Here is a 51,522-nt window from a genome sequence, read left to right as displayed (position 1 = left end):
GGCAGCAAAGTCTAATGTACTATAGTAAACCACCAGTAAAAGCATACAGTATATAAAAGGTACATGAATCATTTTTAACGTACCATTACATAGGTTTTCATATTTAAAAGAAACTGTATTCATCCCTTATTTTACCTTATTTAGATGCAGGATAATTTTCTGGCAGGTCAAAGTCTCCTGCCTTAATTTTTGCAAAATGAGCTTATGGGATGTCAATGTGTGTTTTTCCATCCTAGCATGCTTGGCTATTTCTTCAATGCACAAAAATAATTTTGGCCATGTGTGGCATTATCCCTGAGAAGAGGGAAAAGTGCATCTGAAGTCTGGCTGCTATCTCTTTGGCTAACACTGGGAGATACAGTACACAGCAGAATAACAGTAAATATATACATAGCTGGCTATTCCAAGATATTTTCTCCATTCATTGGAGGTTTCATTTCACACCTCTCTACACCTATTCTGACTTCACACCTCTTGATTGGCCTCTCTTTCTGTCCCCTGCTCCTGCCTCTCGCTCCTCCTCTCTCCCAGCCTTTGTTCTCCTGCTACATTACCTTTGCTTACTGCCTTGTCTCTCTCACACCTGAAGAAGGCTCCACGGCCGAAACGTTGTGTTTTCTTTCTTCTTTTTTTCAGCATGGAATTACTATTACTTGTTCCTTTGCAGCCTACTGTACACATGCTGACGCAGCTACCCACCTGAACTATTCCAAGACATTGTTGTATCTGTCGCCACGCATGGTTTAAATATAGTTTTACGCCATTCTACTACCACAGGGCTACTCAGCTTGCAGCCCCTCCTGCCTACTCCATTGTTCCAACAAGCTTTTGTGTTTTGAATGCCTCTCATTATATAAACAAATCAGCTACTTGTCTACAGACCTGATGTAATCGATCTGTAAAAGTGGAGATACAGTATGCTATTACTCACTCACCGGTTGATAAGACTTTGCATGAGATGTGAGTAGTGGATCAGTAGTCCCTTACAGCCTGAATTCTTTAATCTCGACTTCTTTGTAATCTGCCAGCCACTACCTGGAAGCCCTTCATGCAGTCTGAATTGACACATTAGCCAGGTCTTCTTTTGCTTTTAGTGACTAAAAGGTGCCTGCACCAATTCATTTATGCCCTCTTGCGAGGTCATCTATATCCAAGGTCTTTCCCATAACTCAGCACTCTGACACAGCACTGTGACAATTTCACAGTCTACATGACCCAGTGGACCTGAGGCTGGCATTCCCACCATTTGGAACAGCGAGACTCATTCTATAGAACCTTCAGTTGTTTTAGAGTAAAACACAGTTCATTTCCTGAACTCATGATAGTCCTTGATTTTCATCTTGGTGTTTCCTGTATCTTAATGATACATCAATCTTCTGAGTGATACAAACGGACAATATCACTACCCATTAATAAGGATGTGAGCATTATGTTGTATAGATTTGTACTTATACAAGTAGTCTTTCAGGTTTCTTACTTATTTTATATATTCCTCTGCAGCCCAGGCCTCTATTGCTGTGCTAATTGGTAGGGTACAGTCTTATAGCTAGTGAGCCCCAGCACTGAAAATAGCTAAACAGTTGTTTTCAAGTACACCTTGGACTCAAGTAAAGGTGTTTGTTCAAGCTAACCATGTTTTCTGTCCTTGCTAATACCCTTTTTTACAATCCCACCCCTCAACAAAGCCCAAAAATCCTTTTTAATAAAAGTGAAGACCACTTTCTATTGAAAAATCTTTGCTATGCTGTATTTAATTAAAACCTCTTCTGTCACATACTTTTTCATTAAATCATAGGATAGTGTGCTTGACCTCCTGTCATCTACTCAAAGCAATCAGTACAATGTCCCACAGTTGGCATTTAATTGGAGAGCCAAATTATACTCCAATTAGCATCATTTAACCCCAGCAATTTCAGAGGCAGGTCTGCAATGAACTTTGACGTATATTTAATCAAAGTAAAAAAAAAGGAACCTAGCTATTATGGGTGTTATATATTACAAGGCCTTCTTTTGTGTTAGGCTATACTTTGCAAATGTATTATATCTCTAATGGAAACCCCTCCAGGTGTTCAGTTAACCACTGAAGAGCTCTACTACAGTATTTTACACTATAAAGGAAAGAATATGTTCCTGTTTTATGACATTACAGAAACTTTACCATTTTTTTATTTGTAAAATGCTAATGCTTTTTTTAAAAGCAATTGTTGCAATTTGTTTGGTGACTAAGATTTCCCAAATGAGAGAGCATGGGGTGGACACCTGGTGACAGCTCAGCTAGACTCAAAACAGTGACCGCCTGGACTTTTTGGGTGGCTGTGAATATGCAGCGCTACCAGTGAGAGCTGCTTCACTCCATTAATTGATGTGAAATGTGAGCAGGATTCTTAGTAAGATCAAGAGGAGAAAGGTGATGGGCGGAGTTGATAAGAAGTTGACAATTACAAATTTGTTTCAGAAGGAAAACAAATTCCTAATCCAACTTCATTTGAAGGAAAAACCTATTCCAATGCCTACCCTAGAAAGATTTTTATATTTAACCTTTTACAATGATATCCAAAACGTCAGAGGAAACCTGGAATTGCATAAGGTTAACTACTACTCTTGTCAAGAACTCAAAATGCTAAAATGTGCAATTCTTTTGGCATCTAGAGGCAACAGCAATAATACAGATACAAAATACTAAATGTAATAAAAACATGCATCTGGAACTTACATTAATTTTTAAAATAGATCAAAACCTCTTATCTGAAAACGTACCCTGTCTATGACTATGAGCCCACAAAAATATTTTAAAGCCATTCTAAAGACGTATAGACGTACTTACCTGACACAGATTGGCTTGCTTGTACTGTACTTCCAAACAATCTTTAACATGACACACAGTAGATGCTCACTGTGTTTTAGATTTTAGATTAGACTTTTTTTTAGACCTGAGCACTGGTTTGCAATTACTCTAGGTTCTCCACATCCTCTTTCCCCAATTTCCTGTGTTACCTTAGCTCTGTTTGGGACTGTTAAACATAAAAACACACAGTTTTATTACCAAAAGAAAAGAGAACGTCAGAAAACTTTCCTCGGGACCAAAAACATCTGGCTCTTGAGTTGATAATCATTTTCTTTGCAGTGGGAAGTGTTGCTGCCATTCTCTTTTTCGGCTTCTTCAATGACGTTTTTGAGCCTTTCCAACGCAGCCCACGTGTTAATGTTCATCTATTCCTTCAACTAGACAATGACTCACATCATCACAGTCACTAATCACACCTCATCACCACAACGAGCTACACTCATTTAGACTACCAAAAAAAAACTGAAACAGACCACTTGGGGTTTCATATCTTGTAAGTTATCATTTTATTCTATTACGCTACACTTTCACAACTCCTTACCCTGTAGAACGCTAATAGACATACAGTAAACTGGTCACTAACTAAAGGGCTTGGCCTTTTGGAAAAAGGCACTGAAGCTGACGAGATGTGCACCAACTAGTTTCTTTTTGAGTTTATGTGGATTCCACTTCCATAATAATCCCTAGGGTATGTTTTTCCTTCTCCTACTATATACAGTACATTTCAAACAAACCATGGATATTTTCCTTGGATTTGTGGAACCCAAATCACCTGCTAAATAAACAATATGGCCAGCCTCAAAACTAAAATCAATACATCCCACAGCCTGCAGTGCTTGTTACAGGCCTAAAAAACAAAGAGAGAAAGACAAAACAAATTTACCTTTACTATTTTACTGTACCTCCCTTTCATTTTGACAGTATTTTATCATGGTACTAGGCCAGAAAAAAACTGAATGGAAAAAGACAAAGAAAACAGTACTTGTAAACAACCCCCACAGTAGTTTTTTTGTTCTCCTCTACTATACAGGTATGTGGTATAAATTGTTTGTTAGTTGCAGCTACTCCCATAGTCTCACTCATCTGAATGCAAACTACACCCAACTTCAGGGCCCAATTTAAAGCCTGGGAAACAGTCTCTGGACAGTGCCCTCTAGTGGATTGGAGGGGAGCTGGTCTCCCCATGCAGTTAGAAAAAACACGTTTAAGCAATAATCCAAAACCTACAATATCTGTGCAAAATTATTACTTTTTAGGAAAATCTAAAATACAAAACATACAGTATAATTGTGCGGGAATAATGTGTGTTTCTGGGTAGTTTTTCATTTTTCGTGTGAGGTTATATACTGTGTAAAAAGTCTGTTGTGGAGCAGGGTACCTTGCAGGACCTAAGAAGGGGGGTGCTCTAACTCCTCTGTCATCATTTTGAGAGACTTATCGCTTTTTTGTTCCTGCTGTTCCCTTGACTGCTGCCTCCTTTATAATGCAGAGAATTGCTTTAAAGGATCTGTAATAATGCAGTCCACCTTTTGAAAAACTATTTCTTTCATGAGGGGGACAGTATGCTGAGTAAAAATTAAGGTAGCCCATAGCTTGTCAAAATTTGTAAACGTGTTATTTTGTAATATTACTGTATTTAATGCACACCATGGCCATCTTTAAGGAGCTATTTCTTGCCCCCACTATTGCAACAGCATATCAAAGGCAGCTACACTTTTCTTGACAAGCATTTGTTTGTTTAGAGTATGTTTGGTGTGTCTATAAATGACCTGAATACACAGGACAATAACAGCAGCTTATCACAGGGAGCTGAAAAGATGGAGACGCCAGGAAGGTGCCATGAGAGTAGAAGAAAGTGCAAGCAGGACTCAGACAGCATGGAAGGAGGGGATGCAAAGACTCATGTACTGCAGTGCACAGTTAGCAGTGCATAGAGATAGAGCACATGGATCGCAGAGAGACAATGAGATCTGTGCAACAGTAGACACTCCCATTTTACTCACTATACCAGGCTAATATATATTAGTCTTTTTAAATTGGATAACAGTTATATTAATTAATTCACTCAAGATTAACTTATTTATGGGAGGTTTATTAGGGATATTTAATTACATGCAAGCTTTAGGTTCTTCTGCAGATCTAAGACTCTGCCTGTATCATTAATGCGAGAACATGTTTGCACTTCAAAATGGGATCTAAATGCATTTTTCTCCTTGTTCCATCGATTTGTTTAGCTGCCGAAAGGTTACTGAATTCTCCCAAGAAGCATTGTGAACTCACCAATGTCAAAACAGTCAACGATCAGAATGTGAAAATGCAAACTGCAATTCTGGAATTCTGTTTGGGCAGAACATTGAATCAATGTGTTTTTTTTTGTTTCACACTGATTAAATCCATCTCTCCGATATATTCATAGATACAAATAACAGCACGACGTATCTAAAACAATTAAATGTACCAATTTATTATGTTGCGGATGTTGTTAGTTTTATTCTTCTTCTTTCCTGTTTACAACCTCTATAATTAGAGAAAGTGAGGGTTTAGAGGGTCTAGCAAATAAGCTAATTTAAGATACAGGGTGTCAATAATGCTTGCATCCTTGGGCATTGTGGGTGTCATCATTTTAATCAATAGAAGAATCTTTATGAGTGTGTATTCCTCTCTGTGTAGCTTGCCTGCCTACTGTTAAACTAGGGTCACACAGATCCAGATAGTAATTTGCATCAATCATTTGGAATTGTGACACTTGTAGACCAGTTAATTACTCTAATTGCTTTTCATGAGACCAATACAGCAATACATGGGTCTGCTTGGACATTTAGGAACCTCTCATTAATAACCTCAATTGATTTGCATAGTATTCCTTATTGTTCAAAGATTCACCAAATGGTACGTTAAAAATACAAAATAATATACTGTAGTCTGCAAACCCAGAAGCAAGTAAACAAATTAAAGTCAGCATGATTAAATTCATCACACCCACACAGCAGCATTTTCAACCATATCTAAAAAGTCATGCATCTTAATGCATCATACTTGCTGTCTCATTTTAATCTTATCCAAATACTGCAAGATTTTAATTAAAATAAACTTGTTGTTTATCACCTGCTGTTCCCTTTAAGCTCACATTTCAGAAACCAGGCTGAAGCTAAAACTCTGTTTAAAAGATAAGTATTACTCTGAAAAGCAGAACCTTTACCTGCTTAAATCATTTATTTTCCTCTCTAATTGGAACGACTATTTCAAATGTTTTGACAAGCAAATGTGTTTAACTCAATAAACTGGAGTATACAAAAGGAAGATACAAATACTCTCGCATGTGACTTCATATGTACTCTAATATTGCTTTTAATTGTATTCAGTAAACAGTTATGGTCTCAAACTGTAGATAATCATTCTACTGTACATTTAAGGAACAAATAAGGGAAAATGACATTGTACAATGTCATATACAGCAGCCCATACTGTACTCCCCAAGAAATCCACTCACAGAAGGTGGCCTCAGGATGAAAAGACACCAAGAGGTCAACATGTCAGCTTTGTAGAAAAGGCCTGTGAAGACAATTATCTGACACAATGAGCCAATTAAGTACTCAGATCCCCGTCACGTACCTGAATCCAGAACCCCATTGTACCCCCTGTTCCTTTAGTCACTACTAAGAGCTATGAAGAACAAAGAGGTGGTTCGTCAAAGTTATGTCTGACAGAATTAACAGGATGTTGAGTTGAAGAAACATCTAAAGTGGTAAAATTTCTGATCTTATTTTTATTGCACCAACATTTGGGAAGAGAAAAAGAATAAAAAACCCACCAACCCAGGGCTGTGCAAATACAGTCCTTGAGAGCATCAGCTCAGCTTGTTGTTTTATAAGTCTCCATAAACCAACAGTAGCTTCAGACCTGGGCAGAAGTTTTTAATCTAATTAAGCCCCAACTCAGCAGGCTTAATCCCCTTCTCAAGACCTTGTGCTGATGACGTTTTAAGATGTCCTACAAAACCTGTGCTGGAATTAGACATTCCTGCCTACCCTAACCTTTCTTGGCAAGCTGTAGCTCTCTTGGCAAGCCTCCTCCTCATTGAGCTCCATCTGCCCTCCTTCTGCAGACCTTGCATTCTTTGTCATGAGAACACCCCTTTACAAAAACCCAACAGAGCAGTTGCACTGTGATCAGTGTAAGCTATTAAAGTGGGCAGTGTAGGTGGTGTCAGGCAATGGGACAAGGGAGAGTTAACTACTGTATCTTCAAAGGAACAAGTAATAGGTTTATTCCAGGCTGAAAAGAGGAGAAAGGAAACACAATGTTTCGGCTGTGGAGCCTTCTTTGTGTGTAAGAAAGATAGGGCAGTCAGCAAAGATATATTGCTTACTCAAACAACCACATGAGGAATCGAGTGTCTCAAAATCTTTGAGCATGGCGGTGATAAGGCCAGGGATCGTGGATCAGTGATGAACACTTGATAGTTTCTAAAGCTGGAAGGTTGATTTATCTTTGCCCCACTGTCACGGCATAAGCTGAAAACTATGATTCTTAGATCAGATTCAATACATGGAAGTTCTATAGATCTTTTTTTAGAGCAAAAAAAAATCCATATACAGTATTTTGTTACAAGAAGGCTAATTAACTGAAGTACCCTCCTGGGAATTTTTCCCGATTAATATTTTTGCTTGCAGCCGCAGAGAGTGAGTAACTTTTTATAAATGGGATAGACTGTGGCATCACCCCAGGGAAGAAATCCATTTGCATTAGAAGCTCTTTCAGAGACAGGTGTAATTGCTCCTTAGAGGGAATAAGTGTCCATCTTCAACTCTGAAACCTTGCAGGTAGTCTCCATTTAGCATGACATCTTTCTTTCCTCCACAATAGCTAAATCTCCAGAGAAGGCGTTCTTGCACCAAGGCAGAAAAACTTAATCACACAGGTGTTTTTCCCCATTTTCATCTAATGAGTACATTCACCCACTGCTTATGATTATAACGCTAGAACCTACTGGCAGAGAATTCTGAGAAATTAACATCAACATCTTTCTTCCCAGAGGATGGTCTTTGTACTTTCTCAAAAAGGAAGTTTAACGCAGGACCACAGTTCAGTGTTCCAAATGAATGAGACTGCCTCAGGTGGATTTTGCCATTTTTTGCCTGTAGTGAAACCCATTTAAACAAACAGCTGCTACAAAATGTCCCTATGAGGCCTTCTGCAAAACAGTTTTAAGCATTTTGCTGAGTTCTAGACTGTTTTGTCAGGCTGACATTATCAGCAATGTTCATTTTCCTTGATTATCTTCTCCAGTAGCTCATGGGGTTTTAATAACTTGAAGCATTTTTCCCTTCTGTGCATTTCTATAAATACACACTGAGCATCAGAAGAAACTTAGCACTCTATTTACACATATTCTTTTAGAAAAATAAAGTTCAGTATATGGATCGAAAATATGGATAAAGTATTTTTGGTGTCATTTTGATTTATTGATCATTTAAGACTGACTATGATACATGTACATGACTTTGACAGTTTCACAGGCCTTAAATCAGCTCATTATGGAGTTGATTGGACACAGGTGATGAAGTGCTTTAACCTATTAAATGTCAAGTTAGATGAGAATCAAAATCAGACAAGACAAAAAGGAACCAATGTGTCCCCATTAGCAAGAGATCAATGCTTTCGTGCCATCAGCAAGTTGGAGGCTGGACTAAGTCAGCACACTGTCATTCACCATCTGGGGTGTTCAATCAAATACTTCTAAAATGGCAAGACCTTAAAACCAGATACAGACCATGATCTAGAAGGTTACAAGTCAGGACATTTGTTAAAGACTGATAGGGAGATCCACATATGATGGTCTGGAAAGCTACTGTATGTACAGTATAGTCACTAAAGACCTTCACTTGTAGTGATTGATAGTAAAATGACTACACAGCTCTACACTGATCAGGTCCTGGGGCCTCACTAAAAGAACTTCCTGTAGGCTCATCCTGAAGTGACAACAGGACATCGTACATACATAGATGCCCTACTAGCTAGATGTGAGCCCCACTGAACATAAAGTATATGGGATGACCTATGATGAATTGCCGCTCAAAGACAAATAAACAAGAATGTGCTCGTTCAGGGTCTATGACTGGAAGGGGATCCCACACAATGGGACAGTATATCTAGCCTGGTGCAAGGTCACATCACAGATGTTTGTACACATTAGTGACAAATGTACCGTACTTTCAAAGGTGGCCACTAGCGTGTGAGTTTCACAGCAGACTCCATATCAATGAACACTACTGAAGAAGCTATTCAGCATAAATTATTTGTTCAATAAATTGTCGTTGCACTTACTACAAAAACCTGTCATTTTTCCCAATAACCTTGTGAATGTGTTACGGCTAAATGGTTTCTATTGAGGCTCAGTGTATAAACCATACTGTATTTATGTGTATACAGTAGTTTATAATTTGATTTTCAAAGTAAATTAACAATATAGTACCTAATCAAATTTAAAACCTAAAAGCCCAAAACTAAGATCCATACACAATTTAGCAAGAGAACAGATTTAAAAGCGCAGGTAAAAAAAAAAGTCACATCATCACATATCTTATATTTTAAAAAAATGAGTATGTCATTTAAATGCAAAACTCGGAATTAATGAAATTTCAAACAATAAAACAGAAGAAGCAAAAAGCCCATTAAAGCAAACAGAAGGTGACATTTTTATAAGATAAAGTAATGCATCTATCTTCCTACAAAGACACAATGGTCTCGGAATGTTGTAATTTTCTTTTGTATCATTCAGAACATGCACTCAGAAATCTGTTCTGAATGGATGCATCCTATTAAAATAAGGCCACAAGCTTAGTTTGAATGATTATGTACATTTTTATGCTATTCAGATATCCTTTTATGTAGGTATGGTGATAACACAGTACTGCATTCCAATCTAAAACTGAAATCTAACACTGGAAAAAATTTTAACAAGTTAAAAAAAGGGTTGGGAAAGAAAAACCAATCTGACAGACCAGACAAAAACATACTTTTGTTTAATTTTCTTTTCCTGTGGCATGTGTTATACGTCTACAGTATATACCTCTGTGCTCAGATGGAAGATTATCATTAATTATGTTGTGTGTCGGTAAAATAGCAAGGCTATGACAGAAAGCTATTGGTTTGCGGTTCAGAGTTAGGACATCAAACAAGAAACTAAATTGTCTGGCAAAAAACAATTGGCCTGGGTTAATGATAAGACCTTAGAAATATGTTTTCTTTTCTTATTTCATAGGGTGGTTGGAGAATCACTTCATATGAAAAGTATTCCCACAGGATACATAATAAAAATAAACTAAAGCCATACTAAATGCAATCCATTTGCATTTCATGAATGCCTGTCCACTTGTGCTCTGAATTTATCATTCTAACCTGGTCCATAAATATAATAGAGTTTTATTTCAGTACCATAGCAGTTCCTGAGCTAACCTGAGTGGAAAAAATATTAAAGCATAATAGTCCAAGAAAGAGCTGCAATGATTCTGCTGATTTTTAGTAAGGGAGAAGGGGCAAGGGAAGATTTCTTTCTACCAAAAAGCAACAGTTAGATTTTAGACCCTTTTTATTGAGGCACATTTAATTATTTTAACCTGAGAAGCCTTGGCACTTGTGCCAGTGGATTAAGATGAAGACTTGAAAAGTTCATTTACTGTTCTCACTTGATGCATTTCCAGTTGCTGTCTTTCAATAGATTATAAAGCAATTTTGTATACTGGCTCCATATAAAGCCCAGATAATTCCCCTTAAACACCATGAGAAGGTCAGAAAAGAAGTCTACCCTGAGTCCCCATAACTATCTTTCAAAGTTTTTTCATTCCAAAAAACATTCCCTTTACTTTTCAATGCCTAAATTGTCCATCTTCTAAATCTGCCATCATGCAGCTATGACAAAGTCTATGATGAAGAAATTTTGTTTTTTCTAAGTAATTCATATGTGTATGAAATATCATACATAATGATAATGAAATTATGAATTTCTGTGAATTATTTTGATTATTGAACCATTTCTGTAGGACACTGAACACTCGCGTACAAGCAGTAATTAAAAACCCCGGTCTAGTTCTGTACAACCTGTTGTGTTTTTCTTAGTTAGGATTTGATTTGTACCTTCTCTCCAAAAATCCAAAGTTCCAAAGAAAATCTTCAGCAGAGGCTCTTTCCACACAACTGTCTGTTCCTCCTTCCATTCCAGCCCCACTCTCTCAACAATACAGTACCAAGAAAATAAAATATGATACAATTAAGCATGTGGCTACAATTCAAATATACAAACATTTACTTTAAAAATAAATGCATAATGTAAGCATTTAGATGTATAAAACTTCAACTTGCTACTGTTCTTCCCGAACAAATGAGATGCTAAGCCAGCTCCAACACTGCCTCTATTTCATATTTACCATCGCACTCTGTGCAACAGAGTCAAAACAGAAGAGCATGGAGGAACCAGAAAGCTACTTAAAACAAACTGCATAGTCTGTGGATAAAAGGCATACTGGACAGCTTGAAGCAGAAAGGCTTTGCCTCCCTTTTCTTAAAAATATGGTGACCTCACACGGGGGTTGTTACAGGATAAAATCTGGAAGTGCTATGCTAGTGCCATTTAGCACAGTCTCACACTTTCACTCGTACTATGCTTTTAATACGTTTGATGTTTGCGTGTATTAATCCTTTTAAGAATCATATCTTTAGTGTACACAAAGTCTTCAGCATCTGCATTAACACCGTGTAGACAGATCTGGTCAGATCTTAGAAACTCCTAAGGCTGGCCAGGACTGGGAGGTGAGACCACTGAGGAAAACCAGAGTGCAAGTGGCTCTGGCAGACTTACTGTATATGTGGACCTTTTGCAAAGAGTAGGGGTGTTATAGGAAGAGGGGTTCTGATTAAATTCCCCCTCTTTATTCGCAACATCTGACCTCCCCAAAGTCCCCCCTTAATTCAGACGGTGAAGCAAATTTACTCCCTTCCCACTTCCATCTGATCTGCTGTGTAGTGCTGCTGTAGGGGCTATTGGTACATACTGGCTACCAGGTGTCACCCAGATGGGTCCTGCGTTTCAGTGGAGGAGGAAGCTGGTCAACTCTAAAATGCTTTCTGATCCTTTGGGATGAAAAGCTCTATCTAAATGCAAGGAATTAATTAGTATTAGCATATTTGCAGTATCACTCAGTTGCTGATTATTTAAATGTACATGTAGTTCTGCAAGAAGTGCTCTGTAAGGAAAGCTATTACCAACTAGATACACATTGTATTACTGGAGCATGTTATTATCACCTATGGCAGTGATATTTACCTCTGTTAGTGAAAAGCCACAGGGACTTATGATTTTGTTACACATCATCTATTAACAAAAGTGAGTAAATTATTAAATCATGAGCTAGGTCTTTTAGCCTAAAAACATATTCATTCCCTATGAAATGAGAAAAGGTTCTGGTTCTCTAGGAACAGTACAAGAGTGGGTAACAGAGAACCTTAGCTATTTTGTTCTGTTTAAAAAGAAATCAAGTCTTAATGATCTCTTTGGAAGAAAGGGCTTTGTTAATGTTATCACTAAATCTCTCTCCAAAACATTTTTTTTTTTACTTTCGACGATAGTGGCAAAGGATTAAACTCAGCCTTCATCCCTCATGGCTTCAGAGACAACTGACACCATTTTGCAAGATCTCATAGAAAAAAAGAAAGCATTAGAAAAGTGGGCAAATTAATAAGAGTAACAGCAGACCGACCGGAGGCAGAGAAGCCCAATCAGAATGATAATGCACAGAATAACAGCTTGCGATGAGTCAACTAGGTAAATACAGAAACAAAATGCCAGTTTTCAGATGAAGCAAATGGAAAACATTATGTCTGTGTATTTCAAAACAGGAAAAACTTCTGCACAGCTCAAAGGAGGTCTTTTCGCTTTGTACAGTAAACTGGAGATTGAATACAAGGAAGACCTACGTGACTTGTTACTGCAGGCAGTAAGAGACAGAACCTACTGTATATGAGCTCTACTTGCAGTGCCACATTGGAACAATGCACAACACATGTCTTCCTGTATGTGACTGAACAGAAATATTATTCCACCAGATGGGCAGGATGACATCTTTTTGTTTACCACCTTTTTTGTGTTTTTAGTGAAGGCAGTTTTAAGAGGAGAAATGCTACAGTGAACCAGTTTTGTCAGTTTGTATATTTGCAAAGAAGCCATCTGAACATCCTTAGGCTACTAAGCCAGGAACTGGTCTATTCATTGAATTGTAACATGCTATGTACAGAAGTTGCTCTCAGTGGAGTACTCTATTGTCTTCTTACTCTTAATACAGTGAAAGAGGTGTCAAATATATTGTGAGGTTCAATAGGCAGAATATTTTGAATGATTGAAGTTAGGGCATTTTTGTAGTGCAAAAAAGGTAATTCTACTCTGGCTGTTACTTTTAAGCATGTATTTAGTTTGTTAGTGGCACAGTGGTGCAGTAGTTAACATTTCTCCCTTGCAGTGCTGGGGCCCTGTGTTATTTCTATCTGTGTGGAGTTTGTATGTTCTCACTGTGTTCATGTGGGTTTCCCTCAGGTTTCCCCCCTAAAAACCAAATCTGGTGACTGTATGTTTTACTCACTTTTAGATAGCAAATATAGCCCATTCTTTTTTGTGCTGTATTGTTTTCTTTTCTATTTTAGCATAAATTGTATTTTGACAGAACAGACATTTAATAATTTTAACATAACTTACCATTTAGATTTCCAGAAACATTTGACAGGGTCCCTAATGAAAGACAGTAATGTATGCACATGGATTGGTAAATTGGTTACTCCTTAACAAACAGGAAGCACTATATTGTCTGAAGGGGCACAACTTCTAATCGGGTAGATGTACATAGTGGTGTGCTGCAGGGATCCATTTTGGGCCCATTGTTTTTCCTGATCTATATCAACAATTCAGAGTCTGATCTAATTAGAAAATTAGAAATATAAAACAAAAAGAGTGAAAAGACAAATACAGAACTATCAGCAGTGGAGTTAAAGTACAAAGAGATTTAAACCAAATCATAGATTGGGTAGACACGTTAAATTAAATTCCACACCGATAAGTACAGAGTGATCCACACAGCTAGTAAGAACACATACAGTACTATTCAAATTACATGGGTGATTTATAGCTGCTGGAAGCTATATATGAAAGGGATCTGGGTGTTTATGTAGATGACCTTATAAAAACGATGAGGTAAAGCAATAAAATAAGTAATCAGAATGTCTGGGGAAATAGTAAAATGTAATCAGTTTAAACCCAGATTATAATCCAAATTGTGCTTTATAAGTGAAGTTGTAAATCCTCACTTAGAAAATTATGTTCATTTTTTTGTAACAATACCACAAAAAGGATATTATAGCCTTAAAATTTACTGGAAAAAGAGCAACAAGAATGATTCCTGAGGATTGTCATAAACAGACAGGTTAAGAGAGCCTTGAACAAAGTCTTGATTGAGAGGCAATTTGATTCAAATAGAATATATACTGTAATATCTGTAAATACGTAAATTGAGAAATCCACATTTTGTTCTGATACAAAAATAAAGTTTTCATTTTATACCTAGAACACATTTACTCCCTAAAAAATAAGGTGGCCAAGTTTCATATAAATTATATTTGTCATTTCCTTCTCAAAGTTTTTTTTCCTCTATGGTTCATCTTTAAACTAAATGCATTATCAGTTAGGGCTCACGGAGACAGTGTCAGCATCTCTAATATCCCAGCACAAATCAAATGACTGTATAACCTTGTGAGGGAGCAACATAGCTCACTGAATACTCTAATAACGTGGACTAGAAATAAAGTGGATAAGTTAACTTAGTGGCACAGTAAGCATTTAAGATGACTTAAAACCATCATTTTATTGAATTAAGGTCCACAAATTGCTGTTGATACTGATCAGGCTGAACAGTTTGCTCAGGCGTGTGCTCTCTGCCAACATCCCCCTGTGTTTCTGATGTGCTGAAGACTGCTGAAACACAGAAGCAGCAGCTTGACAAGACAGGCAAGGTTGGAAGGAACTAACTGAACTGTACAACTAACAAAAACAATTGTGGGGTTTTAATGCCTTACACGTTGCATTTCCCTGGAGAGAAGTGTTTTTTTTAAATTATGTAATCAAATAAGTAGTAGCAATTAAATAAATGGTTTGGGTAGAAGCAAAACCAGAAGATCCTTTGCTCTTGCAGGAATTCAGTGAGACTCCCACGACGTATATGCAAAATACGGTTACTGCCTGGTTATCGCCATCTGTTCCATATCGATCTGTACAGCACATTAATAAGGAGATCACCACAGGTTTTGTATGAAATGTTTCAAAAAGAATGCAGTATTAATCTATAAACATCTAGCTCTTAAAGGCAACTCTATGAGATGTGAAACTGCTACTTTGGTCCCCTGTGGGCTAAATGTGAATCTCAGGGCTGTGTTTTTTGACTTGCTGAACGACTGAACCAGGAAGGAAAAAAAGCTGAAAAATATTAACTGAAGGAATTGCTCTAAAGATGATTGGAGTGTTTGCTTGTGCAAATGCTACCCTAAGACCCCATCGTTCTTCACTGGTTTTCCTTAAAAAAAACTGGTTTGGTTTTTGGTTGGCGTGAAATGCTTTTTCAATGCTTTCCAATTTCATTTCATCCAGCTACAATCTTTACCTTACAGGTTAGTTTCCATCACAGCCCACTCATTAACTATATCTCATTTATTAAATAAATCATTTTGGAGATTATATCTCATTTATTAAATAAATCATTTTGGAGATTTGTTACAGCCCTAGGCCTTCACTTCAAAATCTTCTCCAGCTCTATGAAAAACACTGGGATTCTTAGGCTATAGCATCCGTGAGTTATCTGGCTGACAAGGCAGCACTTCTCTCAGGAAACTGCTCTCCCCTGCAGACCCCAATTTGACAGGCTGACTTCAGGAAAGTAGAAGGTGCCCTCGCAGATGCCTTATCCTCAGATCGCCTGGCAGATCTCAGCAGCCTTGCAAATTGTCACAGCACAGAGAAGGAGATTACTTTTAATAGTTCCAACAGAACTCTGATCTTACAAGCAGTCTGGGCAGGTTTTTCTCCAAATTGTTTTTAGCTCTTTTAAGGACTCTGGTGTTAAGGGATGAACAAGAGAGAGAAAAAAACTAGGCAAGCCCATTAAGACTGCAGGAGTTAGTCTCCTTACTTATTACTTATTACTTTTACCATTTTTGCCAGTTACTTATATATTTGCCATTAAACCAACACATTTTTTAAACTAAGCAGTCAATTATATTATGCTTATGAGCCATCAAAGTAAAGGCCTCCTTCCTCTCAGCTGGGTACATGGGAGAGACTGGCTTCTAATTATTACAGCTTTTTTGCCTCAAATTAATTTTAGGTAAGTCCTAATTTCAGTCTTCTAACTCTCCCAGCACAGGCCGGCTTCTTTAAGATTGAGACTAATTTTTCACACAAAAAACCAATCTCTCTTATCAGCTGTTAATCCTTATTACTCAGTAGGGCTCCAGTTTCTGCTCACCCAATGCATACCACAGTAACCTGCTCCCTGTCTTGAACATGATTTGGCCTTGATTTCTGGGGGTTTCCTCCCAGTGCTCCTATTGTCCTTGAATCATTTAATTGATATCCCTCTGAGACACCAGTGCAACTCAATGCCACATGAAACTCTTAGACATAGTGGAACTAGACATTCGCTTCATAAAGACTAAAATTAGACAAGCCTCACATTTCCCTCACAAAGCAGTTTGAAGATACCCAAGTTTTTTACCATTTTAACAGTTTGTCCCCCAACTTCTTTTTGTGTATTGTCATTTCTATCATTATATTGCATGGTTTTCCATTAAATAGTGAAGGCTGGTTTGTGTAGGAGCTGCCCTAGGGGTTCAGACAGAACAATACCGAGCAATTTCTAAGACTTTTGCAAACACATAAATAGCCACCAATTAGCCACCAATAACAAAACTTGCTGTTGAGTATAATCATGAATTCGTGTTGCATTTGATGGTTGATGTGTAGCCATTTACCACTGAAAGTTCAGTTTAATTAATCAAGATTTCAGATGGGAAGTAAACCAGAAGACTCGTGGCCCCTGGGCAACAAGACGTGAAGAACATGGTCTACTGCCACGTTTCTCTTAATACGTTTTGCTATTTCAGTTTCATAATGCAGTATATGTCAAGACATTTGTCACGACACTTCAAAAGGCTTCCCAGTTCGATTTCAGGAATGGTGTCCTCCTGATTAAGACACCTGTCAGGGTGTGAAGAATCGTCTCTCTGGATTCCAGCTTGCTGTTTCATCAGCCAGGCCTCTATGTCTCCCATGAAGCCAGAAGGACACAAGAACTGTTTTACTTTGCTGACAGTACACTGCAGGGGCTACTGGACAATGGCAGATGTTCTAATGGCAATAAGAGAATGGGACAAGACAATGAAGGAGGATGGAGAAAAATTACAAGACTAGATGCTTGACATAGGCTTTAACAAGAGCCAAAATAAGTTTCAAGGGTAAAAATAATCCTGTGTTGAATTATAATGAGATAGTAAGACAAGGGTGTCAGACTCTCTTCTTTCCTGGAGTGCCTTGTATTTGTGGGTTTTTTTTTATCCAGAACAGTCTATTAAACAATTATCCTAAGTACTTTCTCAGTGCAACATACAGTACCTTGGGTTATTCGCAACATTCATTTCGTTAAAGGTACTGATACCTATAAAACACCTCAGGGACTGGTTAGAGGTATTACAATTATGTAATATTACATAATTGGCCAACTATATAAACGAAACAACAGCCAGACGACCCTAGGCCCTCTGGGAGTTTGACACTCTTTGCTAAAGTTTATATCAACTTATCTTCAGGTGCAATGCCAGGTGCCAACATAATCCATTAAACATTCTTTTAGCGAGGATTTAAGATTTTAATAATAAATAACATTATTACAGAGTTTTAGGTAAATGCGTATTTGTGCATACAGTATACTCTAATACTGTTTATCTCTAAAATTCATAACAGGAGAACATCCTTATTAATGTCTATATTTCTGATATGAGAGATGGTAAAACTGAGGTACAGAAGAAGTGTGAGTATACAGTGTGTATTATAGCTTTCACAGTAGCAGCTATTCACCCCATGTAAACCCCATTTACTGTGACCTGAAAAGTATTTAAGATAATATTATTATTAAAGCATTAGCTGATAAAGTCATAAAGAACACACAAAAATATACACTTAAATAAATTAAACATGGTTAATTAATAATCAACAATGCCTTGGACAGACTGTTTTTGTGCTGCCTAATTACATCAGCAATGACACTGTCAGCTAACAGATTGATCCTTACTCACCCAGCTACATTACATGGCAACTTGTAGTTCTTAAATTCTGTGCAGCACTGCATTCTGAAGTGCTATTTAAAAAATGCTCATACAGTATGACAAAAGCAAACATAATATAATGTTACCAATCTTATCACTTCAGAATGGCAGCATTAATTACATGGTTTTAAAAATCAAGTGTAGTTACACCATACAGATTGTACTGTACAGAGAGAAAACTACAGCATTCTAGAATCATGACATTTCTCCCCACCTCAGAAGTATTTAAAAATACATTGCCATAATTTTAAAAACACAGAAGCTACTGAGCTTGAAGTAGACATCAGACCCTAACCTTAAAAGGTGATTTGTAGGATCAAAACACTTGTGGAAAAATGTGTAATGTTTCATTTTTTACTGTGCTTTGTCTATATAACCCTGGATTTTAGATGCTTCAGTTTCTGATTATAAGAGCATCAACATCTAAATGGTCTTGGCCATTAATGTTTTCGGCAGTCCCTTCAGCTTTTGTTTTAATCAGTGCAGCTTAAACTGCTGTTTGCCCCTGCTCTGACTTATTTAAACTAGCATTTACTGCATTTAAATGTATTTAAGTGACTGCCCTGCGTCCACACTTTCTGTGGACTGTACTGTTGTAGTTCTTACTATTTCATTCTCTTTGTATGTCACTTGTGATCTTCCAGATTGTGCTAGTCTTACTGCTATTTTTTAAATGTATTTATAAAATGTATTTATTGTGGCTACACAATGATTCCTTGTACTTCCATATATTATAACGTACTTATATTGTAAATTGCTCTGAACAAGGATGTCCGCTGAGCAAATAAGTAATTGTTTAATCAGTGAAATGGACTGAATCATTACCTACTCTATGTGTACAGGGGCATCATATTCTAATTGATCATTAAAGCGGGTAACTAAGTGATGCCTGCCACTGTTGACCAAATGACACTACAGGACAGGATTTCACCACTGTATGTAATAGCAACTGAGTACAAGACACTCTACTGTGGTCCAGAAATCCCACTGGTGCATATTTATTACCTTTACAATAGCAATACAACAATAAGCACAGCAATAATAAATAGGCAATAATAAAAGGCAAGTGTGCCCAATCCTGCAAAACAAATGTGATAAAACCTTTCAATCTAAATTTAAATGTATTTAAATTTTCAATCTACCTTGAAATAATCCTGAATTGAAATTATGAACACTGAAAAATATGATGAAAACCAGAAAGATAGCGTCCCTAAGAGATACTGTACAGCCCATTCTGTACAGTTACAGCATACAGTAGCTACCCTGGATAGCAAAATCAAAAATTAACACAAGGCTTCATTAAAGAAGAATTTTGCTAATTGGCCCCGGGGCTCATTTTTTAAAATTATAACATGCTGATCCTCGCCCTTATGTCTTGGGATTAACACACTTCAAACAGAAATTAAGAACGAGGGAAAAATACAGCACAAGTACTTCATGTAAGTAACCTCATTAGACTTTCCTCTGCTTCAGAAATGATTCGCCTCAGTCGCTCAGGATATCAAGAAACCTTTGATATGCCTAATGGATTACTTACAGCAAAACAATGCAGTAGACAGCACAAGTGCAGTTCTGAAGACGAACATGACAGGTAGAAGAGGGGAAAATCATAGAACAGAAACAAGTTGTTTTGGCATTGCATGCACTGATAAATTCTAATCATACTGGCCGTAAAAACAAGGCTAATATTTTACTAATTCTACCCATATCTAAGAGAACTATTTCCTTGAACCTCCTCAGCATACCAACAATAAAGTCACCAGTGCATGAAAAAGCCGGGCCACCTTCTTTTCTTTGATGTCTTTTGTGACACAAGGAGCAGAGACTTGCCATCAAAACTCAATGGAAGAAACTCAGAAGGAAAAAAAAAAGGTAGTTTTGCTGACATTTGTCCTAAGCCCATTCCCCTCACTATTTTTTGCAAACGTCCAGCTGAATATCTAATGAAAAGCTAAATGGAAACTTGTTCCAAGCCACAGAAATGGGATTTTTAAAGTAATAAAAATTAAATGTACACATTTTAGTGTCAAGCTATAGTTTGTACCTACGTTCGTTGCTCGGCTAAGAAAAAGGGAATGGAGACAGCGCTTGTGCGTTTGAGTAAGGAGGGAACTGAACTGGTTGCAGAAAAGCTATTTTGCTTAAGCAAATTCCAATGATTAGCCACCAATTGACTTGAACATTAATTTCTGTCAGGAAATGGAGGGGCAAATTAATTTACAAGAGACAGAGGCACGTTCTTAATTTCTAGTGTTCACATACCAATTTAAATCAAAAGAGTTCCTGACTGCTGTATAAATGTTTCTTGGAACCTGTGGGGACTTTGCAAGCTCATTGCAGTGCTTTTTACCACAAAGACTGAAACCACAATTGCTGCAAAGTTTACAGCTAAATCCCAGAATGTCTTCGTACCTCTCACTCAACACAGAGGTGCAGTAACACAAAACGAAGTATGCTTAAAAATGTTGTATAGCTTGTGAAATATCTTTAGAAAAATAAAACTGAAATGTACTTAGAAAATCTCTCTTCACGACCACTTATGTTGTACTTGTGAGTGGAACTCTCATATAGATTTCTGTGGAAACTATTTGGCTTTTGTTTTGATGTTTGTGAGTTGTATTTACTTTGCTATGGAAAACGTCTTTGACGTCTAGGTTTATTTGTGTTCTGATTCATGTTAAATTTAATATTAGTCACAGCTGGGCTCTGTCTGTATACAGTATATACTGAGATGGAAATCTAAATGCTATTATTTGAGTGAAATTATATTGTGACCATGGAGATTCCCATAGAAAATACATTCCTTGATTTAGTTTATCAACACAATAATGTAACAGATTTCCTGAAAACAAGCAGGGGTTGCTGGTGCCTATTAAATGGTGTGACAACCCTGTACCCTGACAACTGCCTGACATCTGTAATGTACTATATATACTATAGCTATAGTTAATGCCGCAGCCTGTAATAATTCTGTCACAGTCTGAGGGTTGAGGATGTTCCTGTCAATCTCAAATACCCAATGTGTCCAAACAAGTGCTCCATTATCTGGTGGCCATGAAGGCCAATTCAACATGTGTGTACAAACATCTATCTGTGTAACCCTGACTGTATGAGGAAAAGCATTGTCATGTTGGACAAGAAGCTGTGTCCATGAGGTTTCAACTTTGACTAGATGCAAGATGTTGTGTCCATAGCATTGGGAAGGTAGGCTACTCCATAGTAACAGCACATTCTGATAGGAGCTCAGAATTAAGTTTCAATCCCACAACACAACTTCTTACCCACCAAACCAATCTAATTCAACAAACACTACTACAGGCAAAACAGTCATCATCTGACAATTCCAGACATAGCGTCAAGCTTCAGCAAAACTCTGACTAAACCTTTTAGGTAGCTGTGAAAAATGGCATCTTTTCATCTTCTGTGAGCATAGTTAGCTTTATTTACGACTGAGCATTGTCTTACAACTCAATGGTGATGCATAAAGCTCTGACAGGGATAAGTCCTACAGCACAGCAAACCCTTGCTTGCCATACATCTTTGGATGTGAAGATGCCTAAAATCACAGACCTTTCTTGCTGTGGGGAAATGTGTGGCAGAGGATGAAGATGATCAGTTATCTGAACCCAGGTTAACGGACAAGAAATGATTGATTAGTGGACATTAAGATGACATACAAAACAACAACTTCGACATTCCAGCTTTCACCATGACAAATGCCTTGTTCCTCTCTGCCATCACTAGCAATACTTCCTGCAGATGAATGGTGGAATTGCTGAATGTGTTTATTTACTCGCACATACATCTTTTATGTGCATTATGACATACTCACACTGTGTGTCACTCCATGGCAAATGCTGCACATCTTCTACCTATTCCGGACCAGCATTGACATCTGTTTTCCTTCACGGCCCTTATTAAACATACAGTATATCATCAATTCAGGCACCCCACTAAAGTGACCTGAGACATTCTTACATGCTTGCTTACAAGATGGGTTATATTGACTATTTCCAAAGTAACCTGGTATATATTGACTTGGAGCAGAAAGAGGAGAGGAACAAAATAGTCTCACAATCCGTACCTGGAATAACTTTTTCACACATACTATTAATTTGACTTCAATAGGTACAGTATGTACCTATATGAAAACCATTGTGACAGCTTGTGTTTATTAAGGTTCTGGTGAAAGTGAAAAATCTAAATTTCTTTTCTATTCAACCTTTGATTCTTCTGCTTCAGCCCTCTTTCTGATTTGCTGCCTGCACCTTAGTTTCCTTGTATCACCCTTTCCTTTTCTGTAGGATCCAGAGGATTCTGTCTTTGAGCTGTGCCAGTCTAGGAACTTTACTTTTTGAGAGACACACTGTATCACCCATTATTACGGATTCTTCAATTTCATGTTTAAATACTAAGAGGACCTAAATTGGCAAAGGGATCAGAGGTCATTCAAGTGTCTTCACTGCTCCTCATTATGAGTGGAATCTGGAAGTGAGCTGGAAGCTGAACCAAGATATTAACTTCAATAGTTGAGAAGCAAATTCTATCCTTTAGCAACAAAGAGATTAAACATATTTTTTGCAACACAGAACTATCACTAAGGAGAAAACACACAGAAAAGAATGAGACAATTTGACTTTTATTACATCAGAAGAGAACTCGAAGATATTGCATTTTCTAACCATCTCTCTAAAGCAGAAATAAATCACGTACTGTATGGTTTTCTACTCATTAATCAAAGTTGTAACTTTCAACTCCAGTGGACTGTTTCTGCAGGTTCGCTTCCTTTATAAACCCCATGAGTCAGCATTTTCTTTACCCTCGTCGCCTTTTCAAAAGCTAGTGCTGCATGATTACAAATACTGTATGAAAACGAGTAAACACTCTTCAAGCCTTGCTCAAAAATCAGCAGGGGCATACAAGCACAGGTTCCCTGACATTCATCAAGAATCCATTAAAATAAATACATGAAAAACGCCAACCAACAGAATCATATTACTTTCAGTAGGATATGAAAGATAGTGATAAAATCCAATTTTTCACATGGCACAGGTGCCTGAGGCTTGATGGGATTATTTTGACAGAAAAGGGAGCTTGTGATTTCTGATGATTGTTCGCATCTCACAATAAAGGAATTCAATGAAAGTAAATGGTCTTTGCAAATTCTCCAAGCCCATAAAGAACTGCAATAATTTGAGAGGTCAGTAAATCATTATCTGACAAAGTAAGGTCTTGATTAGAGAAGACATTTTTACCTGCCTAAATTCTACACCCCACACATGTTGGTGGCTTTCTGTTTCCAAAGGTCTCTAGTTTTAATCCAATGGAAATCCGCTATCAACTACAGAATTTGTAGTTTGTTATTAGTGAATGGGTTGAGGTTTTGATATGAACCAGGCTAGTTAAAGCTGGTTAGTCCTTCCCAACATTTGATGTTAAAATATTGGTAAAATACTTATGCACCCTTTTTTATTTACAGGGGTGAATTCCAACTTAAACACACTTCAAACAGTGCAAAATGGAATTCCATAAAGATATCATTCTGTATTCTTTAAAAAGTAATTGAACAACAGATATGTTTCCATGTGATACAGTAGGAGACCTACTGCATTAGTGAAAGAGGCTATTGATTTCACAGCTGCCTAAGATTTTGTTTTCCAGAAGACAAATGTTTGAAATTCAACCTTTCAAAAGAAAGGAAAATTATGTATCCCATGTGACCGCATCGACACAAGCTAGGGTTTTCTCCACTCTTCATGGTGTGACATATTTTGTGAACAACAGTAACCAGAAAAAATACACAAAGGATTTAAGAAGGCTAGTCTCTTGTGGCTCATTTTAGAGGAACAAATATTGTATGCAAAGTCGAAAACACATGCAGTAACATAGAAGTCATTGAACTTTCAATTCCTTAAAGTCTTTTTTTGTTATTTTGTTATTATTATTAGTTAAACTATACTTATTTGATTTGAACTCTTTGATTAGAACAAGTTGTAGATGCTCATTCTAGTGATGAAGACAAGAGTATAACGTTAACCCCAATAGGCTCCTAAAGAGTTGCACATGTAAGAATTAAAAAGATAATTTTGTATTTGCTCTTAGATTATTTTTAAAGGGTCATACATTTAACTGAATAAAGCTCCACTACACTCTTTAAGAGAAACAGCCTACTGTAACTGTAGCTGTTAGGCATACTATATTACCTACAGTATGGAAGACAGCCGTTTGAAATTCTCTGTATCACAGTGGTTATAAAAAATCCTACGAATTGTGAATTCCCAGCTCCTGTTTTTTTGATAACAAAACTTTTGTCTAATAAGAAAACTAACACACTTAAAGAAAAAATATGAGAAAGGAAAAGAAAGTGAGAATCTGTTGTAAAAATGAAACTATTCTAAAACATTTCAGTTTATCTCCACAGGTTCAGAAAAACTAATAAATAAGAAAATAAATAAATTGTGCTTAACAGATCTGTGTGGTGCTACTGGGTAGCCAGAGAGGAAGCTTCTATCGGGGAGGTGTGTGGAGTGCACTGAATCTTTTCTCTGCATTCACAGGTTTAAACCCAGCCTCACCTGCATCACTTTAGTGGACATAACTGACAACAGCACAACTGCACATGACTTGGTGCTAGGTTTCACTGAATACCATCTGCTGTGTGCACTGTCATGAATGTAAGATTCTACAACACAGTGGTAGTCTTCAGCACTTGTGTTCCCCTCAGAGTCTGGCAGGAATATTCACTGGGTAAATATGGTTAGGGGTAAGTTCAAATCAATATCTCAAAACCCCCAGGTGTAAAACCAACAGACTCAGGAAATCTTTCATCCCCACTGCAATCACACTCTTAAACAATGCAAAGTAACTACCTTGTCTCTTGTTTCTTTCTCCTGTAACACTGCTGTATTCTCTTCCCTTTTGATAATGTGTATTGTGTTGTGTTTGACTTTGCCGTAAAACAAATTTCCCCTAGGGGACAATAAAGCTTGAATTGAATTTAAATCAAAGGGCTACACAAAACTTTCCTAATTCTGACTAATTTTCACACTTCTGAACATCCATCATCTAAAACAACATCATTACATAAGTCATGCAAAGGAAATGGTATGATCAGAGGACAGAAATGTTAAGGCCAAAAGCTGTATCAAGCTTTCAGGCACAAAAAAATAGTTTCTGAACTGAGCAACAGTGACACGAGGTGGTCTCTTTGCACAGAGCAATGTTCACTCAGGCTTGGTATGCAATGTGTTCCTCCAGGCTCTCTAGGAAACTTAAGTTATTCACATATACAGGCTTAGAAGCATCAAAGTGCTCTTTTGTCGCTCTCTGTTGATGACAGTTCTTTCACTCATACACAAGGGAAGGCATGTGAGATTGTTCTTGTTCAGAATCCAGCTTTTGATATAGAAAGAATGAGGGCATATACATGTGAAAAGATTACTGCATCACAAGAGTACCATTATTTCATGGGTTTAGGAAGTGAGGTGAGCCATTAAGAGAGACTGCTAATGGATCACAAAGCAAACTCCAAGAGCAAAGAAAGCACTCTTGCTATTTTCATCTTAAATATGGCCATTCACAAAATTCATCAAACAAATAAGGTGTCAGGATGCATCCGATACCCACAGGCAAGCTATTAAAAAAGCAACAGGGGGTTGGATGGTAACAAATAAAATAGATATTTAGGTTTTCATTAACATTGGGTGCCTGTTCATCTTCTTTATATTTGAATGGAGAGCTTCTGCAAAAAGAAAAAGCACACAGCACATAATCACTTCACACTACAATTCCTCTTTCTGTCTGACTTTCAACCCAGGTGGATACATTTCTATCTGATTGACTACATTTGACATTTACTTTAGGGAAACAAAAACATTCAGGGACACCAAGATTAGAAACCAGCAACAAAACGAAACACATTCACATTTTTTACTTTGTGATCAAAGTTTCTCTGATTCTTATTGCCAGGTTCTTCCTGCTTTGCTCTATGCTCATCAGAGCCAGGACGGTTCTGTAGAACAGTGTGCGTCATTCCACTATGGGGCAATACTCAGTCTTTCCCAGAATATGCTAACTGAACTGCCAATGACATTGCACTGTGGAGGAATCTAGAGCAATTCCAAGTCCTAATATGAGCTGTGTGAGGAATGGCTTGATTTCCATATCCACAGATCTAACCAAACTGGGGCCAACTTGTTTGAAAACATGGAATGCCTCAAAGGGATGTGAAGTCATGATATCCTTAGGTGGGAAATTTAAATAAAAATTGTGGTATGGTGGTACATGCAAACTACATGGTTACATCTTAATGATTTACACATTATAGCACAATTTGTTGTATTATTGTTGTTAATTATGTTTTTTTGAAAGCACGTGTTTATCCTTTTTATCCAATTTATCAGAATGCTGAGATTAAGCAGGATATTTATAGTCATGGGAATCAGATATCATGGTCCTGATGCTCCTTAATCCAGTTGATTTGATTAATGAACTATTCTTTCAATTATATCTATAGTATTTGATCAATTTAGCAAGTAGTTTGCAGTCATCCCTTTAAGCCTGTTGGCAATGTTTACAATAACCCTGTAAATTACAATTAATAAAATCCTGTATGATCACAATTAGTATTTCAGGCCAGGGTATTAAATGTTGAAAACTGTTATCCCAGACCTGAACTGGTCATTCTTGCTGTAATTGGTCATTCAATGTACTGCACTTAAGAGCACCATCTCAAATCACTCAAAAAAGTAGTGTTTAAAGTAAAAACACTACTTTAAATAACTTTCTCAGCCTACATGGCATTTATTAAACCTGCGATCCACAATTTACTACAATAAATTGATTTGTAGTGTAAACAGCCCAATATTTACCTTTTTTCTCCCGCATTGTGGAAGTGCAACTGGATATTCAATGCAACATTACAACACCACACAATCCTACAGAATATTTAACTCAGATAACTCTAAGCCCGTCTCTCTTGACAAGACCAGTGACCGTTACTAAGTCATGAAGGGCCTGCAAGACCAGATTCAACTGCAGTAATTATGTTCTTATTCATTTTCTAATTCTTTATGACATCTGAGTTTCTCACACACTCTCAAGACTTGAGGCTGGGAATGTCATTACGAAACAAGTTTGACATGGAAGTGGTGGTGGGGGCACTATTAACAATTATTAAACAGACATGCTGTTTACAGCCTTTGCACTCTGTCCTGGCTGAAATGAATTATGACAGACCAAAAAGAATAAGGAGCTAGACAGCAAGACGTAATACCCCTTGGCCCGATAAGGCAGCTTCCACCTTTAGAATATGCAGGACGCCGAGTTGGCCTCACAGCAGCTCTTGAGGTTACTTCTGAGTGTGCACTGTGCAGATGACACTTCAATCAGCACAGCACTGGCGAGGACGGAGGGATTAGTCCAGGGGGACCTCTTTCAGTGTCCTCTGGGATACAGTGGCTGCTTTGGAGTCCTTCATCTTCTCCAAACCAAACAGCAGGTCCAGCTGTGTTACCGGCCTCAGTCTGTCTTCATCTACCGGCCTGGAAGAACACAGCACAGCAAAATCTTGTCAGCAGGATTCAAAACAATTCAAGAGGGGGGGCGTCTTGAATTCATGCCTTTTGTGGTTTTAAGGTAGTGTTGAAACGTGGCATTTATAGCTCGAGGTTACATGCCTTAAAAACATTGTTAAAAATTACACATTATCCTGGGCAGCCGTGAAGGGCAATGATTAGGACTTGCGGTAAGAAGGTTGTAGGTTTGAATCCGGGGTGGGAAGCTGCTGTGGTACCCTTGAGCATGGTACTTCACTCAGATTGCTTCAGTCAAAAGCCCTGTTGTGTTGGGTACTCTCTAGGTCAACATCATAGAGGAGGTTTTTTTTTCTCACTTGACTTATCAGGTTAAAAACAGTGTCATTTTTCTTCTGATGATAATTGTGCTATACATTTGAAGATTCAAAGTTTTGAAAGTGGAAAAGGGGCAGTTTTCAAGTTTGTCAGCATAACCCCTAAGAAAAACAAGTGAAATATTTACATGACATGACATTACAGCACATAATTAGGTCTCATTGTCTCAAGCTCTTTTGGTTACACAAGTTTCCCTCCATGCAATGACTGCTGAAGACAAATCTAACCACGAAGGTACAAATATGAGGACTAGTCCTATTCACAATGATGCATTTCTGATTATTCTGAGTTCTTAGTTCAACAATTAGTTGAAAAAACATTGAACAAGCTACATTTGGATTTATGAAAAGATCTGTCTTAAACAGTAATAGAGTCTTATAACAGACAATAAAATACAATATCAAATCAATACAATCAAGATACAATATCAAATCAACGCAATGAATAACGCATAAAACACTGTTAAAGACACTATAAACCAGAAGAGTGTAGGATTCTTGTACAATACACATGAATAACAAAACCAGACAAAAGAACACTGACCTCAATCATGAATCAGAGTTCACACCACATAAAATTCAACAAAAGGTTTTTGCAAATTTGATCTAATGGAGTAGGTGGTGTTAAGTATTGCATTTCAGGCTGTAATAGTATGTGGGTTGAAAGACAGGACATTTGAAATGCTTCTGTATATTTATATGTGTAGAACCATCTTTCAGAAAGATCTTTGCTGGAACAGTCCCTTCTAGGGAGTTAAAACGATAATGAAAGGGATTCATTATTGGTTTGGGATCGGTTTGTACTATACTCTAACAACTATTTAGAAATTCCTGCATTAACGAAAACAGCAAATTAAATATCTTCTTTGGATATTTACATAGTTGACTAAAAATTAATTCATACTAAGAAAAATGTTAAGGGCAGCACTGTGGCACTGGGTTCAATTCCAGACCTGGGGTGGAGTTTAACATGGCGGGAGTGTGTGCGTGTTTGCGTCTATATGTGCCCTGCAATGGACTGGCGCTATGTTCAGGGTGTACCCTGCCTTGTGGCTTTTACTTGTCAGGACAGACTCCGGCTCCCCCTTGACCTGGAACTGGCAGAAGTGGGCAAAAAATGGATGAATAAATGTAATGTAAATGAAAGTTGATTTTAGCAAAACAAGATTCAAGTACACATTCCTAAATTATTTTTCAGTTGTTCATTCATAAATTGCTTTTATTTGTTGCGTAAATAAAAACATGAAATCTGTAAGACTATGTTGCCTTTGACATCAGAAAAGTAGTTGTCCAAAATGATTGCACATTTTTCTAAATACATGAGGTTCTAATTTAATCACATCCCTGTAAATGTCTTGACAATAAATGCCAAAAACACAATCTTGTAATCTTTTTAGTCATATATAATATTTAAAAATATATATAATAGCTTCACAAAGCCTCAAAGCTTACAGCAGCTTCTAGAAGTCACCCTGATTGCCACTGGGTATTCAAGAAGTCTTAAAATAATAGCAAAACACTCACCATGTCAAGAGGGGGGAAAAGTCAGAGAACTGTATAAAAATCTAAGGCAGAAGATTATCGACCACAGCAATTCTAGTGAGAGCTTTAAAAAACCGTGGTGTCTATCATCCAAAAGTTCTTATTTGACTTATTGATTTTTTAAATTGTTTTTTTGTTTTTTTTCTCCTTCTGCCCCCTGTTTAACACCAATGTGAACTTTTTGCCTTGTTGGTATTATAAGGAGAATGTGGGTGTTGGGCTGAGTTGCATAGCAACACAAAAAGAAGAGGCATTAATCAGTCAAATAGCAAATAATGAGCCCTAAAGCCAACATTGACAGTCTCAGTGGTATGAATTATACAAATAGGTAATGTTCGTATTGAAAAAAGGAATGTGAATATGGGGATATGTGGCTTTCTCTGGTCCTGGTGTCTTCATAAGAACTGAAGAACAAACTGGATATTCTATCCTAAAAAATGGTGTTCAACACTGACCAACCTGAAGCACTCCTTTAACATATCCAAGCAGCTGAATATTGGAACATACAGTATAATCAAAATTCTTGATTGGCCATCACAATCTTCAGACCTCAATCCTTCAGAATATCTGTGGTGTGAACTAAAGAAAGCAGCTCACACAGGCTGCTAGAGCAGCTTCTCACACAAGAAGCATAATCTGAAGGAGACTGAGAAGTTCTTCACGAAGGCACGGTCAAAAATCCCCACCAAGAAAAACCTGGGTGTCTGGAACAAGCTGCCAAGCCATGTGGTTGACCCCAATTCCCTAGGATCCTTCAAGAGATGGTGAGCGAGGTACTCAACTCCATGACCTGCTATCAATCAAAGAACATCGAACGGCCTCCTTTCATTTGTAACCTCGTGTTCCTACGTTACCCTTAGTATGGCGTTTACTTGAAACATCCCCAGCAACTGCAGACAGTAACTTGTATTTTAGCTTATACTGTCTCCAGTTCTTCTTCAGCGAAGCTCCAGCAGTTCACCTGTCTTTCTGATGGATTCTGGTAACACTTACCTCTCCTCCATGTCCAGCTCCTGCAGCTGGTGCGCGATTTGCTTCATCTGTTGCTTGCGCACATAATCCCTGACTCGGTACATGGCAGCATCCCGGCAAAGCTCCTTCAGGTCGCTGCCAGAGTAACCCTCCGTCTTCTCTGCAATCTCCTTCAGATTGATGGCATTGCTGAGCTGTGAGCGGAAAAAAAACAGACCTTGTGAAAGAAGTTTCAAATGATTTACTGTCACTTTGTTTCCTACCTGCTGCCTACATTTGCATTGTCAGGAAATGCCCAAGGATCAGTGTTCAAGTAGATCTGGTTAGTGGAATATCGTTTTGCTTTTGCCGCAAAAAAATGCATTGTGATGTTGCTTTGCTGCACTAAATACAAGCTTACTGCACTGCAACTATGGCTGTGTTTTTGTATCCCAGGGCCTTTTATGTTTGCTTATAGGTCCTCTCTGTTTCTTGTCATAATCAGCTACTACAGAAGCAAAATCAATAATCAATATAATACTTTAATCTCACATGGCTGACTCAGAGTCTCCCATAACCAAAGAGACCCCTTAATTGCAGAAGAGCACTGCCACATGTACGCCATCATGCATGATCCAATTTGCACTTATTTCTTTATATCTTATGAACTGTACTTTGATTAGATTTCTGAGCTTGACTAAGACTGTCATACATTAAAACAACTTTGCCATAACTGATATTTCTCTTTTTTAAATGAACAGAACTAAATCCCTACCCATAAGAAATAGACATAATGTTTATTATAATAATGTTCATTACGATCTGTGACTTCAGGCTAGATAGATGCAGCAGGGGGCAATTGCTGATCTTTAATTAAGATTGCAATATGGTAACAAGCAAAAGATGAAAGTATCAAGTACACCTCTTCAAGAAGAAATCTGTATCTATCTAATTGAAGGTATCTAAGGTTAATGAATACCCTGAGAGATTTGATTTGGGCTGCAATGTTTTAAGAATGAAGTGCTGGGAAGACACTTACATTTTCTCCCGCCAGAATCAGCTTTAAGATGTCTTGCCTTTGCTTTTGACTCTATAGAAAGGAAAAGAAGAGCAAAAAAAGTGGCTATATCTCTGGGAATAAAAAATATATAAAATCAATATCAGAATTTTCTAGGAAAGCCAGAAGCAAAACTGTAATGGAGTTTGTGATATTGAAGTAGGGAGGCTGCAAAGGAACAGTCTGAAAAGAAAAGAGACGCAACGTTTTGACTGTGGAGCCTTCTTCAGGTGTTCAAAGAGTTTAAAGACTTCAAACTTCAAGAGCTGAAAACACATTACTGTAAATACTATGGCTAAAATAGACAATTGAAATAAAATACCCCCCATTTAAGAAATTCAAAATTCAAAAGATACAGAGGTTCCCCAAGCTCAGGACCATCAAAGTAACATATAGGTCAACTTCAACTGAAACAAATACCTGTTTAGGAAATATGCTTATTCAGACACAGCAGATCCAAAAACATATATGTATTATCTCCTAATGCTTGTTAATGTTTGACAGATGATGGTGACCAACTTTACTTTGTCAGCTTAAATAAAAATAAATTACCATTGTATTAGACTGGCTCATGCTAGCGCCAATTAGCAAATCTTCATTAATAATACTGACAGAGGACATAACAAAGTTCACATATAACAATATTCACGTCAAGTAGCCACAGGGAACCTGAGGAGTTTTGGGGCTGGAGACCTCTGATTGACTATACGTCTTTGAGGCTGTCTCCAGGGCAGCCTCTAGTGGTGGCCTATGCTTACTGCTCCACCTGTTTCTAAAAACTGGAAAAACCTGTAAGTTTATGGTGCTTGAGGGCTGAAGCACACTCAGATATAATCCGAAATGGTCTCTATATATTCCTTAACAAATCACCCCCCTTAATTCAGCATAGTGAAACTGTTGCAATGTTTCTGGAACTGAGGAAATAGTGGTGACCTAAAAAGCTTGTTATACTACGGCTCTCCAGGGTCAAGGAGTGGAACTGGAGAACGCAGGGAAAATCCTGTTTCTACCAGCTGCTAACATGGATAAGGCTCTTACAGGCAGATTGATCTGGAAGGTGGTAGGCATCCGGCGGAGTATGGCCGGATCAACATCCTGCGGCCTGTTTGTGGCTCCCATCACCATCACCTGTCAACAGAAATACACTGCAAGTGAAAAACTGGCGCAGAAAACAGCTGCAGTGTTCCTGGGTAGCAGCCAGGCCGTTTTAGGTGCGTCTGCCCTGTTTACTACAGCATCATGCTGCAGAACAACACCACACTGTACCTGGCAGTCTGAGCCCGTCTCCAGCCCATCCCACAGACTCATAAACTGAGCTTTCATCATGGCTGTGGCCTCATGGTCCATGCTGGAGCGACTGCGCAGAAACGAGTCTAATGGGAAAATAGGCGAAATGAGGGAGCATTGAAAAGCTGTTACCCTTGTTCTACTAACACTGAGTTTTCTTTAAAAAAAAACGCGGGAATCTGCAATTATTTCTTCCCCTTTTTTTGCATATTTTTGGAAACATCAGCTATTGCTATTGCAACAGCCCTTTGTGCTAGCACAATAGAGATGAAGAGGGCTTATATACAGTATGCATTCTACCAGCTATCTACTTCCTCTTCTTACTGCGAGCCCATAGAAGAAGCCGCAGAGTGGAGCAGAATCAGCTCCAGGGGTCACTGCTGCACTTCAAAGTGAATGAAATCAGACCGACAGAAGAGACAAACAGCAAAGCAGTTTTTATGATACCACAGCTGTGGTCAAATGGCATTCCCAATCCTTCCATCCTGCAGGACCTGACCCACTTTAATTGTCTGATTAATCCATGAGTAATTTAATTAAGTAATGAAGGATCTGGCTGCACAAAAGACTGTCCAGTTTTATCTAGCACAGGTCTGAATATCTTTGTCACTCAGTGCTGTCCATAAGACCATTCTGTTAACAGCCAGCAGCTCTCTGTGGGTATAAAGATAGTACATGCTACAAAGCTCTGTGATTACCAATCTCATCAATGAAGATGATGCAGGGTTGGATCTTCACCGCAAGGGAGAAGACTGCGGCAGTGAGTTTCTGGGACTCTCCATACCATTTATCAGTCAGCGTGGAGGCCTGCAGATTGATGAACTGGCACCCTGAAGCCTTAGCTGTAGCCTTGGCAATCAGGGTCTTCCCACAGCCTGGGGGCCCATACAACAGCACACCTTGAGAGCCAAAGGAGAGGAAGAACTTCCATTACTCCCCCTGAATTAAGAGCAAGTCAGTTCTCTGGGTGACTTTACAACATGGAACAAAAGATTTCCCTGATTTTTTTTTTTGCATGTGTGCGCATTAGATCTCATTTTGAATTGCTCAGACAGTCATCTGTACCTTTCGGTGGCTGGAAGAGCTTGGATCCTCTGAATAAGTGTCTCTTCTGAAAGGGCAGAATGACACTGTCCTGGAGCTCAGTGATCACCTCGTCCAGCCCTGCTATGTCCCTCCAGGTCACCTGCAGCATCATGGCAACAAAATACAGCCTCAGCTTCTACTCTTATGGGCATTTCACATGAGACTATGATAATCAGCTTCGCAAACATAAAACCAACACGTTTCCTCTCTGTTGTCAGGAACGTAAAGTTATTAAAAACCTCAGGAATGCTGTGTCTATTTCTACACACAATGTAAAATCAGCAACTCCTTCAAGCCTAGGTACTCTGAAAACAAAATGACCATTATTTTTTTCCTTATATTTATATAACATATTATTATAACTTTATACTTTTTTAAAATATTAACATTCCTAGTTTGACATAACGTTTTAATCAATGCAGGTTTATTAACACTGCCGGCTGCTATACATCTTATCATTTGCCTGTCATCTGGGTAGATTGGGGGAGTGTCATTCATTATAATTCATTATAACAAATCACTGGTCAGTAATTCATTATAATACACCAAAAGTAATTGTTTTATTCCAAGGAATCAAAAACACCTGAGGCCTCACCCAACTAGTCTTCCCTGAATTAGAGTGTATTTAATAATTTAGTGGGCAGGAGCATTGCTTACCATAAAAAACAGTAATTTACAATTTAGATACTAGCAACTAAATTGATTTAATCCAGACTTAAATCTCATTTACTGTAGGTTGAAAAGAGCAGGGAGCCAAAATGTATTTAGAAATTGAGCTTGATACCTCTGGATTAGAGGTAAAAACTGGTGTTTCTGCTTGTTCAAAATTACCTTCATGCTACGGGGATCCACAAGATGTGAGGCAATGTTCATCTCGTACTCATTCAGCTTGATTCCCTCCACCCCAATCTGTTTCATCAGCTGCTCCGCCTGTGCACGAAGGTAAGGCAAAGACAGGATCCTCATACTGCACCTAAGCACCATAAACTTTACAGCTCCAGCCACCAAAATCTTAACAAGGAAATAAGAAAGGCTGTAAATTAGATTAATCATGAATATAACTTCCATTGATTACGGTTCCAGTTTTTCCTATACTGCATAAGCAAAGAGACTGCTTTTAACTGCTTCCCTGCATTGTCTTGATGAGAACAGAGTGGTATCTATATAAGCATCAATTTCCCTTTGATGTGTATCTTCCTGCAACTCAGAATCACCCAAGGGTGTGTTCCTACTTCCTGCTTGTCATTGCTAATTTTATTTTAACAGGTATTTCCCCATGAAACAGTCTTAAATATTTATTGTATTTTTATTGTTTCTGCTTCTTCTGGCCGATCCCCCTATTGTTTTATGTTCTGTAAATTGAACTAGGATGGTAACTCTACCAGTACCTAAATTGATTTAATCTAGATTTAGATCTCTTTTAGATTATGAAGAGTAGCGAGTCCAAAATGCATCCAGGAACTAACTTTGATACCCCCGCTTTAGAGATAACAACTGTTGTTCATGTTTATTAAACAGTTAAAGAAGATGTTCGTTTTCTAAAGCCTTGTTTCTTAAAATGTCATAATTTTGGAAATGTTCTTCTTGCTTAGAAGGCTATCTTTAACTACTGTTTCCATAATCTTACCAGTAACAGAAGCGAAACAGATTGACTGGCCTAGAATTTACTGGCTCAGTTTGGATCCCCTGCTAATGAATTGGTGTTAAACTGTTTGGAATTATTCAAGATGAGGGTACAGCTCAAGCTAAAGTTAACATACAGTATGCGATCAACTGGGCATCACCGTGTCCTACACAACCAAATCAAATTGATCCCATTTCATAAGGAAACAAATGCTTTCTTTATATCTACAACTTACTACTTCAGATTAATTAAAATAACTGCTAGAATTCACTCAATGTTTTAATAGCCAGAAATTTTGGTCACATTTCTTTCAATTTCAGCTGTGAAACGCAGCCCTCCACAGGAAGCTCAGTCTACCCACTGCACTCGGACACAGACGTACCCTCTTCTTGGCCTGCAGTTTCTGCTTACGAGTGGGATCCAGGGCATCCACCACCCACTTGATGCTGAAGTACGTCGCCGCCCCAAAGATTGTCAGCCGGACCACCAAACCCACCACCTCATTCCTGGTCAAAGGCCGAACAAGGGCATCTCGGGGGATCTCTTTCAGCAACATTCCTGGTGCTGCTCTGCCTCTCACTTCAATCTCTTCAAGACAGAAGGCTGGCAAAACACAAAGAGGAGAAGTGCACTGTGAAATGGAACTTGGCGCCACAGACAGGGAAAGACGCCAGCCAGCAGCATACATTTTCACACTCAGGCCAGAGGAAGTCGAACCCATGTAGATTCTCTGGGAAGTAAAGAACATAATTTGAGGAAAATGTGAAAAAAAAATTGCTTCTCAGGATTAAAGGTGGGAGGACTTTCCAAGAAAACCCTGCTGAACTATTAATAAGATAAGCCTAGCAGTAATTAAATTAAAATTTCCAATTTCCCTCCCGGGATCAATAAAGTATCTATCTAATACTGTAATGTTAATAATGTTGCTTTATTAGCAATTTCTTGCATTAGGAATTCGTCTTTTCGCATACCCCAGCTTGCTCTCCATGAGACACAGACACACAGACAGGGAGAGAAGCTTGGGGTCAGAGCGCAGGGTCAGCCATTGTACAGCGCCCCTGGAGTTGGGGTTAAGGGCCTTGCTCAGGGGCCCAACGGAGTAGGATTCCTCTGCCGGCTGCAGGACTTGAACCGGCAACCTTCCAGTCACAGGCACAGATCGTTAGCCACAGAGCCACCACTCCGCCCGCGAAATACGTGCGCCGCCCGGGAATCGAACCCGGGTCGCAAGAATGGGAATCTTGCATGATACCACTACACCAGCGGCGCTTCTGAGATACTGTTGCCCAAAGAAGAGAGGCGAGGTAGGCCACATTCTATGACTTTAAAGAATGTCCTATTCTCACATGCTAAAAGAACTGAATCTTTTCTGTCTGAAAAGATCCTGACCTGATTCAAATATTTATATTTCTCAAAGCCACTGCTAAATTCACCTCACTGGAAGTCTTTAGAATCAGTGTGAAACATGAACCAGAAGACTCAAGTGGAAAGGTACATGGGAATGAGCATTTAAAACTGAAAACAGGAAGCAGTTCTTTGCACAACAGGCTGGTGAATCCTGGAATAAAATGCCCAACCATATTATTGGTTCAATATCATTACTGAAAGACTGATATTGAATTATAGGAAGCGATTGGTTGCAGTTATTGCAAGTGAAGGTAGCGCAACCAGTGTAAGTGTAATTACTTTTTCACACAGGGGATATGGGTGCTGGATAACTTTATTAAATAAATGGAATAATAATAATAATAATAATAAAGTGTTATTTGTTCACTCAGGTGCCCTTTATGTAATACTAGATTTTATCTAAAAATCTGAAAAATTCCAGTGTGACAAATATGTAATAACAGAGGAAATCAGGAAGGGGGCAAATACTTTTTTTACACAGCACTCAATGCATAGCGCTTTTCTGGACACTCCACCCAAAGCGCTTTCCAGGTAATAGGAACACCCCTCCACCACCACCAGTGTGCAGCCCCACCTGGATGATTCAATACACCAGAAGTGCACCAGAGCAGTCTCCACACTTCAGGGACGAGAACAGAGTAATGAAGCCAGTTCATAGATGGGGATTATTAGGAGGCCATTGGTAAAAGCCAATGGGAAATTTGGCCAGGATGCCAGGGTAACACCCCTATTCTTTTCGAGAAACAACCTGGGATTTTTAATGACCACAGAGAGTCAGGACTTCGGTTTTACATCTCATCCAAAGGACAGCGCCTTTTTACAGTATAGTGTCCCCATCACTATACAGGGGCATTAGGACCCACACGGACCACAAGGTGAGCACCCCATGCTGGCCCCATTAACACCTCTCCCAGCAGCTTTCCCAGGAGGTCTCCCCTTCAGGTACTGACCAGGCTCACACCGGCTTAGCTTCAGTAGTTTGCAAGGTGATATGGCTGCTGGAGCCATAAGGATAGGATACATAAATGAAACAATGAAGCTATGAAAAAAATGAAAAACAAACAGCCGAATGACAAGTAATTGTATAATATCACGTCAAATGGATCCATTATATAGAGATCTTTAAAGGGTTACCTAATAAATCTAAAATTATGTTTTTTTGCGATTTCTTAAAAGCTTATTCTTGGCTGCTGGTTTCAACAAAATCGATTGCAATAGTTGTTGTATATTGCAATAGAGCTGTATATAATAAATAATTGGCTTGAAAATATTACGTAGCAAATATGAAATACGGAAACAAAACTGAAAGGCAAAATTTAAACTAAGCACAAAAGTCACGAACGAGTTTTGCTTTTTTTCTGCTAATTACGTCACGACTGTATACTCAGGTGAATGTGTGCCCTACGTCAGAGCTGTTACAGAACCATCGCAAAGCGACTAAGGACAGCAAAAGCTATATTGCAAAATATAAATAACATAGTGCACCTCAAAGAATAATTTTTATTTTATATAAAGAGATCCACAGGCGTTTCTTGTGATAGTTCTTGTAATACTAATTCATTCATAAACACCCACAAGAAACGTAATTGAGAAACATAATTGCTCGTAAGTAGTAAAAAATTGTCAAGTCCATTCCAGAAACATAAATTAGCAAAAGACGTGGTCATTACTTAAGAGAATACCAATCAGTATGTTTTCTGCAAATTAAACATAAATGGAAAATACACTCAATTTATACAAAATCTAATGACATCACAGGTTTAATGTTCTGTGCCCACAACGAATGGCTGTTAGCCTAGCTAAATAAATGATTCAATGACTCAATGTCACTAAAGCGAAAGGAAGCAGCTGGGGAGGTGGTTTTCAATGTAAAGAAACCTAATTAATTTTGAATGAACTACCAAAAATAAAATGATTCACCAAGCTTTAATAGTATCATAGCGACGCTGCTTAGGTTACATGACAAAGGAAAATGCAATTAATGAACATTTTAAAAGACTCAAACAACAGAAAACAAATGCAAATATTTTTTCACTTACTGATATCTCCTGCAGCATCTTCTGTGTGTTACCCTATAATACACCGATAGAGAAACAAGGTAGTTTGCACTTTAGTTCCACGCGTATTTCCAAATGTATTCAAATTTTATTTGTGGTTTTTAATTAATTTAAAACCTAACGACAAAAAACGTGTAGTTTATCATTCTATAGCATTAAAGCAATTAACGTCAAGGCTGTGTATTTGGCTGCTATTGCAGATAACAGTTAACAAAATGTTGACAGCAAATATATACTTGCTTATTCATAATATGTGCGTATCTTAATACAAATTTCATCCTTAATCTTACAGGATAAAATATGATTTCTATATAAAAAGGAACACCATTGACGACTGTTTTAAAAAGTCAACAGACGTCGCTATGAATCGTTGGATATATGAATATTAATTAGGAAATCTCTAGGTAGCGGAAATTTCTGAGGAATATTTCAGACTAAAGCAGGCAACCACGCCCAGCTCTGGCCCGTGGTACTGTATAGTCTGATTCTAACGTTGTAAAACGTTAAAAGAAAGGACATTGATAATGGCTATTAGAATTATGACACATATTAATTATCAGTTGATTACGTGGGCATTTTCATATTATTTATGTTCAGGTTTGGCAATTACATTTTCTAATGTAGTACTTCAGCAGTTTTTGGGTATCCAATGCCAATAATGCCAATGCCATTTTTAAAAGAATGAAAACAAGTTAAATATACTCAAGTATTCAGATGAACAAGAATTTTTTAATCATTTATTTGTAGCACACAACGGTATAATACATTATGATTGCTATAATACAGCATGATAAATAAACACAACAGGTATAACTTTCATGTAAACATTTTTTTCTTTCTATGTATAATGCAAATGTCAGTCTTCAATGTAGATACTACCAAATATAAAAATACAATACTGTTTTTTTCAGGGGTTAATCCTGGTAATGTTATGGTGCCCGTCAGATTCTGAGAGCTGAAGGGTCTTATTCAAGCCAACAGAAACTTCCTCGAGCATTTCCTTACTAGGCATAAACTAATATAATAGACTGTGCAGCATGGAATACATCTTTACATGTACAGTACTTAATAACAGTAACAGCTGGACATTGCTGTAAAACTGTTTAAGTAATAAAACTAATAAAATGTGAGGGAATATAAACAACTGTGTGTATCTTACATGTTTTTAAAAATAGCGTGACAATTTGAATATGAAGTAATTGAGTGTCAAAAAACAGCATAATATACAAGTGTTTTCAACCATATTGTTACGAAGGTCACACAAAAACACAATTATATATCTAATTATATATAATATAAGTATACAATTATCTGCACATTATATAGCATGTACAATTGCTTATGCCCTTATGCATCCAATAAGTCCAATGCTATTACACAGTTTCAAAGCAACTCTCTTGTCTTTTACGAATATATTCAGCTACACAATTACCACTATTTTAAATCAAATGTGATATATGCTGGTAAAAGAATTTGACATTAATCATATACTAACTATGTAATGTATTATTATAATAAGTACATATGTGTTTACTTAATAATTACTATGTGCATTTAGTTACAGTAACTGGTTTATTCCACTAAATGTAACTTAAGTTGCTAGTCACATATGATACTGTATATCCCTTATCTCATCGTAGTGTATTTCAGCGTTTTTAGAATTTTATACATACAGCACAGTTCACATCTCGTTCGTATCTATACTCCTCCTCCTGTCTGCGTGGAACAGGCTGAAGAGTGACTCATCCGTGAAGAGGACCTGATGCCACTGCTGACGAGTCCATCGCAGCCTCTGTCTGGCCTAAGCCAGTCGGGTGTGACGTCTAAGAGGTGTGAGCAGAGGGCCTCTGACAGGTCGCCTTGCTCTAAGGTCAGCAGCATGGAGCCTCACTGTCCTGTCACTGATGTGGGCATTGGTTCTGCCGGCAGTTTTAGCAGCAGTACGGGTGGCAGATCTGAAACGATCTCTCAGATGGACCAGTCTGATGGGTCAGTCCTGCTGTGGTGTGGTCACTCGACTGAATCTTAGAGCGGCTTACTCCATAGTGTCTGGCAACGCTGGCACATGACATGCCTGCCTGCAGCATGCCAATGGCCCTCTCCCTTGCTTCTGGTGACAGTCGAGGCATTGTTGAATGCCCAGAAAACTGACTAAGTGTAGCCTTTTTCGTGCAGTGACCTAAGCTTTGAATTAAGACCTTTTTAAAGGTGACCTGATCAGGCATTGTTCCACCTGGACCTCGTTGGGTAAAAGTGCACCTAAGGAGCTTTCGTGGGATTGGCAAGTTGGAATTGCACAAGCTGTATTGCTGATCAGAGGGCTTAAAACAAATTGACAATGTTTCGTGAAAGTACATAAGCTATATCTATAGTTTTCTCATTCCAGAAAACGGTGCATTTTGTTTTTTTCCATCAGTATATTAAATAGTCTTTAGTGGAATTGCGAATGCTTTGGAGGAAGCGCAGGACGTCGGAGCCACCAGTGCCCGTTTCCCTTAAAGCCAGGCTTGTCCCGCCAAACGGGCAGCCAGAACGTTTGGCTTTATTGGCCGGAATATTGATGTACTTGTACACGGTGTTGATGTGATAGCTCCTGAGCTTGACCAGCTCAGCCACACAGCAGTTGTAGGCAAAGCTCAGACGTGCACTGGCGCTGGAGATGACGTACTGGCGCAGAGCGGGTCCCGCGGCGATGGCTTCAATTAGCCGTCTGTGGGGTGGGGGCATGTATTCTCTCATTCGCCTCAGGAAAGAAGCATCTGGAATGTCGATAAAGAGAAAGCACAGGAGCTCATAAGCATACAGGACAATTTACTGACAGCCCCGTCAACTGCTTTGGGATAGCTGCTTTTTGCCTGCACTAAACAAGAATGTGATTAACTATCTAACAAAAAAGTCTATTGGGAACTTGAGAAAGGTGTATCTTCTCAGCTCACCATGCTCCTCTTTGTGGCGAATTCCCAGCAGCTCGTCGAAGCACTGTATGGCTGAGCTCTGCGCTGCACTGCCACCAGAGAAATGTCGGGGTTCCTCCCACACCCCTTCATATCTTAAACCCTCTGGCAACATAGGGTTGTCTTTCCAGCTGGGATGTGACAAGACATGCAAGAGTTTGTTAAAATGACATGCATCTTTTATATCTGGCCCTCTATCACTATATCACTATGAAGAGTGATAAAGAAGGGATCTACAGTATATTAATATTTTACGGTCTTGCAGAAACAAATGTTTGTGATGATTATCTGCTCCACCTAAAATGCAAATGTCAATGGAAGGCAAATATAATTAAAACTCCTGCAGCATATTCTCTCACACTTACTGAAGTCTGGTGACAGAATAGCATTTTAAAAGGATTGTAATCAATCCCAGTGAAACTATGAGAAAAGCCCCATAAAGTTTGGCAGAAGCCATGTGAACCCGTGCAAAGGAAAGTAACCTTTTAAAGCAGGGATGGCTGCCAGAACAAAAAATGTGTTTCCTTTATTACGTCAAACACTCATCAAATGTGGCACCATTATGGGACTGAGAAGATTCGGTGCAATGTTTTGGAAAAGCTGAATTCCTTCTGCTGCATACCAGTCCATTGGTCAATTATTGAACTTACCCAGATAAAAAGGTGCGCAAGACACCATAGAACAATGTGGAGTCCACTTCTCCTGTAAACATGGAAAATAACATTTAAAATAACACAAAAATAAGCACATTTAGTTTTGACTCCAAATTAAATCAGCACGGTCAGGAAGGGTCTAAACCTATAGGAAACCCCATCATTTTACTGAATAAGCCAATTAGAACACTGAAAATAAAGAACAGAGAGACAAGCCCTTTGGAAGATGTGTCTGAGACATCAGTCTTTTTGTTTCCTGGTCCATTTAAGTGCCTGATACACTCCTCCCTCAACTGGAATCCAACAGAGTTGTTTTCTTCTAAGTGACCCCTGGTGTCTTGCTTGTGTACCTGTTGATATGGCAGATTATGCATTGACAACGAAAAGTGAATCCCAGGTTTGAGAAGCCCTACATGTTCCCAGACCAAGAAAGACAATTCATGTTGAGTGGGACTCAAACCATTGTGTGTCTGTGCATTTTCATTCCAATGCTGCACTTAACATGTAATACCAGCTGGGTACTGTCTTAACTGGACCAATTTAACCGTTTCCCCCACCTCTTCAGGTGTTTCTGCTTTAAAGAGACTTAGAAACCCTGCAGATACACTAGTCCTCCAAGAACACGATTGTACACCTCTGATCTTAAAAACACTGCTCATGTAGGTATCCTTGAAGGTATCCATGTAGGTATCCTTGAATTGATAAGCAATTAGCAACCCAACCAATTGTTGGGTAGAAAACCTCTTCTCGTTTTGAATGATTTTTTACATTACCTTTAAGAATTGTTGGTTACCTACACCTCAGATAGAGAGGCATAATCTACATCTACATTCAGAAGAATGTTCTGCATTCTACATTCATAATTAAAAAAAATGATTTCCTCCAAAATGATGTGATGTGATTATTCTGTCCACAAATACACATATAATATTGGTGATTTAGACTGGCAGTCATGTGAATAATTGACATGCTATTATTCTGAGCTCATTTGAAGAATTGACCTGTGGTTATTCTGAAGGTTTAGGAATATGTGCAATATCCACGATTAGCAAATGAAGATCCTACCATGCATGAGCTGGAAAGCTTCCCTCATCTCAATTAGAGAGGTGGCTGTAGTCAAAAGTGCCTCCTCCATGGAGCTGATGTCATGAGTTACCATAGAGTTGATCGCCGTAGCAATGCCCTGGAAGCAAAAAAAAAAAGTTCAACAACCACATTCAGGACAAAGCAAACACTGTCCTTCTTTTTCCTTATTGCCCGTGGATTCCAAAAGTCTCCTACCCCTGAGAAGGAGAGAATGGTGTTTTTAAATCCACATCACTTCAAACACATGAGATACTTACTCCCATGTTCCAGTCTAATCGTAAAATTGGACTACAGAAATAATGTTTTTGCTGCGCTATCTTGTAAGGTCCACATAGGATTCTGTATGTCCAGAATTCTGCAACCTGTGCACTAGCTAAAACACTTCTGCACTGGCACATGTTTCCCATCCTCTGTAAATTACACTTCCAATTAAATTTAAAGTGGACTTTAAGGTTCTGGAGCCTGTATAAGATGATGAATAGTCGATTTCCAGATTATTTGAAGGATTTATTGCATTTTTTATTGCACGAGTGTAGTTCAGCTGAGATTTGTTGATTCTGCCCTTCCGAAGTCACCACAAAGTGAACAAAGCTTTCTTGTGTGCAGCACCACATCTGGGGAGCCCAGTGCTCAAAGACCATCAACACATTCAAAACTTGCTGGGAGACTCATCTTTTTCACTACAAATTTTAATGTGGAATTGAATCTTCTTCTTGGAACTGCTAGGCAGATTTTCTTTCACTTTCTTTGTGTTTCTGTTGTGTCCTGTCTATACAGCGCTTAGAGTTTTCAAGTGCTCGTAAATAAAATTGTATTACAATTCCCATTCTGACGGTATACAGTTTATTCAAATGAAAGTGTTGGCAAAGAATGAATATGCAGGATATTATATGAGAGTTTCATTGTTCACTCAGAGGATAAGAATTCCATTCAAAAATGTCAGATTGTTAAAGAATGAACTTCTTAAAGAGTGTAGGGTAGTTTAAGAATAAATTAATACACAAATGAGCCACTCAAACTTTCAGTCCTGATTATAATTCTCAGCTTTCTTTTATCTGCCTTGTTTTAATGTTATTTGTTTCAGTTTATTTTAACCAGCATTTTCATTTTTTTTTTAATAGCATCTACGCATAAGCGCTGATTTCATTTCGTGTTTGGTGTTTGAGCTTATTATCTTACAATCTTACACGTGCTGTTAATTTTTTTTCTAGAGCTCTAGACATGAATCTTGCCTGTAGTCCTGAACTGGCAGCCTTCTCTACCATCAGAGAAACCAAAAGGAATCCTTTGCATGTGTCCCCTCCAGGCAATGTGAACACAGTGTCCAGGTTCCTAGGGTTCAGTATGAGAAACAGTTAAATGTTTTTACATCAAATACTAACAAATTTACACAAGCCCTTGTATTTAATAAGAATAGCAAAATTCTAACCTCAGGAGTTATGGAGTTATCTACCCTGCAAATATACAGTAAGTTTGAATAAACCCTATTAAGTTTGAATTCCTTGCTTGAAAGGTGTAGTCAAAGTTAACAAGATCCAAGAAACATGAACATGAAGAGTTTATTGCATTTAGGACTGAAACAGGAGCCACGTTTTGCAGAGAGAGTCTTCTAGAAATCTTTCATATGTTCTTATGTTTAATTTTTTTTACAATTAACATTAATGAACAGATAAATCAGTAAACTTACCCTATTTCCATGGGTCTTTCCAGTCACATGGTTTAAAGTTAATATTTAGAGGTAAAGGAGTAGGGGAAAAGCAGACAAAAGGAAAGTTGTTAATTTACTCATCTCCTTGGCATTATCCATTGCCTAAATGCTAAACAACAGTAACTACACAATGCAAAACACTTATTGCTAATGTATAGTACATTTTTGTGCCTTTTCCTCATGTAAACTGAGAAACCTTTTGTTTCTTACAAAAATGGAGAACCACATCCCTGTGAGTTATAGGGAACTGGTTCTTGGTCAGCACGTACAGTATATTTAATTTCCGAAAACATAATAACATACCACTGCAGTCAAACTGTCCAGATAGTTCCATTTCTGTCGCTGTGAGGGATCCAGGTTAAATCATTGTCCATCGAGAGTACTATGACTAGAGTAGATGACTTCTCAATGGTTCACCTAGAACGTCTTATATCCTTTATCCATCATCCATTGACTATATCATTCTAATGTGTGCCCTACTCTACAACTTGAACCATTACAATCTCAGGTTAATAAGAAAACCAGACTATTTATGACTGTCAAAGAACCAAGAATAAGTTTCACAGTCTGAAAAGCTAATAATGGCAGCTTTGTTGAAACTATGACATGTGATGGGCACAGACAGCAGTAACCACCTTCACTGATTAAAGAGTGAAGCTCAGGATTCATAGGAGTGGCAGAAAGTGGTAAACAAGAGTGCATACCCATTCGGGTCCTTTTTCTTCCAATTGGCCAGAACTGAGTCAGCATAAACCAAGATGGGGGGAAGGCCGAGGACTTCAGACACTCTGCAGTAAGGCACGGCCAGACCCTTTGGTAGGGTCTGTCAAAAAGAGTTTAAGCAGCAATCTTCAGTAACAGTCAGATAAACGCAAATTCTCAGATTACTGAATTTATTGATAAATTCAAACTCAGACTACTATGCTCACCTGTAATTTAAATAATTTTAGCTGCCAGTAAAATTATAGGACCACCTGACTTGGCAAGGTCATCCACTCCCATTTGAGGGGCAGAAATGCAGGCATCATATGAAAAGGACAAGCATGCACTGATGTGACCTGTTTTATACGATGTAGCAGGTCAGCTATAGAAATGGTTGTAATTGCAGCAAGTCTGCCACTAGAGGCTGCTACACAGCATCTAAATTGCGTGTACATAGCCACACTAGAGGGGAACTGATCGATTGTTAAAAGGTCTTGGTTTGGTATTAAAGATTTGACTTGGTATTTAAAAGGTGTGCATAGTGCTGGTGGTGTTGGGTGTTTCTTTAATGCTGACTTTGTGTTTGCTATTGTATGACTCCAAAAGGCCTAAATAAAGCCTCTTGGTTGCCATAGTGAGTTTTTGTGCGTAGAGACCTTGGGACTACCCTGGTAGGGAAGGAGGCTGTCACATATAAGTACAGTATAATATTGTGTAGACCTTTCCATGCAATCTTTGTTGTGATGAAGTGTATGAATTTGATTTAGTTTATGTTGCTATAAACAAATATATACTGTATATATATATGTAAGTTCTCCAGCCCTTACCCTGTTCCTGAACAGCTAAGGAGTCTATTAGCATTCGTGCCAGGTTCATAGTTGCTTAATGGCAACAATGTTTATTAATCTTATGCTTTGAAGATTAATGTTTATGTTGTCTATTAATATTCATTATTAATAATTATTATTAGTCATAACTTTAAGACATCACAAAGACTGGGGCTCTCTCCAGTATTGGGCACCACTGTAGTGAGGTGATTTAATGCAAAATCCCGTTCAGTTATTAAAAGACACTTCAGAAATGACTGTCTCCCCTCACTTCTCTGGCATAGAAGGCCACCATGTCATCCAGATTTCATCTCAGTTCTTGACTGCCACATTCCATTGTTTCACATTGTTTTCTATGTTAATGGTTTTAGAAGAAACACATAAAACCTGTGGGTGGCACAGTGTCTCAGTGGTTAGCTGTGCTGCCTCGTGGAGCTGGGGTCCTGGGTTCAGACCTGGGGTGCTGTTAGTATGGAGCTTGTATGTTCACATGAGTTTTCACCGGGTGCTCTGGCTTCCTCCCATAGTCCAAAGGCATACTTGTGGGTTAATTGGCTTTTGGGAAAATAAACCCTAGGTGTGAGCCTATCTGTGTCTGTGTGTGTCTCTGCCCTGTGATGGACTGGCGTCCTGCCCAGGGAGTATCCTGCTGTGCGCCTGTTGCTTGCCAGTATAGGCTCTGTTTCCCTGGTGACCTTGAATAGGAAGAAGCAGTTAGAAAATGGATGGATATAAAACATGTTGGACCCCTCCAGGACCAGAATGGGGCAGGTCTGCCTTTGAAAAGCCTTTGAAAAACCACTCCCACTCACCTTGGCTGGCTTCTCTTTCCCCTCCTGCCACACATAGCCCATGGTGATGACACCTAGCGCCAGGTGTGCCAGCCTCAGTTCCCTGTGCCCCTTGAGGTGGTGGATACTCAGCAAAGGCATCTGTTAATGGCACAATAAACAAGGTGTGAGAAGCTATTACAGTATCTATGAAACACAAGACACACAGCACATGATCAGATGAAGCATAAGGCTGCAACAACCTCCAAACAAGTGTGATCCATTTACTTCTTAAGGTTTACCAGTCCAGCAAACAATTTTCTCTGTTGGGATTAATAGAAATAATGCATAACATTTCTTGCCCTAAGTAATCTGTGTATCACAGCATAAAACACAATGCTATTCCTATGAGTACTTTGAGTATTACAGATTTTTTTTCTACAACTACCATTACCACTGCTACTATCACTGCAGGTGTTGGATAGACAACGCAAGTACAGTAGATGTACACAGATGTTTGCATTTAAAAAATGGATTTTACTTTTTTTTCTGTGCTGCAGACAGGTGCTACAGTTGCTTCAGGTTTTGGACAAATATACGACTGCTAGGAATCTCACCTGTTTGACTTTGTCTTGAAGCTGATGGGTCTCAATAAAGAAGTTGAGGTTTGTGGCAATGTCCATCCAGGCCTGATAGTAGGCTGGAAGATCTGTCTGAGAGAGGGCACATGTAACAGATGGTGAATATTACAAAATCCACCTGCATGCACTGCAGCTTCAATAAATACAGAGAGTAAAACTGTTTACTGCAGTCTTTATGCTGCACTCATCTCACCTTGGAGAGAATTAGTATTCAGTTTCAAAAACAAAGGGAAATATTACTGCTTTTGAAGCTGCTTGTGGTCTTTACTGATCAGACTAAAATAAACAATAAGCAAGTAATGCTATTTCTTTTCTCTTAGGAATTTTTTTTTCCGGTTGGGCATGATGGAGACTGGCAATTAGAAAGTGTCACACTCTCAGTGTATTCAAAACAATCACGACACCCTAACAAAGGTACAGTACATCAGAAAAATGTTTCTTATGTTCACTGTGTCAAACAAAAAATCAATAAGATAATTATTTTCGGCTGTCAGTTTTTCCCTTAGTTTAGAGACTACGAGGAATAAATTAATGCATTAAAAATCTCAAGCTTATCTCAGTAACATGCCCCACTTCTGCACTTGACAAACATCATGCATTCCTATTGTGGCAAATTTTCAAATAAAATGACTGCTTAAGAAAATTAACATGAGTTAATTAATATATTCAAGGCTGAAGAACTTTTAGTCATCACCTTTAAAAATTAAAAATCATTGTCTTCACAAGCACAAGGCACTTGTGGCCATTTTGTCTTGAATTCCTGACAGATAAGTTAAGAGTACTGGTGCCCTGGCTGCCTGAGTGTAATCCACCTGCAGCAGTGGTGTGCTGGGTTTCCACTGGTGTTAAAATGAGAACTTGTTTGCCCTTAGCCCGCGGAGTGGAATGAGATACTGGTTTACAGTTCCTAGACAGCGACAGCAAGGGGATTGTGAGTGACCAATGAGGCAGCACAGGGTGGTTCCCTGTACTGTCAGATCCTTGAAGCCCTTACAGTAACATTAACCACTTAGATAGCCACAGAAAAAAATCCCAGTCTTGATCATGTGTTTTGAAATAGCAAGCCTGTGTCCTGGTGAGAGAAGGAGGATTTTCAAAAAGCTCTGTTTTCTTTTGTGCCATTCTCCAGGCCATGGGGCCAGAAATCAATAATAATCAGTATTCCAAGGATTGATTATGGACACTTTCTTTAACACTTGACTATTGACCTCAATACAGAGTGTTCAGCTGCTTTGTGCAACTGTAGTAGTGTAAGGAACTCTTAAAAGGGAAGGGATAATTTATAGTCTTTTATACTGTACCTGTAATACACAATTTGTACTGCATTTCCTTTGAAAGTATACATGACTCATGGGAAGAAATGACTAAATTACAGTTAATCTAGGTGCCTTTCAAATACAGCTGCAAAATCCGTGTACTTTTTTAAATAACTGATTAGGTCCTGACTGGGCATTCAGGGTGAGAACTAATGTCCAAAATAAAAACAGGGTGAATTGGTGTTTTGGTGACTATCAACATTTCAGTTAAGTTACTTGCTCTCTATGAGCCGTGGTAGCTCAGATGGCAAGGGTGTCTAACTCCTGCCCACAAAGTCCCAGGTTCAGTCCCAGGTAGTGGATGTAGGTTGTTCTAATTCCTTCCAGATGGCTCCCAGGTCCACAACCCGCTTTCCAAATGAGCACCAGGGGGTTAATCCTTTGGGGGTAATAGGCTGGCTGGAGTGTGAGAAAAAGAAAAATGGTGGCCCTTGACCCCCATTCCCAAGTGGGGCTTTATAGCCTGGAAAGGGACTTACTGTAACTTGTTCTCTGTTTCTCTGCATGGCTAAATTACTAACCACAGATTCTGGTATGTCACCGGTAAAGGTGTGGACAGACCTCACCAAACTTTTGTGTGGAAGCACGTCCTCACATGTTTTGTTAGACTAGTTTGAACAGGTAACCACAGAAGATATTATTGAATATATTCTTCCCGAAGACAGGACTAGTGTCCTTGAGTAACTTCGTGTCATTTTATTAAAGTATAAATATAATTTCTGATCATAAAGGGTAGTCTCAAGCACAAAGGGAAACAATCTGGTTTCTCTCTGAGGCACTTTAATTACAAAAACCTACCTAGAGGACTTGGTAGTTGTGTTCTCTTTCATGCCAGAAGACACAAATAACGTCAGTGAAATGTCAAATTAGTCAGTAAGATTTGAATTAGTTGTGGTACAGTATCATTCAATCACCATCATAATGCTTCTAATAGTTTCATTCCACAGTACTCTTGCTATATGGGGCTGCAATTATTTAAAAAAACAGCAGGAGTAACAAAGTTTATTATTCTGAGAATCTTTCCATTTACAGCTACGCTATGCATAAAACCTCCTACATTAAGAATCATATGGAAAATACAGCATTAAAAAAAATAGACTGAGAAATAAAGGTTTTTCTCACCAGCGGGTCTTCTAGGACGAAGCCATATTCTTCAGACACATGGAAAGCTCCCAGGTGGATGTCAGAAGGGTTTCCCATGTTTCTCTCTTGCTCTCCCATCCCTGTGCTGTGGTGAGTTCCAGCTGCACTTATTTTGGCCTAAGACACTTTTGCCTCGCTCCCTTACTTTCAACGAACAGACTAGGTAACTAGTGGGTAGTCTTTTATAGCAGACTCAGCCCAAACAAATTACATCATACTGTACGTCACAACAAAAATTCCACATTTAGAAGACCAACATTTCTCTTTTTTTACTACACTAACTGCTTTTGCCAGAATTTTTCACTTCTTTATCACAGGGGATTTTTTTTTTTGCATTTTGTTGTGTTTACATTCACAAAGGCTTTCCTGGTGGGTCCCATGCAGTAATATAAAAATAAAATAGCAATACTAATTTCACCACCTGTAGGCCATTTTAGGTTAATAAAAAGTTTGCTTGATGTGAAGAGTATAGAGAAGAGGAACTTCAATAAACAAATTCTGTGAGTTCAGGTCACGGAAGAACTACACGGGAACTGGGTACTACA

The 51,522-nt window shown here is 38.4% G+C and overlaps 2 protein-coding genes and 1 non-coding gene across 3 annotated transcripts; all 3 read right to left on the bottom strand.

Annotated features, from left to right (window-relative positions):
* Positions 1 to 22,879: 22,879 nt before the first annotated feature.
* On the bottom strand, positions 22,880 to 39,194 carry atad1a (ATPase family AAA domain containing 1a). Its single transcript, XM_088909452.1, has 10 exons — positions 39,160 to 39,194; positions 36,096 to 36,316; positions 34,921 to 35,019; positions 34,069 to 34,189; positions 33,702 to 33,902; positions 32,983 to 33,089; positions 32,755 to 32,844; positions 31,699 to 31,749; positions 30,702 to 30,874; positions 22,880 to 27,798 (listed from the first exon to the last, which is right to left on the bottom strand). The coding sequence occupies exons 2-10, from the start codon at positions 36,267 to 36,269 to the stop codon at positions 27,672 to 27,674; spliced, it is 1,143 nt and encodes a 380-aa protein (XP_088765578.1). The 5' UTR covers positions 36,270 to 36,316; positions 39,160 to 39,194; the 3' UTR covers positions 22,880 to 27,671.
* Positions 36,912 to 36,982, bottom strand: trnag-ccc (transfer RNA glycine (anticodon CCC)). Its single transcript has one exon. It is a non-coding gene; the product is annotated as a tRNA-Gly (tRNA).
* A 694-nt stretch (positions 39,195 to 39,888) lies between the features above and the next one.
* On the bottom strand, positions 39,889 to 51,134 carry LOC148839209 (indoleamine 2,3-dioxygenase 2-like). Its single transcript, XM_088940136.1, has 10 exons — positions 50,957 to 51,134; positions 48,495 to 48,590; positions 47,920 to 48,039; positions 46,283 to 46,401; positions 45,558 to 45,572; positions 45,103 to 45,202; positions 43,850 to 43,967; positions 42,782 to 42,833; positions 42,114 to 42,262; positions 39,889 to 41,936 (listed from the first exon to the last, which is right to left on the bottom strand). The coding sequence occupies exons 1-10, from the start codon at positions 51,053 to 51,055 to the stop codon at positions 41,590 to 41,592; spliced, it is 1,215 nt and encodes a 404-aa protein (XP_088796262.1). The 5' UTR covers positions 51,056 to 51,134; the 3' UTR covers positions 39,889 to 41,589.
* Positions 51,135 to 51,522: the final 388 nt, after the last annotated feature.

The sequence above is a fragment of the Atractosteus spatula genome, chromosome 2, assembly GCF_055471065.1.
Source record: "Atractosteus spatula isolate fAtrSpa1 chromosome 2, fAtrSpa1.hap1, whole genome shotgun sequence".
Lineage (NCBI taxonomy): Eukaryota > Metazoa > Chordata > Actinopteri > Semionotiformes > Lepisosteidae > Atractosteus > Atractosteus spatula.
Note: the sequence above shows the minus strand (reverse complement) of the source record. Positions and strands in the feature narration are given on the sequence as shown.

Bases quoted from the DNA above. Each gene is read 5' to 3' on its own strand.
- atad1a (XM_088909452.1), bottom strand. From the start codon at position 36,269: ATGTTGCTGAAAGAGATCCCCCGAGATGCCCTTGTTCGGCCTTTGACC. The intron at 35,020-36,095 runs GTACGTCTGTGT...CTTCGTGCACAG, and splicing joins AACTGCAGGCCAAGAAGAGG to GCGGAGCAGCTGATGAAACA. The intron at 27,799-30,701 runs GTAAGTGTTACC...GTGTTCTTCCAG, and splicing joins GAGCTGGACATGGAGGAGAG to GCCGGTAGATGAAGACAGAC.
- LOC148839209 (XM_088940136.1), bottom strand. From the start codon at position 51,055: ATGGGAGAGCAAGAGAGAAACATGGGAAACCCTTCTGACATCCACCTG. The intron at 42,834-43,849 runs GTAGGATCTTCA...CCATGTTTACAG, and splicing joins AGCTTTCCAGCTCATGCATG to GAGAAGTGGACTCCACATTG. The intron at 42,263-42,781 runs GTAAGTTCAATA...GTCACATCCCAG, and splicing joins TTGCGCACCTTTTTATCTGG to CTGGAAAGACAACCCTATGT.